The 72,089-nt window shown below is 37.2% G+C and overlaps 2 protein-coding genes and 1 pseudogene across 2 annotated transcripts; all 3 read right to left on the reverse strand.

The window, feature by feature from the left end:
* Positions 1–11,879: 11,879 nt before the first annotated feature.
* On the reverse strand, positions 11,880–13,941 carry LOC113275955 (annotated as a pseudogene).
* Positions 13,942–14,078: 137 nt separating this feature from the next.
* LOC113275954 (sphinganine C4-monooxygenase 1-like) lies at positions 14,079–17,266 on the reverse strand. The gene is made up of 2 exons (XM_026525540.1): positions 16,561–17,266; positions 14,079–14,817 (listed from the first exon to the last, which is right to left on the reverse strand). Exons 1-2 carry the CDS (start codon positions 16,780–16,782, stop codon positions 14,266–14,268), a joined length of 774 nt encoding a protein of 257 aa, XP_026381325.1. The 5' UTR covers positions 16,783–17,266; the 3' UTR covers positions 14,079–14,265.
* Positions 17,267–24,170: 6,904 nt separating this feature from the next.
* Positions 24,171–27,559, reverse strand: LOC113274009 (origin of replication complex subunit 6-like). The gene is made up of 10 exons (XM_026523564.1): positions 27,398–27,559; positions 27,281–27,327; positions 27,093–27,197; positions 26,926–27,006; positions 26,245–26,356; positions 26,077–26,139; positions 25,898–25,985; positions 25,731–25,822; positions 24,620–24,713; positions 24,171–24,509 (listed from the first exon to the last, which is right to left on the reverse strand). The coding sequence occupies exons 1-10, from the start codon at positions 27,515–27,517 to the stop codon at positions 24,388–24,390; spliced, it is 924 nt and encodes a 307-aa protein (XP_026379349.1). The 5' UTR covers positions 27,518–27,559; the 3' UTR covers positions 24,171–24,387.
* Between the last annotated feature and the right edge of the window lie 44,530 nt (positions 27,560–72,089).

A 72,089-nucleotide genomic window follows, 5' to 3' on the forward strand; every position in this document is an offset into this window, starting at 1 on the left:
GACCGAAGTTAGTTTGTATTAGGCTAGTGTCTGTAGCGGCTTAATACAATGTGTGTTCAATATGGACTAGGTCCCGGGGTTTTTCTACATTTGCGGTTTCCTCGTTAACAAAATTCTGGTGTATGTGTTATTTCTATTCCGCATTATATTTTGTTAAATAATTGAAATATCACAGGTTGTGCGTTTTAATCAATCAATTGGAAATACGACCTTTGGTTGTTGATTGAAATTGATTGATCCTTGAACACTGGTCTTTGGTACCGTTCAAGTGATTTCTCTTGTATTCAATAAAGACTCGCAAATTTCTATTTGCTTGAGAAATAATTGAATCAAGAAAGAGAGATATAACTCTTTGATATACTTTATTAAGATTGAGTCTTGTTGATTCTCTTAAAAGTATATTGGAGTTTGTCTATACAGATTTCTAAGAGAAATATTGGGTTTGGTTGCTAGACCCCCTGCTTTTTCAATTGGTATCAGAGCAGGCAAACACGTTTAAAAACATTACAAGTATGTGTTTGTGGCAATCTGAGTCTGAGGACAGAATCTCTTCTCTAGCATTTACGCATACCAAGATGTCTTCAAATGCTTTTAATTATACCAAGTGTCTTGGAAACACCTCAAAGGATTACTACTTAGTTGATTCTTCTAAATCCCTAGGTAGAAAAGTTGTTCCATCAGATGTTGACATCTCTCCTTTCGATGAGGCATGTGACACTATGGCAAAAACTTAAATGGAGCTCACCAGAATCTCAAAAAAATCCACCGAAGCTATTGATTTTCAGGATCATGCTCAGCCTATTGATGAATTTGAAAAGTCTCTTGATCGAGAACGTGAACTCTATAATATCATTGAGTCCTTCTCTAGCAATATTGAAAAACTTCTCCAAGAAACTACTCTACAACGTGAAAAGATTAGTGTTCTTGAGGATATAGTCAAGGAAGACTCAATTAGAGAAAAACGAATGATCGAGACACATTCATCATACCTAAACAGACTTCGTGTCGAAAAAAAAAAACTAAGTGCATCTCTTGTTCTAGCCCATGAAGAGTGCAGATCTTTGGATAAGGAAAACTCTGTTTTAAGGAGAAATTCTTCCGCACCAACTAATGTGAAGAAATGCTCTCCAGAAGAAGGTTGTGTCAAGAAGGGTTTGCATGACTTACAATCCTCTCATACGGCTATAAAGCTAAAACAGGTGCCAGCTTTTGTTTCCTCTCCACGAACCTGTACTTTCTGTGGGAAAAAGAATCACTATGCTATCCATTGTCTTGCCAGGAGGAAACAAATCTCGAATCTTCATAATTTGCTTCTTTCCACTGTCAATGGAGTAAATAGTCTGTCGACTTCTACAGTGAATCTCGTACCCATACAAAATCAGAAACCTTATAAAAAATGATATCTACTCTAGAAATCATCACAGTAAACATGTTCATATCAATGGCATAAACCCTTGTGCCACTAATGAACACATTCCCTGTGTTTATAAGAATAAGCCTGGTAAATCTAAGTCTAGAAAATGGATGCCTATCTATTCTGATCCTCTTGAACCAATTGCAAGAGGTCCTATATTTAGTCCTCAGAGAAAACCTTCTGACGGATATGTTATGAAAGTTGTGTCCTACTCTTCCGGAATGAAAGTCAACCGAAGAAAAGCGAAGAACACAAATATCAAACTGTCAGATGATATATACAACTCCTTTCTCAATGATCATAGTGGAATTAATTTCCACTCTACTACCCGACTCCAGGTATTCTTTTCCTTGTTTCTAACTTAAGAGGCGCAAAGAAATTAATTGAGAAATGCTCAAGTATGTTGTATATTAGTTATGTTTGAGTTTTTTTTTTTTTTGTGCTGACGGTCCACAAACATTCGCGTACTCCCTTCATGAGTTCTTAGGGTTTTTGAAACAAGAGTTTCCAACTCATGTTTACAAACACATATATACTTGTTATATATTGTGTTTCTCCTTTCCTAACAAATTTTTTTTGGAGAACTCTGCAAAATCTCAAGAGATTTTGCATCTTGATATGGAGGAAGACAATCAGGAGCGGGTGTCAATTCAGAAGCTGTTTCTAAATAAGATGCTTGAAAGAAAGGATCACAACTCCTGGTTTGATGATTCTGTCAAGGATTTAACTCGTTTTCAGAACAATTCAAAGGTCGAATTTGCAAATCTTCAATTGCAAATAAACCAACTCCTAGATGGTCAGGCCAGAATTCTTGCAAATCAAAATATTCTGATACGGAATCCAAAGAAGCTCATCATGGACTGCGTCAAAGCTAGACAGCTTGCTCGGGTTGTTGATCACAAAGTTAGTGTTCTAGCTCTCGAACATGGTGTGTATACGGTCAAAAAAATAAAGGAAATCAATGATACCTTCTTTGATGGATTCATTGAAAGATATGAGGTTCCCAATGAACTCTGATTTTTCCTTTAGTTTTCCTAGTAAATCTTCTATTTTTCTTGTTTTGTTTAGAAGAATAACTAGAGTTTGGAATAGCCAGTATTGTGATTACACATAGCTATGTCCAAAGTTTTCATCTTCATGTTTTTAGATTTATTGGTTTAAATTTTAAACTTGTTTGAAAGATGATTTTTCCAGTATTAATCTTTATGGTTTTATATATTGCAATTTGTTATGGGATATGTGTGTTTGCGCCCGTGAACTGTGATTGTCCCATACCTTGCCAAAAGTTAAGTCCTTTATATGTCTATACGCATGTGTTGATAAAAGAAGGAATGAACTTTTGACAAATAAAATAGTTAAGCCTATTATGTCAATTATTGATGGAAGATAGTTTAAAATGTTTTGTTTACAAGGATTATGTCTATTGTATGTCATTGTGAAAATGGTGATGGAAAATAGAATGAATCCTTGATTATTCCACGGTATTTGGTCGACCTCCGATCTACAACTTTTGTGCATATACTGTGTTGTTCCATAAGGTGTCTTATGTTGAACGCAATCGACTGAGTTATTCATAGCTTAGTTGTTGCTCCGCGAGGTACTTTATGTTGAGTATGATCAACTAAGTTAATCATACTCAGTTGATTATTTAGTTATTGTTCCGTAAGTTCTCTTATCGAGCATGGCCAATTAAATTGATTACTTGTTGTGGTTAATTTGGTTGTGTATTCCGATTAGATTAATTATGGGTTCTCTTGTGATTAATCTAATTGAGTATTTTTGAGTCTCCATAAGTTTACTATGTTGAGCATTTCCGATTAAGTTAATCATAGGTTCTCTTTTGGTTAATTTAATTGAGTATTTTGGATTCAAATTCATACTTGTATGTGATTTGTTATGTCCAAAGAAATCCTTCTTTTCTTTTGAAATTAAGGTCGCTCTTGTTTTTCTTTCAGGAATGACATTTGTTGGAGGAGAGTTCTTAATTAAACTTGTGCTTAATTGCCAAATCGTTGTGGGGAGTGCGGCTGTGGAATATTATAGGAGTTATCTTGCATATTTATAGACTCCTTGATGAATGCATTTAGCTTCGGCTTTATGATTGCATCTAAATAAGATGATATGTGCTTTCTTTTGGTCATGAAATGTCTCTTTCGGAAATTTCATTAGGATCCCGTTTTCGTACCTTTGCCAATTTTATTGACAAAAAGGGGGAGAATTAATATGTAGTTCACAGTACAGATACATATAGTTTTCGGATCATTATGTAAGGGGGAGTGGTTTCCATGTGAGATTGAGTATTGACTAAGGGGGAGTGATATATATCACCATAGTATTGTTGTCGAAGTTGTGATATAATTGAACTTTAATACTATATAATGATACTATGACATTGTATAACAATGCTTGAGAACTCTTGTTTTCTCGTTGTTATAGATATGGATTTTCAACAACGATGATGCTGAACTTACAACCTTTGGGATCATTGGAGTACTTGGAAGTGACGAAGTGATAGACGCATTTATGTGTTTAATATATCTCATTTGTATATACTGTTAGTGCCCATTTTTATACTTATTATGGTGTTTTATTTATTTATAGGTGTTTTTGGAAAAATAATCTTTTGAGGCGAAATTGGTTTAAAATGCGGTGTTTGGAGCTCCGTTGATAGCGCACCGGAAGTACCCCAGAAGTGCACCGGAAACATCCCAGAGATGTCCTGGAAGAACCTAGAAAAATTACTATTTCCACCCAAAATTACTATTTCAGCCCAAATTGCTAAAGGGACACCCAAACTGGATTAGGGGGACACCATCTTCAACATTTCAAATATTTGAATTTTGGAGGGAAAATGGGTGAATATTGCTGTCAAATTAGGGTTAGGATTTTGGAGGTCTTATAGTGAGACTAAACAGCTAAAAATCATTGGGTATCTTCCATTGAGCTAAACAGAGATAGTGGTATGATGGAATTCAGTTAGAATTGGCTGGATAATCACCAATTGATCAAAATATCAAGAACAATTTTGGCGGGAAACAAAAAATTCAAATAATGGTTTTGGCGGGAAAATATATTCTCTCCCTGTCAGATTTTCAAATTGATTTTCGATGGATTTGTGGAGAGACTAAATGGCTGGAATTAATTGGGTCATATCTATTGAGTATAAAAAGATTATTCTGAGCGTTGGAATGAGTTAAATTTGGCTAGAATCCGCTAACTTTCAATCGAGAGTTAAACAGGGGAGATACGCTCGAGTTCTCTGTGAGAGGAATTTTTGGGAAGTTTTGTGGACTAAATGGGGAAGATATCTGATCTTCTTAAGTGTTTATGCAACTATGGAAGTATTACAGCTCATATGCGCAGGCAGAGGGGATGGAGAAGATCATATCTCGGCTGACAGTGAAGAAAATGGAAAAAAATATTTTCCGAGTAATGGAGGATTATGTGGAGTTATTGCGAGTGATTCGTTGCGCCTGTTGGGTATAAAAGGGACCTTTGAGAGCTGATAGAGGGTTATCAAGAGTTTGGGGAAGTTTTGGAGCCGAGAGAAGCGAAGGGGAGGAATCTCTCCTGCTGCTGCGCTCGAGGAGGAGGAAGAAGATGAAGAACTGACGCTCCAGAAGCGTCGTTCTTCAACAGTACCCGCAGCAGTTCAGTTGTGTCGTTGTTTACAGCACTAAGGTTGTATCGTTCTTTACTACACTTCAGTTTCGTTTTATACATCGCAATTGTAACGCTTATAACTGTTGCGAATCTTTGTTTTAGCATTTTCTCATCTTTTAATCAACTTTTTGAGCTATAAAAATGTATTTTGAGAACATGATTAATAGGAATAGCTAAACCCCAATACTGGGATGATGGAGGAAGCCATATTTCACGCATATGATAATTATATTTAATTCTTTTTGACTACTTGCACTTTTTATTAATCGCTTTATGATTTTTCTTAATTGATTGTCATTTCATTTGATGGTTTATGCTTGGTCATAGTGCTTTTGATATGCCATGCTTTCGATTTACAGTTAATCTTCTAAAAATCTACCTTGGCAAGAATGAGAGTCCTTATTATTTGAGCTATAACTATTTGGAATAAATAGATGAATCCTGTGAATGATTAATAGTGGAATCCTGAGTCCCAGTGTCTCTTGATCCTGTGACAAATTTTGTATATATTTTTGTTTTAAAAATCTTTTCAAGTCCGAGCAACGAATTCTTATTTACCGCAAAATTAATACTACAACACGAAGATTTCGAGTAATTTTGAAGATTAGGCACGTGGAATAGGAGCTACAAAACTTAATTCATTTATTTTTTGTATTCCATATGTATTGATAGTTTTTTTACTAAAATTTACAAAAGGGAAGATTGTTAGAGCATTGCTCGGTCGAACTCGCATGCGTTTCTATCTCAAGCATGCTTGTCAATGTTAGTGATCAAAAAACTATAAGTCTTGATTTCTAGTCCACTATAGCTTATGTCTCGGACTAGGATAGAAAGTGTAGTTGAGCTCAAGAACTCTATGACGATCATCATAAAAGACGAAGAACTATTCAAGGAACTGGTGGAACTTCATCGACTAAAAGGTATGTGGAGACTTGAACTTATCTATCACTCAAAAGTCTATCTACTTTATCTCCTATCTTTGAGACAATAGTCGTTTTGCTATATAGACTTTGATTATACACATTTTCTATTTTCAAGCCGAGTTTATCTCGCCTATCTATTTCTCTAAATATGTGTTGGTAAGCTTTCGCTTTAGCCAAGTTCATCTTTGCCTAGTGACGAAAGTCATGACAAGTTTCAATCACTTCGAAAATTGCTTACTTTGACGAAAAATAGTTTGTAAATAACAACTATATAATAACGTCCTCTAAGAATGTTTCAATGGTTGAAATGAGAGTTTAGATTATATAACCAATGGTGGATATAAGCATTATGTGGCAACACATATATGTATAAGTCCAATTTCCTTGAACCGAAGTTTGCGAAATTTGTTGATCAAGAGAACCGTAGTAGTGGCGTGAGCTAAGTCCACGAACCCAGTCCGCGAACTGGCGGAAGTTCTCGACCCGAGAAATTTTGCTGGAGTTTGTGAACTCCTTCCGGGAACTCAAGTCCACGAACTAAATCTGCGAACTTGAGTTGGTTATATCTAAAAACGAATATTTGTGAACTTATACTTTTATAATGACTAAGGAATGCAATATGCAAACCGTGGCTATGAAGTTCATGAACCGATTCGAGTGAATCAAATCGTTTTTGCTTCAATTGTATCTTGTGCAATACATAAGATTTCCTTGCAATTGAACAACTCTCTAACTAGTTCATTTGAGTCATTTGAAACTAGTTATGGTGAAGAAGAATATGGTTGATATGAAAGTGCTCATATGGATAACCATTTGGTTAACTATTGTTGAACCAACAAATGTAAATGTTTGGGTACATTTACACAAACCTAAAATCGTGCATTTCATTTCTGTGTAGCAAGCTAAGTTTTCGATCCAACGGTTGAAAGATATTAGCTTGAATATAATCAGGTTTTCATCTAACGGTGAATATTGAATGCTTTGTTACTAAGCTAACATTGATTGCAAACCCTGATTTGAAAGACTATATAAGGGAGAACTCTAGCAACTGGGAAACCTAATTCCACACCTTCTGTGTGATACTAGTTGTATTATCTAGAGTCGATTCTCCTTTAACCTTTGGTTTCTTCTTAAAAACCAGGTTAACGACTTAAAGACTTCATTGGGATTGTGAAGCCAGACCGATACTACTTTCTCGTAGTTTTGTGATCTGATCTTGCTGATTCTATCGTATTGAGTATAATCGTAACGATTGGCTTGAGATTAATATCTCAAGATATAAAAGTAGTCACAAACATCTTCGTCTCATCGTTTGTGATTCCACAATATCTTCTTTCGCCGCGTCGATTAAGATTATTGTGAGGTGTTTGATAATACTAGGTTGTTCTTCGGGAATATAAGTCAGGGTTATCAATTGGTTCATGTTCACCTTGATTTATCAAAAGACGGAACAAAGCTTGTAGGTTTATCTGTCGGATACAGATTTATCTATTATGTAAACTTTTTTATGTGATACAAATTTGTTTATTAAAGTCTAGACTTTGGGTCGTAGCGACTCTTAGTTATGGGTGAGATCATCTAAGGGAATCAAGTGTTTAGTATCCTAATGGGATCAGAGACGTAAGGAGCGCAACTGTACCTTGGATCAGTGTGAGATTGATTGGGGTTCAACTACAGTCCATACCAAAGTTAGTTTGTAGTAGGCTAGTGTTTGTAGCGTCTTAATACATTGTGTGTTCAATATGGACTAGGTCCCGGGGTTTTTTTGCATTTGCGGTTTCCTCGTTAACAAAATTCTGGTGTCTGTGTTATTTCTATTCCGCATTATATTTTGTTATATAATTGAAATATCACAGGTTGTGTGTTTGAATCAATCAATTGGAAATCCGACCTTTAGTTGTTGATTGAAATTGATTGATCCTTGAATAATGTCTTTGGTACCGTTCAATTGATTTCTCTTGTATTCAATAAAGACTCGCAAATTTCTATTTGCTTGAGAAAGAATTGAATCAAGAAAGAGAAATATAACTCTTTGATATACTTTATTAAGATTGAGTCTTGTTGATTCTCTTGAAAGTATATGGAGTTTGTCCATACAGATTGCTAAGCGAAATATTGGGTGTGGTTGTTAGACCCCCGTTTTTTCATGTCTATCCTTAGTGGTTCTTCCAAGTCGAGAGATTGGATTAGGTTTTGTGAGTATACCACTTGTAAGCCCTCACGAGACTATAACTCGTCCACTAGGGATACCTAGGGGTTTAAAGGCATGTTATACATGCTAAGTATAACCGTTTTCTTGACGACATGGAGTTGTTGTATTTAGGATTAGTTTTATTTAGTTTGCTCGAGGACTATCAAAAGCTAAGTGTGTAGGAATTTGATAACTGCATAATTTATATGATTTTAGTGTCCATTCCATACTTGTTTAAGCTATTATTCTTGCATATTTTCGTATTATTCCTCTTGTTTTCTCTTATTTGTCTCTATTAGGTGAATCAACCAAAAAGGAGATATAAAGTGCTGAAAAGATCTAAGAAGATAATTATTCCAAGTATCCAAGTGCCCAAGTTCAAGAGAAGTTGAAGAAGTGCGACGAAAAGGAGCAAAATGCTCAAAATCAAGTGAAGGTCCAAAGACCGAGCTTAACTCATTTAAATTAAGTATTTCTCACTACCATCTTGAAGATAATTGAAATATAAAATTAATTCAAAAAGAATGAGGCCATTCCGAGTTCGGACGAAGAAGTTGTGGCCAAAACGAGTTTTTTATCGAATACCGAAGAAGGTAAAGTATGCATACGCATGCTTGAAGTCCGAAAATTTCTGCTGGATTTTGCAGTATGCGTATGGGTGCGCATACTTAAAGTCCTTGAATACCTTATTTTTAGGTTATGAGGGCCTAAGGGCACGTTTGGAGTCGCTATTTCGTGTTTTTGAGTCGGGTTCTTCAACCGAACTCAATACGTGAAGACCAAGCAATGTAAACCTACAAAAAGGTGTTAGGTTATGTAAAATGATATGATATCATTAGGTCATGAAATTGTAAGTCTTAGAGAGAAGAAACATCGAAAGCTAGGGTGTCGGAGCGATTCTCAATTGTAACGTTATCTCTTAACTTTTCTCATATGTATATCATGGATGTTTCTACATCCATGAGTAGCTAAACACCTATTGATTGAGGATGAATTCTAAGTTGTAAACAAGATTTGAGTTATTATATTAATCTACTTTGAAGCTCTTCATATGATTATCGTTTGTTTATATTATAATGAATATTTATGATTGATTGATAGATAGATTGTTAAGGTGGCCAACTAAATTGAATTGTTGATTCAGTCTATTGCTAGTATTGAGTTAGGAGATAAGTAATCGTCGAATAACCCTTTACGCAAGTATAGAATACGAGACCTTAAAGAGGGATTCTGCGAAGCGATTGTGTGTATAAACAACATCAGCAAGTGAACCTTGAGCTAAGAGTTTAACTACTGGGATCAACCTAATTCACAAAACCTAAAGCATTCGATTGGATTACACCTTGAGTGAGATACTACTAGGTGGTTTAGACGAATAGAATCTGGTATTGGAGAGCTTCCATACTCAGTGATAAAAGGGATTTAGGGAACAACACTGAGCTAGCTGTTATTCCACGGTTGGTGATAATCTATGATTAACGACAACTACGAAAGTATAATAACTCATTGATGATTTATTAACGAAGAAGGATTCGTCGATCATACCTCTCTCTATTGATTACAATACAACTTTATTTGCTTTGATTATTTATTTTGTTCACAATCTAAAATAAAACTCTCCTTTGTGACACTTTGACAACTAAAACTCACTCCTCTTCGTGGGAACGATCCTTACTTCCATTATATTACCAGTTAATTGTGTGGAAATAAGATTATTAACTTGTTGAGCTTACGGCACCCAACAGACGACAATTTCTTGTCTTAAAATCCGCAGATGACATTCCGGATCATCAATCTTTTTAATTAAGGCTTCTTTTTCCAGCTGGAACTCTTATGGAGAAGTAAGATTGTAAATCATAGAATAATCAGGACTGTTAGGAGGACAAGTATGATTATCATCAAGGAAGTTAAGAGAACTTTCATAGATATTTCCTCAGGACAATAGTCAAGAGTAGCCATCCATGCTTTAGTTATCTCACTAAACTTCTCATCAAAACAATTGGAAGTATCATGGACACTTCTATAGCACTTGGAACAAGTTTCAGTACCATAGTTTTTCTGAATTATTCTATCCCCTTTTTTAATTGAAAGATATTTCTTTTGAGACTTTCTTTTACTCTGTCTGAGAGTCTTCTTAATTATTGTATAAACAATGAAAGAGTGGAATTAAAGCAATTCTCATCTCTTGAATCAATCAATTTAGGACGTCGAGACTTTTTATCATATGTAGCAACAGAGTTGGCTAGCAAGTGACGTTTTTCTCTTCGACATAGTTCAAGATCGAAAATCTTTAGTTTTCCAGCAAGAGTATTTCTGGAAAGAGTATCAAGGTTATTTCCCTCAACGATGGCATGCTTTTTAGAATCGTATCTAGATGGCAGCGATCTGAGAATTTTCATCACAATGTTCTTTTCAGGAATAGTCTTACCAAATGCAAAGGATGCATTAACAATTTCAGACACTTTGTGATTGGACTCATCAATTGAATCTTCATCTGCCATATGAAGGTTTTTCCCAATCAGAATTTAGGTTTTGCAGCCTAGCTTCCTTTTCACAGGTATTCCCTTCAAATACGGTTTCTAAGATATCCCAAGCATATTTAGACCGAGTGCACATAGTCACATGGTGCTAAAGATTTGGGGTACTGGCATGGATGATAGCATTTAACCCGTCAGAATTTTGCTTTGCAATGAGAATCTCGGAAGGTTCGTATAGGAGTGACAGAAATCTAGTCTTACCTTTATAAATATTCTTTCCTACTATGAAATAAGTGTAACTTAAAGATTAAGAAACTGAAATGAATACCTTGATCAAATTCTTGCTTTCATCCTCCATCATGATCACCAGCATCAAATATCTCTCCTCTCTCAAGTTTTATTTCCTCCTTTTTTGTTCTTCCTTTTTTAGTTCAATTCAGGATAGTCCCAAAACCATATCCAGAATTTGGCCATGTCCTGGGCGGTGGGTTGTTGTGTTAAATTAATTACAAATTGGCAATAACTCGCACGTTGAACACTTAATAATGTAAGTTGACTAAATGTGTGGAATAATTTATGCTTATTAGAATAGTGTAAAATTTATAACATTACATATCAAGATAGCATTTCCGATATGTATTCTAACTCAGTAATCTGCTTTGCATTTTTTTTTTCATATTTTTACCCGGGAAAACTTGTTCTGGGCAAAACTTTTAAATCTTATTATTGAGTTTTTAAGGAGCTATATATAAACAAAGAAATAAAAATGTAACAACATATCTACAAATAATTAAGCATTTTACTGTATATCTGAATGGTGAACCCCATTCCTACCTTCTAGTTAATTGACTGCATCTTTTTTGTATGATATCCTGCTTTTTCTCTAGACAAATCGGCAGTAATTTCCAAGCTATCAGCATTGAATTTGAGCCAACCGAATATAGGTGGTATAGCTTGGTACTGATAGCTATCATATGCATCTAAGAGTTTTTACCACCAATATTCTCATATGAAGAAAATTCTGTCAATCAAAATTAGGAATTGAGCCATAAATAACGTTAAAGCCCCTTATGAGAAGCGCAACACATGACATGACAAATAAAATACAGAAACAAATTGGGAATTAAATTCTGAAGAGTGTTTTTGACGTGGCTAAGAACTGAAAGCAGACAAAAGGACATTCTTCAAGTGTTCTAAGTGATAAGAGAATATAAAAAAGCAGTTTATAAACAAACAAACAAAAAGTCTTTGAATGTTATTAAACATTCTTTAATGAATGAAACTTTTAAGCTCAATGATACAACATTATTAACAGGGTACCAAATAAAGTGTGGATGTACCCAAAACTATAATAAGACAAAACAGATTTTTATATAAGACAAAACAGCTTTTATCTTGGTTTGGTATGTCCCCACTAAACCCGGCACCCCATTAGCATCCTTGCAATAATGGAGGAGTCATTTATTAACAAAACCATCACGCGAAATAATACTTCAGTATGAATTAAAAATGAACGAGTGGAGAGATGGAGAGGGCCAAGCCATGTGCACAATGGGGTCAAGTAGTATTACTGATAAGTTTTTTCATTCTAGAAAATTAAGTAGTGAAAAAAAGGGTGAATGGTAGATGAACCATGAATGCAACGAAAACGAGGGAGAAACCTTTCACAATCTTAGTTTAAGAAGCAGAGATGAAGAAATCAAGCTTACTGGAATGAAAGCTATTGAGTTGAGCTCTATGGACAATGAGAGAAAGACGCTGTGTCGATGATGATCTGCTGGCATGTAATCCTCAGGATGCAAATCGTCTGCCTTACGTGGAACATCGAAAGCCTTTGAACGATGACAATGCGATTGAATGTCATTGTCCTGAGAAGTAGCCTGTTATCAAAGCAGTAAATAGCTACAAGTAGGATATGGAATTATAGTACTTCAAAGCAGTCAAGTTAACAGTTCCTCTCGGCTTCTTTCTCAGCTTGTACTGGTAAGGCCTCTACTTAAGAAACACTATAATTCCAGGAGCAGTATATTGTCCAAAGCTTGACTACGCTGCAAATTACACTGCCATGGAAATAAGTTTTTCTTCAAAGTAATCCAGTACTGAACCAAATTCCTTAATTCCTAAATCACTACCACTCCTTAAAGCTGGTGGTAGAAAGTACCACATAGTAGTAACCACAACAAACCCAAGTGTCAAACTGTCAATGGTCCACTAACTAAACGATGTAACTGCCATTTTCCATTCAATGCTTTCTTCATTCCAACCTCCATGGCCGTACAAATCCCATGGATAACAAAGTAAAAAGGTGGCTTCCCATGTAGGTTCCATGCTGTGCATATAATAAAATATCAGCGCATGCATTAGGCTAGACACGACAAACGTAGCCAACACTGCCGGTACGGAAGCCCAGTTTCTCCCAAATATATGCGAAGATATATGGCGTACGGGATGGTACACAGTAGGTCGTAGAATACTCGAAACCATAAGGTTCCATCTTTTGCCCCAAAAATCTTGTAAAGAAGTTGACAGATATGGCTCATTTGACTGTGGCTCAAGCTCTGCACCCAGCATCACTCGAGCTAAGGTTGCTCCAAAGGCTAGAAGAATCTCAAGGGATAAGTATAAATACAAGACTAGGAGGAAACTTGGATTTATTGACTGGTTGTGATTACAATAAATATGAACTACGAGTAACCCAAGGAAAATTATAACAGGCAAACTTAACAAAGGTTTTTAACTATTCTTAGATGTCGGTGTTTTGGTTTTGTCTACTTTGATGGTTTGATGATGAGACTTCGATGGTGAATCTTGTCTAATATTGACAGGAAGACAGCAAACAGAAGTGAAAGATATAAATGATTGATCTGATGATAAAGGACCTTGATCAAAGGAAAAGAGAATGAGCATGAAGTTAGCAAGCCAGGTGATGAAAAAAGAAAGAGTACTTCTAACAACAATGGAGGACATAGTTAAAGGTAGGACTGTGAAATAATAAAAGACTGGAAGGAGTGACAGAAATCTAATCTTGCCTTTAGGGATATTCTTTCCTACTATGAAACAAGTGTAACTTAAAGATACAAAAACTAAAATGAATACCTTGATCAAATTCTTGCTTTCATCCTCCATCACGGTCATCAGCATACTCATCATCAATATCAAATATCTCTCCCCACAGTTTTCTTTCCTCCTCTTTTTTTTTTTGTGCTCAATTCAGGATAGTCTAAAATCTAGAATTTGGCCATGTAGTGGGTAGGTTGTTCTGTTAAATTGGCAATACCCGCAAGTTGACTTATTAATGTCAAAGTTGGTTAAATTTGGGTGGAATTATTTATGATTATTAGAATGGAGAGGGTGAAATTTAATATACATACCAACATCTGTATTCTGACTCAGTAGTCTACTTTGCATTGTTTTCATATATTTTTATTGTTCTGGGCAAAAAAATTTTAATCTTATTACTGAGTTTTTAAGAAGCTATATATAAACAAAGAAATAAAAATATAACAACATATCTACAAATAATTAAGCATTTTTCGCAGATAAACTGAAAAAAACTCACAACACGCATACTGGAACAACAGTGAATACCCCCCATAGCTATGCTTCGTAATCCTTTGCCGGCCGTGCCTCTAGACCTCCACCTGCTCTCTTCTCAATTGAATATGGCATATGTGTCCCTAGAATTCTATCCCATATATCAAAGAATGGCTGCGAGAAGTTGTATTTCGTCCCATAGAGCTGATGATGGACGTCATGATACGCACTATTGTTTCTAAAGAGTATGTGAAAGATATTCCCCGGAAGCCACAAACCACAATGATCATCTACCGTTTTGATGGTGGCGAAGGAGAAGAAGAATATAGAGGTTCGAGGTGTCATACCGGAGAGAAGGAACGATAGAGCCCCACCAATGGTGTCTAGGAGAAGCCCCTCCACTGGGTGATTGTATAGAGCTCCAAAGGCATATGGCACCACAAGCCGATGGTGTTGTGAATGGATATGGCGATACAAGAATTTGTTGTGGTGCATGTATCTGTGCATAAAATATTGCCATGTATCTAGAATAAACATTGCAATCACAAACTGCCTTAGTAGCAAGAGAAAAGAAGGTCGTGAATCTGCATCAGGCCCGCCGTCATTTCCAGTTACCTACAGACAGAAGAAAAATGAAGTTATAACTCAAGAAAGGTTCAAACTTTAGATAGATAAAATGGAAGACTAGACACAGTACATGGTTTCTGAACCCTTATTTAAGCTTAAAAAAAGTAGACAGCTAGAACTTACAATATTCTATCATCCATGAAAAGGAACGGTATACTTTAAACATACAAATCACGAAATGATAAACATTCATCAGAACATTTATAATATAAATCGAATATTCCTACATATCTATTTAAAAACTGATATACTTAAAACGATTTTGTCAAGAGTTAGTATCCGAAAAGACAGACCCAACACTCCTCCGCGGCTTGATGGAAAACCAAACAAATGCCACAAAAATGAAAAAGTGACACAGAACTAGGACCTCATCAGGTACTCAATTTTGATTCCAGGATCTCTAAAACTCAAGAATTGCCAATTGCTAGACTAGACTATTCAAATAATTTCCAGCTAAGTTTTAAGCTTTACACAGTTCAGCCAAACAAGTACCTAACGATCTTGTCAAACCCACATGGATTTCATGGTTTACGATGATCGAGTGACCCAGCAAACGCAAAGCATAGCTCATATGTGAACAAATAACGTCAGTTGAGTTAATGTTCACTCTTAGTTTCCATTTCATTATCAAAGCATAAACAATGTGTTAATAATACTAAAAGGAAGCCCCAAACCAAAACTGACAGACGAGATTTAGCAAGGACAACTAGCACGGAACATAAAAGGCAAATGTGCATATCCCCGTAACTGAAAACGAGCTCAAAGACAAGAACAAACAATTTCTACCCCTTCTCTGAGTATTCCACATTTGTTGCTTCTAACAAGAGAAATAAAATTAATTCTAACAGCTGTTCTGAACAAGGACATATAGGCAAGTGCCAGATAGCTAGTAATGTAAGATTAATAAGAAACATACAAACGCGCTAGCAGTCAACATGGTCACAATGACAAACTTAAGTGACAAAACCACAGATCCGGAAAAACTAACCCACACTGGGAAACTTCTTAGGACCTTGACCTAAGACATGTTTACGAAACATGAATGAGTTGTGTCAACCGTCACAATCTGTTAGATATTTGGTTCATAGATAACTGCCGAACTAATACTTCCGCTCTTTCGGAAGTTGGTCTCTAGAGGTAATTTGGTAGAAAGTTACTTTATTCTATGTAGTCAGAGTTATGTTACTTTTCACATAATTATCAAACTTATTACCAATATTCTCAAGGTGTTACTTAGAGTTAACTAATACTACCACTCTTTCGGAAGTAGGTCTCTAGAGGCAATTTGGTAGAAAGTTACCTTATTCTGTGTAGTTACTTTTCACAAAATTATGAAACTTATTACCAATATTCTGGAGGTGTTATTTAGACTTAACTAGTCACATGATGGCGTACCATCCAATTTTGTTCACATGCAAGCAACAAATCTTTTATAGCATACAACACCACTACTAAATATCATCAAACAAACATGAACCAACAACCTCGAAAAGCATGGAAAACTAGACAAAAATGGCACCATTTCACCTAACAGGTAAACAAAGTTGATCGTCCACCTAAATCAACATTTTGGGATTTCCAGCTACCATATTGTTTCCTAATTTGTGACAGCACGAAAATTGTGTGATCTCATAAGCATACAAATTTTAGTTCATATAACCAAATTCATATTATATATAAGTAAATCATAACGAAATAAATATGGAAAAGTGGGGAAATGAAATTACGTACGGTGAACAAGATAATTGCAACAATAGCTTGAACCGTCTGTTGAAAAAGAACACCTTTAACCACAGTTCTTTTAGATACCAAATTCTTCATATCTTCATCTTTTTTGGAGTGCAATCGATAATTATCAAAAGATCCAAACATCAAATATATACCTGAATATACCCAATACACAAAAATTGGAACAAATGTCCCCAATAATTCATCTGATACAGAAAACTCCATGGATAAGAATAATAATGATAATTTACTCCCAAAATAAAAAAAAAAAAAACCCAATCAGAGAACTAGGGTTTTAATAATCCTCCCAAAAATTTCCCCTTTCCAAATCCTCCTTAATTTCTCATTCAAACAAACAAATCCACCTCAGAATCTGACATCTGACCGTTAAAGTTTCAATCTTTGATCAAAAATCTCATCATAAACAGAATCTTCTGAAATTTCGTACCATTCAGATAAAAAAATATTTAAAAAAATCCCCACAATGTGTAATATCGGGTATATGGAATGAAGAGATTTGGGTGAAAGGTTCAGGGGAGATTTAATCAGAAAAATTCTGGGAGTCAAATGCAATGAAATGATGATGAAGACGTCTAGGGGTTTTTAATTTTGAGAGGGCGGAGGAGATGAACTTCGGGGAAAGGCGTAGGAACCGAAGCTGATTTGAGAGGAGGGAGGAGGTGAAGACGAGATGAGAAGAGAAAGTGTTGGATCCTTTCTTTGTACACGAGATTTTCGGGTAAAATTTTATTATTACGAGAAAAAGAAACAACGATACGAGAATTTAAAGTTGAGTTTGTAGTAGAAAGAGTTGTTTTTTTTTTTGTTAAGTACAAGGACTGAATATTATGGAACCGTGGTCCGTGATATTTGAGTCTGATTTTAAGTGGGTTCCGATTCTGATTTTGGTTCCGGTTTTTAAATTAGGGGAACTCGAAACGGAATAGATAATTGAACGTTTAGATACCAGAAATAGAAGCGTTTTTGCTTCTCCAGAAGCATAAGTCATGCGCATATCGGAAGCAAAAATGTTTTGCCTCACGGAAAGTTGATTTTTTTGCATTTAGAAGTTACTTTGAAATTGAGTACCCAAATTAACTTATGATTTTTTTGCTTCCAGAAATCAAAAAAATAACTTCTGAGAATATATCCAAACAGCCTATAAGGCATTTGAATACCCAATTGTATAAGATTTCATTCTTACTAATTGTGTTTTGAATCTAATAACAACTTCTTACCAGTCTTATACTAATGTTTTGATTGGTCACTAAAATAAATGACAAATAAAGTAATGAAAAGTTAAATTAGATTGATTGGAATAATATATACACAAAAATAGACATCAACTTGGTAGAACCAATTAAAAATCGAAAGCTAGCAGTTAAAGCTCTACCCGTTGGGTACTCAAATTGCTAACAAGCCTGATATTAGGATTCGAACTTGGAACCAAAACCTAATCAAGCGGTTTGGGTTTGATTCCAGATAAACGGGTACCTCTCGTCCCGTGGTGTATCCTTCTACACAGATATCTTAATCATGTTTGAGAAAAAATATCGTATAAAAAACGCAAGCCGATAAGAAAATAAAAAGTCAACAATACATCAAGTTGTCACACAAATTTATGCAAATGGTGTACTTTTTATCTTGTTTTTTCTCTTTTTGATAATTGAAAAATGTATTCTGAAATAGAGACTTATATGTCCTGAATGTTCGTTACATTGAGATCAAGATCCAAATAAATCTCACATTTATAATAACCCTACCATCCACCAATATAGTCATCACTTAGCTAAGTAGTATGAGGTTTTAATTGGCACAACTAAAGAGCAGCAAGAAGCAGTTGTATTGGACTCAGTACAATCAACAACTCGGAAATGGAAGAAGAAGAAGTAAATCTGCAAAAGCAGCTCGAAATTTACTCGTTTATTTGATAACTGATGTTTACAAAGCTCTCTCCCATACACATTCAAAGCAACTACCAGAAGCGGAAACCTAAACAATGATCTTGTGACATATTGCAGTAATCCAGTCGCAAACACAAACTCTAAGCAAGTGAAGACTACTTAAGCGAAAAATAGACAAGGGATATGAACTAAATGATTCCCCTATCATCAATTACACAACTAAAGGATAAACTAGGTGAGGTTCATGACAATAGCTCCCCCTCAAAAACATCCTCGTCCTCAAGGATAGCAACCAGGGAAGTGAGCAGCAATGTCGGTGGAGTCATCTCATGTGGTATTCTCAGCTGAAGCATTGGTTCAGTGTATGAGTAGTTGATGTACTTGAACTCCATCTCTGAGTATAATCTTATTGTCCAAAATGGCAGCAGGATCCACCATTATCTGGCCTTCAAGATTAACAAGTGGAAGCTCTAATGGGGGAGTGCGGTAGAGTCCAATATGTTTCTTCAATGGAGAAACGTGAAAAATAGGGTGAACTCTGACGTCTGCTGGGAACTACAATTTGTAAGCCAAAGGCCCAATTCTCTGCGACACCTTATATGTCAGATAGTACTTGGCATACATCTTGAAATTCTTCCTCAAAACAATTAAAGTATGTATATATGGTTGGAGTTTGAGATATACCCAATCACCCACTTCAAATATCCTGTCAGACCTCTTCTTGTCAGCAAAATATTTTATTCTCTCCTGAGCTTTAAGCAGAGTATCCTTCATAATCTCCAAAATAGCAGCTTTGTGCTTTAAATAATCCTCAATTGTTTCCTCAAAAGTAGTTGCTTGTGCTGCAAAAGCTAATTGTGGTGGGGTGTATCCATAGAAAGCCTAGAAGGGGCTCATCTTGATGCTCGAATAGTAACTGGTGTTGTACCATCACTCATCCAATGACAGACGGTGATATCGATGCTTTGGTTGAAATCCTGTCATGCATCTCAAATAATGTTTTACACGGTCATTGACTCTCTCAATCTACCCATTTTTTTGTTGGTTATAAGCAGTGCGAAATTTGAATTACTCAATGCCTTGAAGAGATCTTGCCAAAAATTGCTAGTGAAGATCCTATCTTTATCTAACACTATAGAGGATGGAAGACCATGAAGTTTAATAAACAAATGCCTAATAAACTCTTTAGCAATAGTAACAGAAATGTCTGGATGAGATAAACCAATAAAGTGGTTGTATTTGGTGAGTCTGTCCACTACCACCACAATCACAGATTTCTTATCACTCTTTCGTAAGCCTTCAATGAAATCCATTAAGATATGCTGCCATACTCTTTGGTAAGCCCTCAAGTAGTTTGTTAGCACATGTCCCGAATTTTCGTTCTTTTTTGGTACAATCACCGTGTTTGATAAGTACTCCTAGTACTTGACTTCTCGTAGTACTGGTTGAAATTGTATTGAGACCTTCATTTATGAAGGTTCCATATGTGGCTAGATATTTTGGCATATTTCTCAGTGTTTAATTAATATAATCAAAATAAACCTAAAAAGTATACAAACCCATACAAATTTAAGATCATGTCAAAAGGGTTAGGACGATATCTTTATGTGCCTAAACATTATTCCCTCCATTTTAAAAAGATAGGCTTGTTTCATGTGTAATTTGTACATGAAACAAGCCTATCTTTTTAAAATGGAGGTAGCATTTTGGTTTTAAATTCGTTGATTACCATAGAAAAAAATATAACAAGATTATGGGTGATGAAATTTTACAACTTGATTTTCAAAAAATACAGGGACTACATCATAACACAAACCGACAAGGACAATTTGCTAATTTTTATATATTTTTGATACATGGTAATAACACTATACCTCTCCTAAAAAATCTGAAATCACTGAGTAATTTTCCTTCTTCTGAATAAACCTAATATAACCCTTGAATATATTTATACAATATGTCCACTAGACCCATCCTCCAGATCATATCTATAAGACGAGGGGATCCACTGTAACCAATACATTAAGTGCGGTTGGAACCTTACCGGGATTTGTTTATATTGCGGAACACATACCAGTATACTGACGGAGACATTAACCGAAAACAGAAAATGATTCTTATCCTCCAATTATTACCTCTATTATTACCTCTCATGACGTGTCGTAAATATACTGATCTACGGTTGTTCAGTCGGAATTCATCGCACGCCCTAAGAGTTCACACTCCTTGACGAAGGGTTTAGATGGATATCACGTTATGGGGATATAAATGGGAGATGATGGTGGGGCGCATGTGGCATTTCCGAAACCCGGAAAGAATAAAAATAAAATAAAAAATGAATGGTAAATCATAAGAACAGTAAAATATGATGTTCTAATTATAACAGTTAGGGAACCATAACGAGTTTTGATCTGCAACTCGGGAAGACCGATTCACACCAAAAACCTCCATTAAAAACACCTTCATCATCTGCCTTTCTCCACCAATCATCACTTGAATCTGAAAATATTCATCCTGATTAAACCTTCCAAAGAGATGAAACCAACAATTCACAAAAGTTGAAACAAAGAAATTGATTTTGTCAAGCTACTAGTTGTGCTTTGTTCGTCTTGCAATTTAGTTTGTGGGGATCAAACTATCTCCAACCAGCAAGAGAGGATGCCCTAGGTTGGGTTTGGATTTCAATTCTCAATCGGTTCTAACTGTGAGTTTTGTTTATTTTTTGGTTTTCTTGCTAGATTTAATCACTCTCGTATTGTTCAGTATTTTGTACTTAGTTTATTCTCTGCTACACCTAAGCTTAATTAACAGAAACCACGAGTTTGGCTACCTCGTAGCCATGAAGAAAAGAAGAAAAAATAATAATAATAATAACAGTTATGCTCGGTCTATGGGAGTACCATCAATTCCAATTGATTTCAGGAGCTGGGTTAAAAGCCTACACTTTGTCATGGAGAAATTAAGGGCTCACATTGTTGGAATTTGTACTCAAAATCCCCTACTCAGATGTACTCATGGGAACCGACGTCAGATTCGAGATCTACTGCTGCTATATTCAGGCAAGAGCACCGGAGGTAAAAAAAATTGTATTGATGTACCAACATCAGACTCGTTATTTATTGCCAGTATACTCAGACGAGACTCACCACCCTCAAACGAAAAAAAAAACAGATATTCATAATCTGCCTGTTGTAGATGGAGAGATGCAAAAATCAAATGTCTTGAATGTTTGTGAGTCAACTCGAAAAGAACCAGTACTGAGTTATCCATCCAAAAACGTTGCCCCACCAGGTTTACAGTGGACCTCGTCACCCAATAATTCATCTGCAAATTATTCTGCCATAGGAAACCAAAAGTGGACACTATCAGAAGCTAAAAGAGATAGCTATGAGTTGGAAAGACTACGATATAACTTGATGGACAAAAAGATCTCTGACACAGAACCACGCAATAGGGCACGAATAGTTACAATGGATACTAGATGCTCAAGCCGCGTCTTACAGAAAAGACGTGTGTCACACAGAGTAGCTATCAAATATAATAAAGTCAAGTCAGTGGTCAACCAATCAACAAGCAGTCAAAGCTCGCTTACAACCCTGGCAAAACCAATTCAACGACATCCACAGCCGGGACGGGACTTCTCAACTGCTGGAGAGAGGTTTGCTGACATGCTTTGTGGAGACATGCGAGATGTTGGCAACAATTTGACAGTCCAAACTCCGCACAAACTCACGCATAGTGTTAGCTCAACTTATCTTTTATTGTATATAAATAAGTGTGCTATGTCACCATGTTTAGGTTGTGCTTTAGGTCCAGTCTCAGGTTACAACCTCTACCATTCCCTATCTTGAGATCATTTTGTAGGCGTTGGTTACTCTCGACTAATGTGATGCTACACCCAACAACTCAGCTCCGCACCATCGCCAACAACCACAACTTTCATCAGCTGAAATCAAGGAACAAAGATATTAGTTGCAACTTTGCCAACCTGTCTAAGAATTACCGTAATCGTCAACCAGTATTTGCTTTTGTGTTTTTTTCTTCTAGGTTTTTAAACAATTTTATTAGTAGTGCTAAAGATAACTTAGGTTCTGCGAATCCTCAACAACATGATTGAGGTATACAAGTTTCACATCAACAACAACGACAAAAGGTGTTCATAGAAGGTGGGGACAAGAGTCAAACACCACACCACAACAGCAACATCTATCAATCCACCAACCCCTCGGTTATAAAATCATCGGCAACACTGATGGTTCACTTCTTTGTTCAGACTCTGAAGTATCCTTCAAAATCTAGGCTATTCTTGTGGATAGTCATTGAAGAATGTTTCAAAACCTTCACACTCCGGATCAACCTCCATCAACAACTATTTGGCTAGTTGTAACTGTTGTGTTCTATACCAATTGTGGATTCAGACACCGGGATCAAGAAATAATCAAGATTGTAATGAAACTGTGCAGGTAGCATGGATCAAAATTCGCGAGAACAACCATGCCATCAAAGGGATAAGGTCTAACCGATCGAGACAAACAGAAATTAGTACTTATAATTGGAAATTAGTTATGCTAATGTTTCATTTACCCAGTTGTAAAGACTTGGAATGCTTCATTTTAAAACTATGTAACCCTTGAATTTCAAGCCTTTAAACAAAATTCTCCTTTTCAGAAAAAAAAAAAAAGTTAGGGCACCATACTGGAGACCTGAATCTGCAGCATACAAGATTAAAAACCTATAGTGCATACCGACCGCATTTCTTTGATGCATCTCTCTCTCACTTAGAAGGTAGATTCCAAGGCTACAAGAGGCGTTGCGTATACATATAACAACAACATAGGATCGGTATTCTCGGCGGCGATAAATAAAGCATTTTTCATCGATATATCGTTCGTCGCAGTCAAGCTCAGAAACCTATTCGTCAACGGTCTCACACTCTCACCTAATATTTTTCACAAACTCAAAATGCAACAAGGTTTGGCTTCAAGTGGGACCACTGAGACTGTATGATTGATCGACTTGATGTTTGTCCATCACTTTATATCCGGTGATTGTGAGCTACGAGCACATCACAATTCACATGCCTGTAAGTCCAATGAAGAATAATCAAAGTCAAGAGAAGAAAAGTCAAGACAGAGGACTCTCTGATGGGTTAGGTTGTCTAACTCTAATCGTGTATCATTAACAACCTTATCTTTAGTTTCGTCTTTTAAATGAATTATTTTCTGAATAAGAAGAAATGAGAAATTTCTTTTTGTCAATACGTACTTTCGAGGAATCTGTCCTGTGGATTACGTACATTATTCACCGATTATTAATTGGTATCTATACCTGCAATCACTTTAGAATTTGTCTTCTGGAATCTGTCATGTGGAGTATTTTACTGTAGAATTTTACCAAGCGACAGCCGTTTGGTGTCTTTTGTGATCTTCATGACGTAATACTATGTTCCCTCCGACCCAGAAAGAGTGGCGAAAATAGAAAACTGAAAGGCTCACTCTTTCTAGGACAGAATCACAAGATGAACATCTCGACCATGTGATTCGTCTATATTTACATGAGAACTGCATACAAAAATGATTTGAATCGAGTAAAATGACTTGTTCTGCAAATAGAAGAGCCTGGCTCAAGACATTTACATTGTTACAGCCTCCAATTTCTGTTTTCTGTTAGTCTATCTCTTCTTAATGCTACCTTGAAAACCCCCATTAGTAGTTCTTGTAGCTTCAATTGTCAATAAAATTTGAGAATGTACATGTATAAGTTGAAGAGTGAACTTCAAAACAAAGTGAAATTTAAAACAAAGATGAAAAAAAAATAGCATCCATTTTTTGATGTTTCATGTAGCTGCTGCAACTGAGACTCTCAGCTCAAATTCAAGCTAAATAATGTTTAGATTTGGTTTGAAAAATACATCAAAAATGATAAGTTACATATGATCACCTCTCGCATTTGGCTTTGGTGGTCCTGGCCGATCTACTGAGATTCTCTTAGAGTTTGAAGCTTTCTTAGCGAAGTTAAGCTGAGCTTGTATCTTCTGCTTAGTGGGAACTGTCATTAGATAAAAAAGAAATTTTAACAGAATACTAGATGGAGATATATTGAGATTCAAGAATTTAGAACGAGAGATGAAAATAGAATGTCTTTATCCAAATCTGCACCTGTCTTTGTTTGGCGGTTAGATTTAATGACAGTAGATTTCCAATCTTCGTATTCGCGTTTATCCATGACTTTGCGCTTTTTGTAGCTAGGAAGCTGCAAATACACAGTATATTAATACTGGTAATGCTAAAACAAATGTTCAGAGAAAACTTAGAAGAATGAGTGATCCAACCCAAGTAAGGATGCAGTCGAAAGACTAGTCTGTTGTTTACCACAAATAATACACCATTTCTAAAACCTAAGGTTCTTGGTTTGTCGGTAATGTAGCAACTATTTGTGAAGCAAGCGGCAGTGTTAAGTCATCATTACGCTTAGCATGTATGATGGGAAGTGTTGAATAGCAATGATTCCTAAGATTTCAAAGAGAAAATGATTTGAAGAGGCAGCCATTGTTGCATTATATCATCTGTCTATTGTCTTAAGAAGGTTCAAGGAAGCTCAAAAGATACTAGAACTATCAACCATACGTAACAGGCTAGCATTAATATTCAGTCTGTCGTATGAAGCAAATTTGTTGTGGTTCCAGTGTAATAGTTGCTCCCCAAGCAATGCTATTAGGTTTTCATAAATCATGTAACAGAAGTGTCATTTAACTTGATCGTGAATTGAAATGCTAGTTCTCGCTTAGTGTTAACTCTTAGATATGGATGGGGCGCAGAATGTGGTTCAGCAAGCAGTTAAATAGAATGCATGTAATATTTGTGTTTGGAGACATGGCACCAAAATTAAGTATAAAGCTAGTTCCCAGCTATGCATCTAAAACATCCAGACATTGAAACTTCCTTAAAAAGATTTTGCGAAATGAAATCATTTTTGTTACGTGGGTACCATGTGATGCACCAATATGTCACATATACATTATTGGTGTTACTACAATCCTCAAGGCACGCAAACTATGAAGCCACTGAGGTGAATGCAAATCTGATAACAATGCATAACATATGTGATAAACTGGGCGATGCTCTAGGCATTGGAAGTAAGTTTTCCTGCAAAATTGAGACAGAAGAATCCATTTGCAGACACTAAACATGCTAAGCCATTCTGTACTGAATAAAGAAATCACGTTATTTTGCAGCTACAGGATAAAATAGTAAGAGCTGGCATAAATACCTCAAGTCCATCTTCATCATCTATGGAAGAAGCTTCAGATACATCACCATCATCCTCATGTTTCCTCTTGCCAGGTAATACATCAAGTAATTCTGTTTCAAATATGAAAATTAAAAGAGCAGTAGGAAAAGCTTGAGCACAAGATCCAAGTCCAGAGCAGGTATTACCTCTATGCCCTTTTACATCCTTTGGGTCTTTCTTTTCCCTAGAGCTTCCGAAAACATCAAAGCAAAGGTCCTCCATGGATGCTGAAACCTGCAATTGCAAATGGCAATACTGGTAAGTATCAAAAATGGAACTGCAGCAGCAATGCCTACAATACATTGTTCGAAGGGGCATGTCTTACACTTTTGAATTCATTCTCATTAGTTCCACTTATGTCAATCATCTTGACCTTGTCAACTTTAAGCTGCAAATTAGTTCAACAATTAGTAGATGTCAATGATCTGAATTCATCCTCCTAAATTCCAGGCACTCCACCACATTAAAATCTAGTTCAGTTGTTACTAGTCACCTTATGTCTTTTTGAACACAAATAAAAGGCAACTGCTGTAAAAACAGGCCGAGTAAAATCAGCATCTGCACGTCGAGAAGCTGGCAACGAGGCGAGAAATCGCTCCTTGTACCTGAAAGCTAAAATTGTTAACTATGGCTGAAATAAAAATCTTATAGCAAAGGGGTGTTATTTAATCGTAACCGACACCTCTGAGACGCAATTTAGATTGAATCCTTTGACGGCTAAGATAACAGATCATGTAGAAAATTCTAAATGCAGAGGAACCATGTTGATATGAGCTGAACCCCAATTGGAAGACATACAACGAATCAAGCATATTTTCTCATCAATAATAAAAGAGAGGCATTGGAAAGTGAATCTCTCTCCTATTCACAAACACAGGTAGATATATAGCTAGTGACTCTTGCTAGTACAATCAGGATACAATCTTCCTAAGTGCGTAAACACTTAGTTCAGAAAAACCTTAACCATTCAAACATGCAGTGAGGGTAACTAAGAGATATGGGTGGCGGTGTCTGAAACTGACTTGTGATCCAATAACCAAATATTTACAGCAATAGTTTTTCGTGCATTCAGTTCAATCTGGAGAAAGCTTAATCCAATTTCAATGTCGCATACAAAAGCAATAAATTTACTGAAAAAATAAACTCATCGGATAAAAAGAAAAGTGAGCCTTACTTGGATAACCCCTTTTGAACAAAAGGGATTAATCTCACGCAGCCAAATTGAATCCCTAGTTCTCTCACATCTAGCTTGTTCCTACATAATGTAGGGTCCATTATTGAGATCGATGAGATGAATTAAAACAACATGACCAATAGGTAGATCAGGAGAAATGGACTTACTTAACACCCATCCCATTTTGCATTGCATTGAACGATCTAGTATATGCCTTTTCAGACATCCCACTCAGCTTAATCGCAATTTGACGATCGAATAAAGCCTGAAAGCTGCACCAAAATGGTACATTTAACCAACAATCCCCAAATTACGATTTAAAAAGAGCCAAACTGTTTTGATTAAAGAAATTAACCTAGTTGCAGCCATCTCCAAACATATCACAGCTTTACAGATCTCGCCCTACAAAGAGAATCAAATTTCAGTCAAAACTTCTAATGGACAACCCAAAGGAAAATGAAGATATACTTACAACTCCAATTACGGATGAATCAAACTTAGTGTTGCTGAGACGGCGAAGTTCTTCGGCTTTACGGATTATATGTTTTGAATCTGAGAGACCTAGTTTCTTTGCAAGTTGTGAGATATCCATTTTCTCTGAATTGGATCGAGATGATGAGCTCTAGGGTTTTGATTCGAGACAAAAATCGAACAGAAGAGAAAATGGGACCAGAAATGAAGATATAAAGTAATTACGCGGGAAGGTGCGAATAATTTTGAAGTCGGACCTCATTTTCGCGCCTAAAATGATAGGGAAAAATTTGGGGTAAGCTGGCAGCTTGGCGCCTTCACATAATCCTATGTCATCAAAGGGAAAAATAAGTAGTTTGCGAATTTAATACAAAATAAACAACACCAAAACCTCGTCAAAACCAAAACCATCAAAATTGGACCTGTGCAATAAATCATTGTCAAAATTTTGGTTAATCGTGTTCGACTACTTCTTCTACTTATGATAAGCATGTATCAAAATAAATTTATACCCAAAGAGCTATCCGTGATAACATAAGAAATGTTGGAGAGCTTTTTTGAAACCGTAAACATAATCTTTTGTCCCGGACAAGCTGGGGTAGGCTACAGATGAACGCTAAGACAGACCAAGGAATCAGCCTTCCTATCCGTTCATCTTATGAAGATATGCCAAATTTTATAACGGCTTGCCCGCCTCGACGCAACCCACTCCTTTTATCCTCTATAAGGTACAGGCTGTGTAGAATATATATAGGCAGAACGAATATCCTTGGCGCTTTCCGCGCCTGGTTCATTTTAGTACAGGGAGTGGAGTTGCCACTATGAAGGGCTTATGTATTCACGACCGCCATGATGGGCACCTCCACTTTATCCATGCCCGGGTTGTAGGGCTACGAGGGAAATACCCCTTCTCTTGCTATGATGGTTTTACATGTTCGCTGGTTGTAAGATGAAAGGAGCAGCACATCTTACCACTCACAAATCCCCACTCGCAATGCACTATCCGTGAAGCCGAAGAGTGAGCAAAGTTCAAACATCAATCTTATTTAACGTGAAACATAGCTTTCCACGTGTATCTGTCCAACGACAAGCCTCCCGATAAGTTTCTCCGGTTCAGATCCCACTTCACGACTTTATTCTACGTCAATTTCAGTCAGCCTTTAGGTTTCATCCTACCTTCAACATGTTTGATGAGTCGGCACATGACCGACGCATCTGGCGGTCTTCGCTGGAGATGCCCAAACCAGCGCAACCGATATTGGGTGAACATCTCCCCAATTGGGTGCCCAAAACGGGATTGTCGTCCAAGGCTATATACTCGTTGAATACATCAGTGTTGAACGCGTGCGACCCAGAACATCTAAGGGCATCGTAGACCTGTTATCGCCTCAAACTTTTGTTTCCCAAACGACCGTACTCCCTCTAAGAAACTGGATACAGAGGGCTTATGGATATGAAATAGCTATTCCCCGAAGATTTTTTCTATCATATCAACTTCACCAAGGATCTGAAATATCTTTCAAAATGGATATTCAGAAGGCTTATGATAGCTTAAACCTAGTCTTTATCAGAAAACTTTTTACTGAGCTTGGATTTCCAGTCGCTTTTGCGGCCTACATCATGCTTTGCATCACGACAGTGACAAACTCGGTTAACATTAACGACGCGTCATACGGGTATATCACTTTGACTTATCATCCAATATTTTTATTATTTGTATGGGAATTTTATCGATAAATTCGGTAAATCAATAGGTTTATTGGTCCGGCTATTCATTGCATATTCTTTAATGACTAATATGTGTGAGTTGGTAGAACCGACCTTAACTCAGGTTATGTATCTTGGTATAACCGCTCACAATACCAAGACTTATGATTTGGTATGACAGGTTCTGGTAACTGGTGTAACCGATCCTAAGTAATCACCATGAGATGGTATGATCGATCTTTGTAATTGGTGTGACTGATTCTGGTAATTGGTGTGCCGATCATAATTGTTTGTGTGACCGATCCTTGTAATTGGTGTAACGAACCCTAGTGGCTGGTGTAACCGATCACAAGTAGGTACCATGTTTAGGTAGAACCGATCCTAGTGATTGGTATAACCGATCTGAACCCATGTATGTGACTTGGTATGGCCGATCAGAACTAATAATTGTGACTTGGTATAACCGGTCACATAGTAATCTTGGAAGTCTGTTAGAACCAATTCTAAACTTGTTCGGAAGTGTGGTAGAACTGATTCCAAGATGCAAATCCATGTAAATACGGAATAAGTATTTGCAGTGTAAAGATGTCAACATACTTTAAACACGAGCAATAACTCTTGTCCTTTATTGTTCAAAGATATTCCTTGGTACTCAAGGTGATCCTCTGCCGAAATAAATTACCAATCTTTTAATTAAGTTTTTTGGTTTTATATGCCTTAATTACCAGCAATTAATGCATAATTGTAGATAATAAAAATTAATAATGTGCATTTACTATCTGGAGATTTTCTATGAGATATTTCGGAAATATTAGACCAACATTTATTGGAATTAGGAAAACCGAATTTGGGCGTTCATTGCATATCTTGAGAATATTTTCGATTTTGGAAATTTTTTGGTGTGCAAACATCCTTGGTCTATAAATACTTAAGTTTGCATTTCTATCAAACTATCCGAAGAGCCTGGCAAACTTCATTTCTTGTTGTTTCTGGTGGAGCCGACTTTTCTGAGAGGAAAGCATCCTAATTAGGTGAAATCTCTTACGACCACTCGTTTCAGGAAGCTCTACGAGTACCGATGTTAGAAAACTACATAGTCGCGGTGTTATTAGCTTTCGATTTGATTTGATTGACTAACGGTTGTTGAAACTTTGATTGCACCTAGTTTGTTTATTCTTGAGAATCTTCTCTTCTGATATAAGATTCACTCAGACTATATCAAATTATCGACGGGATCTTCAGAATTATTTTTAGATTTAAATACATCTTGTGATAATATTGACAACAGACTTTGGTCTGTGTGTGATTGATCACAAGAAGATTCAAGCGGTGTTGTACACGTATTTGAAGGTAATAGAAGACTTAAAGAAGAAGAAGAATTCTTATTAATTTTCGTATCTTGTGGATTTAGTGCACAAACCTTGATCGGTTGGGATCCAACTACAATCAGTTTATCTTTGATAGATCTGATTGGTTGGTTGCGTGAGATCGGCATTATCTATATTTTTTTGGAGATCTATATCGATTGAGTGTGAATCTAGACTTGACTGTTTCGGTAGTTATTGGATAGATTGATCTAACCAGAAAAAGTAGTTTATTAGATTAAACATAAGAGCCTTTGTCAATGACTCATCTTATCTTTAGCAAGACTGATTAGAGTGGTTACCAAACTTCCTTTGTTATTTGGAATACGATCCAAAGGACTTGCTATTCACGTGCGTGGTTCTAGAAGTCGAAGGCGCATGGATACTGAGGGAACTAAGTCAGGGCCGGCCTTGACATCCAGGATGCCCAAAGCAAAAATAAAAATTATTGCCCCTAACTATATATTTGACCAAGTCAGCATACTTTGACTGCAAGTGAAAAATGTAATTTAACTTGTTTTTTCCTCGTATGAACACTTTGTTATGGAGTGGTGTAGTCATACTACACTAACTGAACTGTTAGTTCCTCTAAAAATAATAGCTACCGTTGATATTAAATTTTGCTAATTTAATTACTACTCATGTGTGATGACGATAATAATACACAGTATTACTCGTCTGCTTGACCGTATAGTATTTGTATATTGTATTAGGATATGTACAGATTGTAGTACATAAATATTTGGTTGTAACATACAATTGTATATAAGAAGGTATCATAAAATATAAGAAGATATCATAAAAATGAAATTTTAAGATACCCAGTAGAGGAGAAAAAAAATAGGCACGTGTGTTGGCCTAAGTACGTTAATATCCAAATCCAACTAATGTATGAGATAATATCTCGTTTATATCTGCACGAAATATAAGGTAACAAAGCTTTTTTGATGCCCCTTCTTGGATGCTACCCGAAGCTGATCTTCCGCTGCTTTGCCCCAAGGCCGGGCCTGAACTAAGTAGCTTGGGTAGTCTGTTTGGTCTCAACAACATGAAGTTGGTCATTGATTTTATATAGCGGCTTAATTGTGAGAGTATTCAAAATTGGACTATGTTCCGGGGTTTTTCTGCATTTGCGGTTTCCTCGTTAACAAAATCTTGTTGTGCCATTTACTTTACTTTTCCGCATTATAATTGTCTTATTATAATTAAAGTAAATTGCATTTTACATTAACTCTAAAAATACTTGATATTGATCCAATAGAGTTTCGGATATTTCCGAACCTATTATCAAGTCCACACTTTGTTGTCGTATTGTCTCGATCTTGTATCTATAGTCAATGACACAAGTTATCTTATTATTGTATTGTCTCGATATCGTATCCATAGACGATCACTCAAAGTGTGAACTGAATTGTTGTATTGTCTCGACTATGTGTATAAACAATCACATTCGGTAGAGGACTTATATGTTGAAATAAAAATATTGTGGTGTATTTGGGTACCCTTGTCTTTCACGAAGAGCTAGAATCGAATAAATCAAGAATTGCAGAGTTAAGACTGTCGTTCTATAACCGTCGCCTTTTCTCAGTGTTAAGACTGTCGTTTTTGTGACAGTTTTCTTTTACCATTTTCTCTGTGACGGCGAGTTTGCAACGCCTAACGTCGCAAATTTCCGGTTTTCATTATTTTCTCTCTTTTTCATTCTTTGTAAACACTCTGAGCCATAAATCAATATTTTGAGAGTGTTTTCAACATGAGGAGCTAAATCCCAACTTCTAGGACGACAGAAGAAGCCGGTTTTCCATAATAAAGTGGTACAATTTCATTTAACATTTGTATTAATTTCTTTATATGATTTTTTGCATTTTTTTGAAATTAAATTTAATGATTTTATTAATTATTCGTGATTTGATTTCATGGTACATGCTTGGTCTAGGGATTTTTGATGCTCCATTCTTAAGATTTACGATTAAAACTATGAAAATCTAACTATTTAGGAAAAAATTAAAATCAACTTGGACACAAGAGTTACACAATTATTATAAATTAAATCTCTTAATATTGTTCTCCGGTGGAATCTGATAGGCTGTCATAGGCACAACAATTTAATAAAGATATTTCCCACTAATTAACTAGTAATATAGCAGTAGTAAGAGATCGTTCCCACATAGAGCTGTGTAATTGATATGTTATTTGAATCAGCAAAATAAAATAATAACAAAGGGGGGTTTTGGTTGTAACATAAATATAGAGACAATAAAGAAGAAAAAAATGATTAAGGAATCCTTCGTCGTTACCAAGCGATAGCAGGATTAGAATACTTATCTATCGTTCATAAGAACCATTCATCACCAACCGTAGAATAACAACTAGCTCAGACTTATCCTCAAAACTCCTTTTACCACGGATACAGAAGCTCTCCAATATCAGATTCTATTCAACCGACCACCAAGTAGTAGCTCACTCAAGGTATAATCCAATCGAATGCTTTAATCTTTGTGAATTAGGTTAATCCCAGTATTAAACTCTTAGCTCAAGGTTTACTTGCTGGTGTTGTTTTCACTCACGATTGCTCCACAGAATCCTTGCAAGGTCTCGTGATTTCTACTTGTGTAGAGAGTTATTCGACGATTACTTATCTCCTAACTTCTACTAGCAATAGAACTATCAATAGATCAATCTAGCGTGAACTCCAAATCAATCTAAGAATCACTCATAAACCCTAGATATAATGAAAACAAACGATAATGATAAAAACTCTCAATAGATGTGTATTAATGATAAGTAGGAAATACCATATAGTCCTAGGAGTAATATATTAGAGAGAGTCTAGTCCAGATGACTCAGTCATGTGTCTGTTTGGTCCTATTTGGGAAAATATATTATAGTTTGTTTGTAGAAATTATGGTTTGGTCCTAGGATGATGTAATTGTCATCTTGTAGTGGCAGAAATACCCTTTTAGATTAGGACCATATATATAGTCAAAAAGTAACAGAGAAGAAATCATTATCGGATTTACTTTCTCTCTCCTATATTTTCAAACCTAGAATTTCTCTCCCTTTTTTTCTTTTTATAATTATTCATGCTACTGTTTGAAGATGTAAACAATTTTTTTTGAAGGTTTGATATGCTACTGCATATTTTAAAGATGTTGAAGATGAACTCGTCGTTGTTGAAGATGAAGACGACGAAGACGATGTTTATTTGAAGATTTCTTAGATCTGAACTCGTGTTTGTTTGTTGTTGAAGATGAAGACGACATTTGAAGATGACGAATTCAAATATGCTGATGAAGACGAAGATGAACTTGTGTGATGTTGAAGATGTACTCGTCAAATATGATTCTCTATTGGTGTTTGTTGTTGAAGATGAACCCTAGAAATATGTTGATGTTGAAGATGAACTCGTCAAACCCTAGAAATCTGCTGCTGCTGTTTGAAGATGAAGATTTATGTGTTTTGTTGCTGCTACTTAAGATGAAATCGATGAAAATGATGAGGAAGATGAAGATTTATATGAAGTTCATTTCTGGAATGAACTCTGTTTTTTAGGTTTTTATATGGAGTTCATTTCTGGAATGAACTATGTTTTTTTAGGTTTTTATATGAAGTTCATTTCTGGAATGAACTCTGTTTTTTTAGGTGTTTATATGGAGTTCATTTCTGGAATGAACTATGTTTTTTTTAGGTTTTTATATGGAGTTCATTTCTGGAATGAACTCTGTTTTTTTAGGTTTTTTTATGGAGTTCATTTCTGGAATGAACTCTGATTTATATGTTTTCTGAAAAAATAAGTAGAAATTAACAGGAGTTCATTTTGACGAATGAATTGCTACAAGAAAATAAGTAAAAATTAACAAAGAAGGGTAGTTTTGTCTGTTTTATATTTTTAAATAATAATGAACCAAACAGTAAAGGCGTTTTCCCAAAGGAATAAACAGACATGGGCCCACCTAAAAAAGGACCAAATGATATTTTGCCCTAATAATAAATCTTCACGCTTAGAACATTGAATTCATCCTTAATCAACAAAGGATTTAGCTACTCATATTACAAAAAAGATGAAGAATGGTGGTTTCCCCCTAAAGAGGTAAACCCTAGATTTTCGATGTAGAATAAAATCTAGCTTATGATATGAGATGTTATGATGATGAAAGGCGTAATACCTATTTATATAGGTTTACATTTCTTGGCCTTCAAGTATCCTAGTCGGTTAAGAAACCCGACCCTAAACTATGAAAGAAAGACCTAAAACCGGTTCTTAGCCCTCATGGTTTACATACCTGTTTGAAAACTGAAATTTTGTAATAAAATCCAGGGAAATTCGTCTGTATACCAGTTTGAAAACTGAAATTTCAGTTACTCCCATTTGCATACCAGTTTGCAAACTGGCTTGTCTCCGATATTCGATAAAACTTGTTTTGGCCGTAACTTCTTCGTCCGAGTTCAGAATGACCTCATTCTTTTTGCATTCTTTTCCTCTTTCAATTATCTTCAAGATGGTGATAATAAATCCTGAATTTGAATGATCTAATCTTGGTCTTTGGCCCGTCTCTTGATTTTGAGCGTTTTGCTCTTTTTCGTCGCACTTCTTCCACTTCTCTTGGACTTGGGCACTTGGATACTTGGAGTACTTATCTTATTATATATTTTTAGCACTTTGTATCTCCTTTTTTGATGATTCACCTAATAGATACAAATAAGAGAAAACAAGAGTAATAATACGAAAATATGCAAGAATAATAGCTAAAGCAAGTATGGAATTAATACTAAAATCATATGAATTATACACTTATAAAATTCCCCAACACTTAGATTTTTCTAGTCCTCGAGCAAACTAAAATAAACTAATCCTAAATAAAACAACTCCCTTTCATTGATAATACGGTTGCACTTAGCTAATGCAACATGCCTTTAAACCCCCAGGTGTCCCTAGTAGACGAGTTGTAGTCTCGTGAGGGTTTACAAGAGGTATATCCACAAAACCTACTCCAATTTCATGCCTTGGAAGAACCACTAAGGATAGACACAAAGCAGAAAGCTAAATAATTATCCTGCATATGTTCTTTAGCTACATTTCATCCCACAAACATTCCAATCATCACACACAAACAATTACTTTCATGTGACATTCAACCTGACTGCATAACTCTACTAAGATAGTCATAGTACTTGTTGCAATGTTTCTCAACATTTTTGCCGCAACACTCGCCTGCTGAAATCACATGTATAGATAAGATGATGGAAATAGAATAGTGAAGTGTGCAAATGTTGACTAAAGTGAAAGATGTTACCCACAATACTTGTATGAATGTCGTCAAAGGATTTTTATATATATAACGCAATAGTTGAGACGAGCACCCATTTAACTCGACAACATGATTAGATACTCTAAGTGCATGTTTCCTTTCAGAAAATATGTGATAGTTCCCATGGATCCTGCATTCCACGCTTTTTTAGGCGACAGATACAGGGAAAACGTTTCACACATACTGATATCCAAGTGTCGAGAACCTCATTAATAGTATTTTTGACTTGCTATATAATGATGATAGGTTTCACTCATTTCATCGACTACATTATTAATTCCCATGGATCCTGTATTCCACGCTTGTTTAGGCGACGGAGACAGGGAGAATCTTCTCTTTGTATTGTTAATTATGTCGGTATATGAAAAGGAGCCTTATATAAATTTTTGATTTTTGACTCACTATTTATGAGTATAAGACAATTGTCTATGGGGCTTTTGTATACTCAACCAATGACTACCTTGATACAACATCCATTGCAGTACTAGGATCCCACAAAATCACTTAGATAAACATATACTGCAAAAATAAAGAGAAAGTGATTCAGTAATGATATATTGCGAGAACTAATCTTTCAAACGACTACCATGCTATTGCTAGCACCTGAGTTTCGCAATCAATTATGAACGTAAATAATTAAGGATTGTAGAATGATAAAGTGGGAATCAAGCTATATTCGTAAGAACTGTTTCAACCTAAAAAGGTTTAGAGTGTCATCCTAAATAGCTCATAATTAACTCCAAAAGATGAAGTCTCAAGTATGCAAGAAATCAAATATTTTTTTTTAAGTACTGGTATAATATCCAAACATGCTTAACTGTTCCCCCACACTTAAACTCAACATTGTCCTCAATGTTCAAAACCTAAAAATTCGGGTTCTGACGTAACAGCTTGGAAAAACTCAAAAACTGTACAAATGGGTAGGGAACTAGGAAAAACATCCTAAATGAAAGTTGTTCGCCTACTTCTTTTATATGAGGTTTTAAAATGGAACAGTGCATCGATAACGTTCTAAAAGGTTATGGGCCTCCAGACCGACAGACATGCAATCTGAAAAAAGTTATGGAAAAATACCGAAACTCAAATGTCCAGGACTATCTCTCCAACTTAACAGACTCTGAATTCGGATTTTATTTTTGAAGAAGAAAGGTGAGTTTGTCCTCTTTAAAAGTTTGGGTCAAACACTCAAATCGTACTCCATATGAAGTATCGAGAGTTGTTTTCGTGACAAATGCGCAGTCAGAATTTTTCTGACAAGAATTCGTCAAAACTTTCACTATAGATTTAAGACTCTATAGAATTCAAGATGGGAATGAAAGATATGACATGCAAAACTAAAAAAAACAAGATAAAATGGATATAGATAAAAAACCGATGGGTTGCCTCCCATGTAGCGCTTTGTTTAACGTCGTCAGCCCGGTGTTATTGTTATCGTCCGTATACCAGTAATCTGAAAATTTGATAGTCCTTCCAGACAACAATCTGAAATTCCAATAACAACTTCATGAAAACATTAGCACAAAATACAAATATTTAAGCTATCACTTTATTGAAGTTTCCCACACACTTAGTCCTTTCTGCACTTGGAAGTGGATATAGAACATAAAATTCAGGAACTTCAAAAGGTTCCTCAGCTTCGTGAACCTGCACTATACTCGAATCAAACACATCAAGTAGTGGATACTTAGAAGAAAAATAATCCGTTAAAACTTTGGAAGAACACAACTCCAATCCTAAGTGAGGTATTTTCCTAAAAGTTGGGTTAAAAACTCTTTGAGAAGCTACTTCAATTGGATATAAAGGATCAATAAATATAAAATTATGCAAAGGATTAAACATACCTTGAAACGTATCTTCATCTTTCTTAATTAGCAATGAATTATTTACCTCAAGTATATTGTGGTCCTCTATCGAACTATTATTATCTAGCTCAATTGGGTCTTCCACGAAATCAATAAATTCGGTTTCATTATTAATCTTAATTTCTTCAACAACCTCGTCATCAGAATCAGAATCTTCCCTCAAAAAGTCTAGTTCATTGGTGCAAATCCTATGGTCTTCCGTATGAGTCTCGGACGAAAGAATAATTTGATTTACTTCTCGCAAATCAACCGGCCTAAAAACATTGTAATCTGGATGTTCATTGTAACGTTGATATGCATTCGAGTATGTTATACCGTTTATAAAAATGGTTCGGTCATACCAAGGCTCCTCCTTTTTAATAGGCGAATGATCGTTATTATGATCCTGAATTGGAATAACTTTACCATTATTCCAAAGGACTTTCCAAAGGTTTCCCATCTTCAAAATATTTCTTATCTTCATTAGGAATTTCAGAATTAATTTGATTTTGAGGCCAAACTAGTTATTTGTTCCTTGTCTCCCTGAGTTGAGAAAGTTGTAACTTTAAGTTGTCCACATTCCTTTGAATTTCTTGGAGTTGCTCATCTTGATTAGGGTAATGTTGAACTATTTGTCCTTGAAAATCCTCCATCATGGTACACATTCGTTTTGCAACACTCGAAGAAATATGATTAATAGCATAACGATCCTCCCATCCTTGTGATTGATCACTTACATGCTCGTAAGGTTGTTGACATGTATGGGAATAATCAAAAGGTTTCGTAGGGTGATTATCATAGCCAAAGAATTGGTTTTGATTATACCCGTGGTATGGTTGGTAGTTGTCATAAGAATGAGACTGAAAACCATATTGATTACCCCTACTGAATGTATGATCTTGTTCCCCGTACATGTTATTTCTATAAGGAAACATGACGGTTCACCAGAACAAAATAAAATATAAAAACAAAAAAAACATGCTTAAAAAAATAACAAATCAATTAGCAACTGCTCCCCGACAACGACGCCAAAATTTGTATGGGTTGTCGTAGGCACAACAAATTAATAAAGATATTTTCCACTAATTAACTAGTAATATAGCGGTAGTAAGATATCGTTCCCACGGAGAGATGTGTAATCGATATATTATTTGAATCAGCAAAATAAAGTAAATAACAAAGGGGGGTTTTGGTTGTAAGATAAATATAAAGACAATAAAGAAGAAAAGAGATGATTAAGGAAACATGCGCAATTGGGGGATATGGAAACTAATTGGGGGATATGAATTACTTTCCCCAACCAAAGGTGTCTGCTAAGGGGTGTTTTTTGGGGCGAAAAATACTAAAACACCCTTTGATTAATTAAAAAACATTATGAAAAGACTGTTATACCCTCCTCACAAAATAAAAAACTTAAAATCAAAACCAAAATACCAAATCAGTATCCCCCATTTGAGTACCGGCATACTCGTGTGTTAGGGTTAGGTTTTGAAGAAAAAAAATTCATCATCTTCTTCATCGTTCTTCATCGGCGATTAATCGTTAATTCGAAAATTTCTTCGTCGATTAACCTACCCGAATCATAACCATGCCTCCACTAAAGAAACCAAATGCCCAATCGAAGTCAAAATCGATTGCTCAACAAAAACAACACAAGAGGCTTGCTTTGATTGCTCAAGAGCAAGAACACGAAGAACAAGAGTTATCGGACGATCAACTACTCAGAAATATGGCTTATCTGAGAAGGTGAGTCATTTAAAACTGTTTAATTAGTGTTTCAATCGATTTGTAGCTATGGGTTTAGATCAAAATCGCGAAACCCTAAGTGAAACAGTTGAGGTCAGTAGTTCTGGCACTCAATTTCGTATGAATACCATACCAGAAATCAGTACCGGCTACCACTCTAGGATGAAGACCACACTGGTATTCAGTACCGGCATCTAATTTAGGTTTAAGACCGCACCGGAACTTAGTTTCAGCATTTTATTTAGGATGAACACCACTTCTGAACCTAGTACCGACAGTGATTTGAACTTTTACGAGTACGCCGGTAGTAAGCTTCTAATAAACAAAAAACCCTAGGATTTTGTTATTTGTACCAGTGTACATTTTAGTTTAGTAACTATGCCGGTACTTGAGTTTTGGTATCCAGAAACTTTAGAACTACTACTGGCATCTTCGACAGTTTTTTCTCAATGCCGATTCACAGTTCCGGCATTTGTTTTTATTTTTCGTAGTTGCCGGTACTGGTGTTTTCTTATCCAGGAATTTTCTATAGTGTACCGGAATCCTAGAAATTAATCTGTCAATGCCGGCAGTTACTCCCGTCATGTAATCGTTTGAATTTATCATGCCGGTATTAGCTCCCGGCATGTTCGATACTTTTTTCTGTATGCTGGTAGCGATGATTCTATGCCGTAATGTTCGATACCTATGCCGGTATTAGAAATGAAAGTTAGTTGTTTTATATTTATATCGTGCTTCTTTTGAAATAGATCTAAAGCAAAGGAAGCTAAAGCAAAGGAGGCTAACAAAGGAAAATCTAAAGATGTTGCCACTAATAAAAGAAGGAAGGACGGTCTTGGTACTCCTTAGTCTCTGCCTCCTAGAGGGAAAGACCAAGGTCACAAAATCCGATTGGGGGCTGATACAAGAGGTGAAGTTTGGGAGAGTAGTCGTGACCATAATAATCTCGTAATCCATGAATCTACCGAATCAGTTGAGGAGGAAGATGAGCAAGATGAAGAGGAAAGTAAGGATGAAGATAATGAGATTGATCCAAGTCAATTAGCAAACCAAAGTCAAGGAGTAATGGAACAAGGCGGACCAAGTGAACAACTGAAACAAGGAAAAGGCAAAGGAAAAGGCAGAGTAAAAGTTAAAGGTTCGCACCTTCTTCATATTGATGACGTGATACCTGACCTTGATCGTGGTAGAATTTGGGGCGCAATTTCTTTTGATCTGTGGTATCTATTTGGCTACAAGGACTCCTGGGCTCATACTATCTATCAAACCTATGTAAGAATTTCGATCTCGTGCATATGTATTGTTTTGTATTTGTGTAAAATCTCTTAATCGTATTATCTCTTAATTGTAGGATCATAAGAAGGTTGTGCGTGTTTTCCGAAACCAAGCCGCGTCTCATTGGGATTTGTCTAAGGAATGTGAAGAGGTCCAAACATTAGTAAAGGATTCTGGTCTATATCCTTTTGTTGAAAATTATGTGAAGCCAGATATTCTGACCGTGAATTGCTTCGTCTAAAGGTATCATGGTGAATCTGATACCATGCACTTCCCGTTTGGCGAGATGACCTTGATCCCTGACGATGCTCAGAACATTCCAGGCTTGAGTGTTACCGGCAAATCAATTGCAGATGGAGAAAATCATCGTGCGGAGCTAGACTGGTCGGAGTTGCAGGCTCTTACTAACAAGCTGTTTGGTTGGGACTACAAAACTTCTGTGGAAAGATTCTATGTATCTAAGGTTAGTAGGACAAAGACCATCAAGCGGATGCTGCTTAAGAAGAAGTTTGAAAACACTCTGCAGAGAAAAGACAAGGATGGATGGGACCCTGCACAGATTCGTTATACAGCCGCTGCATACCTGTTATTCATTTTGGGCACTAGGGTATTCCCTGACACTAGTGGCAACAGGGTTAATGCAAGCTACCTTCAATACTTGGATCTGTTGGAAGACGTCTATACCTATTCTTGTGGCACCGTGGTAATGGCACATTTGATAACGGAGATGAGAAGGGCCTCTAAGGCGGTTACAAACCAATTTGTCGGGAATTTCACTCTACTCCAGGTAATTTTGTTTTTAAACTTATGTTCTTATTTATAATGTTCACGTGTACCCTTATCATGAATTTAGAAACAAAATTTACTGATTTTTATATGTATCATTTCACATTTGTATAGGTGTGGGATTATGAACATTTCCCAACATTGTTCAAGGACAACCCCTTCTTGAAGATTTTTCCCGTTGATGACCCCGAGGAGCCTAGAGATACCAGTTCAACAGCCATCTGAAGCCCGGTAACAATCATCGACTGACATATATGAGATTGGCTCTGGACGCAATGACTACCAAAGATGTTGTGTTCGACCCTTACAAGGAGGCCAGAGAAAACCGCCAATATTTGAGGTATTACAACGTTGCATTTTACAATGGGCCTTTGTTCCACCCAAAGGGATACGTTATGGATGATCCTCGAAGTGTGATGCGGCAACTTGGATACAAGCAATTACCCTCCTTCATGACAGCCTCTACTGAAAGGTATCAGCTTGACCTTTCTGTGTCCATGTCAAGTTCCACAAGGTTGAGGGTAGAGTATGGTCAATTCCAGAACCAACATATTGGAGGGATAGAGAACCGGGTCGTTTGGTAGATATTAATTGGGATATTGCGATCAACGGTGATGAAGCCGATCCCGCCTACATTTGTAATTACTTGGAACGGTCACATCCTTTTGTCGTGCTCCCGGAAGACGTCGAGGTTCGACCCCATAAAAACCCTCCCGTTCCAACTCCTACAGAGGCACCGCCTACAATGTCCCAACTTAATAAGACCGTTGGATTGTTAGTAAGTATTGTAAATTACTTAGTCGTTTAATGTACACATAATTTTATATTAGCATATATATACTAATCATGTGTTGTATTATGAAACTAGCGGCGTCGGCTTGGCAAGGTGAATAAGATGCTAGGTTGCAAGTACGAGGAAGGAGAGGTGTTATCCCTTGAAGAAATGAAGGAAGTCGTGGAAAAGCTTGATAAAATTGAAGACCCAGGTGAAAGAGCTTTGTTTGGGGAAACAAGGAAGGCACCCGTTGCCAAGAAGCAAAAGACCGCCTGATGGACTCTATTATTGTGTTTCGTTATTTGGATGGTGGTTGTTATGTTTTGAACAATTTCTAACTTGTTTTTGGTTGAACCCTTTATTTGTTTGGTTTACTTTTGTTTTATGAACTTTGATGAACAACATTTAAGCACGATTCAGTTGTTTGGTTTATGTTGAACATGTTTAGATTTCTAGTAAAATATTGTCTATGTAAGTTTTCTTCACACAAGAAGCGCCGGCATTCAAATGTTTAAGTTCCACAGCACCGGCATTGGTTCCGACATTAAAACCTATTCTATTTCTATGCCGACATTTTTACCGGCACCGAAATTTTTTGTCTAAATCCATGCCGGGCACAGTGGATTAAAATGACCAAGTTTCTGTGTAGATTTTGGATAGTGTCGGCATTAAAGAAATTATTAAATCTACGCCGGAATTCTGATTTTTTTACACTTCCATAGTTTTGCATAATTCCGGCATTTGATGTTGATAACTATACTATGCCGGTACTGGTTATAAACAGGTTAGAATGCTCTATTTATTTCATTCATAGATAATCTATTACATTAGATTTCAAACTTTAAATTAAAACATACTAAAACATGGTAATGGAGCACTTTTGGTTGAAGATAATCTCCTATTTAGTAATCCATCCCTTTTCAACAATTGCGGAACCTTTGAGCATTTCGCGAATCTCTTCGAAGACATCGTCCGGAAAGGGGGTGTCAAGGACCATCTTCATTGGTTTTTCTTCTCTTTCAACATATTCCTTTCCCTTCATATAACACCCATCACACCCATCGATAGGCTTGCATTGGCCCTAGTGGTTTTCTTTTGATTCTGCTAGTTCAACAACCTTGTCAAACCATTGAAACTCATCGCACTTTGGGTGATGCAAACACCTTAGAAACATTCTTCCATTTTCAGCATCATCAGTTTTTGCAATCCAAAACCGGCGTGTCCCATCACAACTTCTACACTTTGAATAGATAAAAGGACAGTCCATGGCTAGATGAGAAGGTGACTTGTAGATTTGACACCTGTAATGATGACTCTGTAAGAGAATTATATTAGTTATGCGTCATAGTAGTGAAGATTTTAACTGTCCATATATTGTTAGTAATGTTCAATCTACTTACTTTGCAAATAGAGCTTGATGATGAATCTCCCATCGCTTGTGAAGCTTTAACCGTGCTTCATTGATCTATTTTTTGGTGCTTTCTTTCTTGAGAGAAGGATTTTTCTTATTTGGTGGGTGTTTTATGTAGATTTTTTCAAAGGAATGGGGGGTATTATATAGAAATGAATCTCCAGCGGTCTTATTTTTCAAAAAACTAGCCGTTTTTTTTTTTTTGAAATTCACAAATACCGGCATAGTCGTAATTATAGATTCAATGCCGGAACGACGTATCGGCGCTTAACCATGTTGTTCAACCATGCCGGTAACTGTTGCATATTTCTCTGTGAAGAAATTCACTTGTACCAGCATGAATACCTAATGGTAAACTATACCAAGACTGGGTGCCGGCATCCTATGTCACATTTAAGTCAATGCCGGAGTTAGGGTGATTTCAAAAAAACTAGTCGTTGAGGTTTTTCTCTGTATAAGGAGAGCTAATACTTGGATCCAAAAGCCCAAAACTCGTGTGTTCTTATATATATCCTTGAGCCTATTAACTTAGAAACCCTAAACCCTAGAATAATCATGTATAAATAGCTTAGTATCTAATCCCACATACAACAAATGGCATCGTTCGACTCCGAGGAAGATTTATCAATCACCCAAGCATGGTACGCCGAAACTCGTCCTTCAACTATATATAACAGCATGCAGGATTCCATGTAGTTGAAGATTTTTAACAAGTTTATTCACGATTACAGTAACCCGAAAGGAAGAACTGCTCAACAAATCGAGCAACGACATGACATCATCCTAAATGCGGTGGTTGAGTATCTAAAATGAAACACCGGATCGAGCACGCTACCGGCAATAGTTTGTCCTCTCAACAACTTGTAAGCATCTTTATGATTAATTCGACACAATTTTTATGTAACAAACTAAGTTTTTGTGTTGTTTTTGCAGCATGAAGCCGTGAAAACGCGTTACTTACAGGAAATGGGAGAAGTATTCAAGTTTGATGCTAACATGAACCACATTGTAAGAAAAGTCACGGATTACCAACAGTTGGGTGAATCAGAGACGAATTCTTCTTAAGAAGAATGATAGGTTTAGCGGTATTTGGTTAGGTTTTTAGGGTAGTTTTTGGTAAGGTTTTGTGAGTACATCTCTATGTAAACCCTCACGAGACTATAACTCGTCCACTTGGGTCACCAAGTGGTTTAAAGGCTTGATGCACGTTCTAAGTCCATTCGTGCTTCCTGCGACAAGGATTATATTTGAAATAAATTATAGTTTCGGCTTACATCGTTAACATAATTCAATACTGTTAAATCTCCGGCATAAAAACTATATATTATTGTACGCCGAAATTTGGTGTCAAAATTCTGTGTGCAATAAACCATGTTCCGGCATTAAATTTATATACATTATTGTGCCGATATAGGCAACCGGCATGCTCGAAATCTTCCGTTCACTGCCGGAATTGAACATTCAATGCATAACGGCTATTTTTTTTAAACCATAAACCAGTAAAGACCATTTCTGGCGTGGGATCTAAGTTACTGACAATGCCGGAATGATAAAGTGGAAAAGAACCGTTGTGTCCTCGTCTATTTAAAGTGGATACACCTATTGCAGTTGATACCTCAAAAAAAAAAAGGTGAGATCCAACACATTTCTCTGATGGAAAATCAATCACCAACTACCGATTTCGTAGAATTTTTATATGAAAAAAATTATCCACTCCGATAAGGAATCAATCATCATCCACCACCAACTCAATTTCCATGATACTAGAAAAACTTAGAAGGAAGGAGCAAACCACCAAGTCACTTGCCGCAATGGAAGAAGAGATACTTAGAAGGAAAAAAGTAGAAGAAGAGGCAGCAATAGAAGCAAAATATCGCAAATAAACTAAAGAGATATACGAACGTGTAAAACATGCGAAGATAGAAGTGGTTGTTGAGGAAGAAACCCAATGGATTAAAAATTACTACATAGTATTGGATCTCCCGGAAGATCACCGCCCTTCAAACCTTTTTTGGGGTCTTGTTGAGGATGGTCCTTATACTCCGAAGTTTGTGGACGGTAAGTGCAAGAAACGCAAAATGGATTACGGGGATGTGTTTGTAGCGAATCGCACAATTGCCCTCATAAAATTATGTCGCAAATACAACGAGTTTCTCGCACGATTCAGAGGGAATAAGTATCAAGCTCAGGACGCATATACCAATTGGAGAAAAGAGCCTTTTAGGCATTTCGAAGCTGCTTTGTTTCTTGAATCTCGTCCCAAGAAATGATGTTAGTTGCAATTAGCTTAAGATCTTTCATTTCATGCGTAACGTTGTTTATGCGGTTAATGTTTCTAATTTTATTTCCTTAAGATTAATATGAGGGCCTCTTTGGGTTAATGTTATTTATTTCCTTAAGATTATGTGGTTAATGTTGTATTTTTACTTAATTTTATTTCCAGTGCCGGTATTGAAAAAGAACCAAATACTATACCGTTATAAATGTCGGTATTTTAGACACAATTTAAACTTATTGTCAAGATGCCAGCATAGAATTGTACCATACGTCCATGCCGGAACTATGACTGTTACAAAATCAATTTATGTGGCAGTTACAAACCCCTTAATTCCACTTATAAAAGTTCGACAACTAATTCTAACTCCTTATTCTTCTCCATTGTAATTGTCGCACCAATTATCCCCCATTGTAACCGTTACAAACTTTCTCATTCCATTTATGTGACGGTTTCAATTTCTTTGTTTTCACTTCGCAATTCCAAAAGAACTTCCAAAACCACTAAACTCCATTATTTGGTTTCATCCTCTGAACCAAATTCATTCAATTATTCAAACCCAAAAAAGAATGGGTCCTTGAAAACCTCCTGAAAAACCAAAACCTAATCCTGGTGGTAAATTGAAATCAGAAGCATCTCCTGAACAAGATGATGAGGCGGAAATAACAGAGATTATGAGGTAAATGATGTCTGAAGCATTCTTAGGGTTTAGTTCATTATATAAAAAACACAAATTGAAACTTGCATGTTTATTGTTTGTACTAGGTAAAAGGAAATTTGCAATTTAGTGAATTTGAAATTGAATTTAGTGAATTGAAATTCCAATTTAGTTTTAGCGTACAATTAAATTTGAATAGAATGCCGGTTTATATGTCCAGTATCCCCCTTTTATTGCATGCAAGGTATTAGAATATTGGCATAGAAGCCCTCTATGCCGGTATCGTCAAACCGGCATAGAGTTACTTTAGACCTCAATGCCGTAACTTGTGCCGGCAGAATCGTTATTTTCATCGGCCATGCCGGTTTTGATTTCCTTATTTTGTTAAATATCTGTAGACAATTCCCATATTACCGACATACGATTTTATTAAAATACAATGCCGGAACCATCCAACTGGTATAAAATTTCTTTAGACCACAATGCCGGAACATGTGCCGGCAGGATCGTTACTTTCATCGGTTATGCCGGTTTTGATTTCCTTATTTTGTTAAATCTCATTTTGTACGTAGGTACAGAGCTGCAAAAATGAAGAAAGGAAAGGGAAAAGTTGTTGATGAAGGAAAACCTAAGTCTTCTCGGCCTCAACGTAGTCGAGATGATCCGGAACGTGGTAAGGTCATGATTCGGGAGATTCTCCCGGATGGAGACACAAGCAGCGATAATGATGCTGAGTGGGAGAAATTTGTACCTCCCGATCCAGCAGGTGGCTCATCCTCACATGGCTTAAGACAGCCTGAAGTTGAATCAGGTGAGAAAAAAAAAAGGACCCACCAAAGCACCTCCCAAAAACATATGACATGATTCCAGAACGCAATGATGGAAAACATTTGGGTCAGCCGAGAGATCCGAAACTCTTATTTGACTACAAGGACTCTTGGGCTCGTTGGATCTATTCAACTTATGTAAGACGTTTGCATCTTGTTATTATATTGTTTATATATGATCAGGTGAATTGAAGTTTCTTTGGTGTGTTTTTATAGGATCACAAGAAAGCCTTCCGTGTTTGCCGCCATCATCAAATAGATACATGGTCTTTGGAATTGGAGTGTGAGGCTGTTCAAATGGCATTGAGAGCATCTGGGTTGTATCCCGCGGTAGAAAACTATGTTGCCACTGATCAAGTGACGGCGAATTGCTTCTTGGAGAGGTTTTTTGCTTTCACTGATACCATGCATTTTCCTTATGGCGAGATGACCATTATCCCTGAAGATGTCCAAAGAATATTAGGTCTACAGATCCTTGGAAAAGCCGTTAAGAAAGAAGATGACAGTAAGACCCTAGAATGGTCCAAGATCTATGAGCTGACTAAAAAGTTGTTTGGTTGGGACGAGGCAACGACAAAATCAAATACGTACATGTCAAAGAATACCATGACAAAGACTATTAAAGTCGTCAAGCTCAGAGAGTTGTTTGGGAATACGATGGGCAAGGAATTGAATGTCGAACAAATTCAACAAACTATCGCCGCTTATCTGTTGTTCCTCTTGGGCATCGCAATATTCCCTAACTCTAACGGTAACAGGGTGCATATGAACCACTTACAATACTTGGATCCCTTGGAGGAGGTTCATGAGTATTCATGAGGCACTGCTTTCTTGGCACATTTACTGGCGGAGATGCGTAGATCTTCTAAGGCAGCAGCCTGTCAATTTAATGGGAATTTCACTGTATTACAGGTAATGTGAACTTGTTATTTTGTTTTCCAATTAGTTATTTTCTTATACATTTCATTAGAACGATATTTCATTGGCGTAGGTGTGGGCTTATGAATACTTCCCAACATTGTTCAAGGAGTACAAATATTTGGAGTCGTCAACGTATGGTTTGGCACCACAGGTTCCTGTAGCTAAAAAATACTTTTTCGACAATAAACCAAAGCCCAATAACAGAACTCGGTTACTCGTCATGAGAGAGTCTTTGGAATCTATCGCTATCGAAGATGTAGTGTTTGACCCATATAAGAACGAAAGAGGAGTTCACTTTGCAAGGCATGACAATGTAGCATTTTACAACGGACCATTGTTTCATCCAAAAGGATTTGTTATGCATAACCCTCGCTGTGAGATGCGCCAACTTGGGTACAAACATAAAAAACTTACGGATAAATCGGATGCCAAATTATCTCATGATTTTCCTTAATGCTTATCAGATGAACAACATACGCTGGTAGTTTACAAACCAACTCCTCTACTTGTACATTGGAATGAAAGGGAAGAACAACAACTAGTGTTGGAGAGGGTTGGTTGGGAATTGGCGGAAAACGGTTACGAGTCGGAACCAAGCTTCCTCAGAGGTCATTCGAGGTACTCCCATCCTTATATTGTACGCCCGGACACCGAAACAGTGCCTCCACAGGCAGAACGTCCCTCCACAACTTCTGAAAACCTTACTGTACCCGTACTTCAAAAGACCCTCACATTGTTGGTACGTAATTCTGGTTCACTTCCTATTATTTGAATGTATATCTATAAACTTATAAAAGTTAACATACTAATAGAAAAATATGACAACATCGTTTGCGGCTAGGAAAATTGGGAAACTGGTTTAAATGCAAGAACAAGAAAGGAGAGGTACTGACCCCGAAAGAAATGAAGACAGTCGAGGAAAAGATAAGCAAAATTGAAGATCCAGATTCAAAGGACTTGTGGAAGGAAACGAAGAAGAGGGTTCACAAGAAGCGAAGGACCGAGTGATCTAAGATGTTTGTTAATGTTTCTTTTATAGTATTAGTTATGTCTTTGAACAATCTACTGCCGATTTATGTTTGTTTGTGTGTCTTGCTAAACTTTGAACATCTTTGTTTCATTTGTTTTCGGTTTGGAACATCTTAACTTTACCTATGGATGCGCAATGAATATTTGAAGGGGTTTGTTGTCCGTTCCTCTTTTAATGATACGCGTGTAGTTGTGATCCCAAACTATCTTCTTAAATTCTTGCATAACGGTGCTCCCTTCCCATTCCACCCTTCTAATGGTTGCTTGTGCGCTATAAATTATACTTAGAGAAGAAACGTTCTGATCATCCTTTTTCTTGAAGCCTCTGAGAATCACTTTTGGTTTGATACATTCTTTGGTCATTATCTTTACATCCTCGAATTCATGAGGTTTTAGCTTCGCAACTAGGGAGTGACCAACAAAATATTTTGGATCCCGGTAGTTATGACGGCCAAACCACACTGTACAATCCCATTCCTTTTCTTTATCTCTTAAATAGAATACAAGCTTGAAGGGGAAATTATCCTTCCTCGTATGAGTCTTGTATACCCTATTAGTCTTATTTGTATATACATAATCCTTTCTTTTGTGGCTATTCTCCTCCTTGTATTGCCCACTTCTCTCGCAAACCATCTCAAAACGATTATCTAAACGTTGGGTATTCCTCACCAACACACACATGTTCTTAAGAGCCGTCTCTTTTGCCCAAGCAATTGCTTCCTGTGGAGATTTTATTCCCTACAGAAGGACAACAATAGAAGATTATAAGGTTCATTACAAGCAATCCCCACATAAAGTTCTAAAAACTAGGTGAAAAGTATTGTTTGGTAACATACCAGAGGCATTTTATATTATTCGGACGTATCCGGACCAAGCGGTTTGGAATTTGTTGGATCAGTGTATGTCACAATCTAAGGAATGAATAAAAAGAAAATTGAATTAGTTTCAAAAAAAATGAAAGTGCTATGCCAGGTGCTAATTCCGGCATGCTCGACGACAGTTCCGCCAAAACAACCAAAGCCGGAAGTAAGTGCCGGCATTCTCGAGTAATATTCCGGCATTCCGGAAATGTATTTGAAAAAGAAGACCTAATTTTAAACAGTACCGACATTGTATTTTCTTGAACATCGATGCCGGAGTTTTCAGTACTGGCATGCTCTTTACACAAGGTCCGACGCCGGAAACTAAAGCCGGCATGGACGATACTTTTAAAACAACGCCGTACCACAATGACTAACTTCTGGATGTTTTTCTAGTGGTACCGGCAGGCTTGATATGTAAGGTTTCAAGCCGGTAATATATGTCGGCGTTGTCCGTAATTTATATACCACGCCGGTATTTAAGTTCAACATTCTTCAACTCCTGGATGTTTTTTTGTGGTACCGGCATGGAAAGTTAGGAGGGAACCATGCCGGTTTGGATTCCCATGGAATACTCGGTGGTAGGTAAAAAGTTAACTTCGTGTCGGCGTGGTTTTTTTGGTTGAAGACCACGCCGGAAATTGTTTCAAAATGGGGATATCCTTTGCCGGCATGGAAATAGTATGAATACCATGCCGGTTCTGGTTGTGCCGGCGTGGTATTCATACTACGGGTATGCCGGCACCAAGCTTTTTCAGAGAAAAAATGGCGATTTCAAAAAAATCAAATCAAATTTTTGACCTCTTTGAAGCATTACCTGTGTGTTGGGGTTGCTTGTATGTTGAACATGTTTACTTTCTTGGGTTGGTTCTTCATAAAACACTTCATGCTCACGAAAATCATGATCCAAGAGTGTTGGTTCATTATATAACTCCAATTGTGAGTTGTTATCATTAACCGAAGATTGAAGATATCATTGTTGTTGTAGTTGAGCTAAAGATTCAGCAGCTGCAATTCTCTCCTCACAATCATCTTCCATTTTCACAAAAAAAATTCACTCAAAAATATTTTTCCCTCCTTCTACTCTCACCTCCCTCACACAGATTCAAATAAAAATACACACTAATCTATCCCCCAAATACTTAAGATTTTACTAATTATTATTAACCACTAAACCTGATTAGTGAGGGCTAGATTAGGAATTAAAAAAATAATTACATAAGGGGTGACCCAGATTTGATATTCGGATCCCTATTTTGTCATGTTGATATATCCCCCAATTAGTTTCCATATCCCCAATTGCGCGTTCTTAAGGAATCCTTCGCCGTTACCAAGCGATAACAGGATTAAAATACTTATCTATCATTCATAAGAACCATTCATCACCAACCGTGGAATAACATCTAGATCAGTGTTCTAAAAACTCCTTTTACCACGGATACATAAGCTCTCCAGTATCAGATTCTATTCAACCGACCACTAAGTAGTAGCTCATTCAAGGTGTAATCCAATCGAACGCTTAAAGATTTATGAATTGTGTGAATGTCATAAATACCCTCCATTTTTGTTGACGTTGCACAAATACCTTCGAGGGGTAAAAAATAATTTTTTTGAAGTCAACTTGAGAAAGTAGTTTCCCCTTTTTGGAAGAAACTTGTATAAAGTTGTGTCCACTTATGGAAGCAACTTGTGCTAGTTGCATCCACTTCTGAATGCAACTTGTGCTAGTTGCGTCCATTTTTCAGAAGGTAGGGGTATTTTCAAAAATTGAATAAGGGTATATTTTAAGGGGCGAATTTTAAGGAGTATTTAAATAATGTTCCCAATTGAATTAAGTTAATCCCAATAGTTAAATTCTTATCTCAAGGTTTACTTGCTGGTGTTATTTTCACTCACGATTGCTCCACATAATCCCTATGCAAGGTCTCGCGATTCCTACTTGTGTAGAGAGTTATTCGAAGATTACGTATCTCCTAACTTCTACTAGCAATAGAACGATCGGTAGATCAATCTAGCATGCACTCCAAATCAATCTAAGAATCACTCACAAACCTTAGATATAATGAAAACAAACGATAATGATAAAAACTCTCAACAAATTTGTATTAATAATAAAGCTTAATGCTTAGAACATTGAATTCATCCTTAATCAACAAAGGATTTAGTTACTCATATTACAAAGAAGTTGAAGAATGGTGGTTTCCCCCTAAAGAGGTAAACCCTAGGTTTTTGATGTAAAATAAACTCTATCTTATGATATGAGGTGTTATGATGACGAAAGGCCTAATACCTATTTATATAGTTTACATTTCTTGGTCTTCAAGTATCCTAGTCAGTTAAGAAACCCGACCCTAAACTATGAAAGAAAAACCTAAAACCGCTTCTTAGCCTTCATGGTTTGCATGACGGTTTGCAAACTGAAATTTTGTAATAAAATCCAGGAAAATTCGTTTTCATACCAGTTTGCAAACTGAAATTTCAGTTACTCCCGTTTGCATACCAGTTTGCAAACTGGCTTGTCTTCGGTATTCGATAAAACTTGTTTTGGCCGTAACTTCTTCGTCTGAACTCGGAATGACCTCATTCTTTTTGAATTATTTTCCTCTTTCAATTCTCTTCAAGATGGTGATAAGAAATCCTCAATTTGAATGATTTAATCTTTGTCTTTGACCCGTCTCTTGATTTTGAGCGTTTTGCTCCTTTTCGTCGCACTTCTTCCACTTCTCTTGGACTTGGGTACTTGGAATACTTCTCTTATTAGATATTTTTAGCACTTTGTAGCTCCTTTTTGGATGATTCACCTAATAGAGACAAATAAGAGAAAACAAGAGTAGTAATACGAAAATATGCAAGAATAATAGCTAAAGCAAGTATGGAATTGTCACTAAAATCATATGAATTATGCACTTATCAGAATCCTTAGTCCCAGTTCTCTGTAGAATCTCGGAATCAGTTTTTAATTAAATTTGCTATTTTAGTTTTAGAAATTAAGCCTAAAATCAATCTTAACAAGTCCCAGTGGACGAATCTATTACTACTTCTACAATTATATCAATTTTTGGTGCCGTCGACTCAGACTCGTTTTTACGTTTATAGTTATAGATTTATCTTTATCTTTAGGTTTATTTTTATTTATTTTTGCTTGTAGTAGTATTTCTTTTTTTCATTTGTTTTATTTTAGGTTTTTGGGTATTTCTCTTTTGCGATAGGTTTAAAGACGAAAATGAAAAGAAATTGAGCCAAAATATTTTGGTGATCAAAGACCTGGAGCAAAAGTTAAAGCAAAATAGAACGAAAAAGAAGACGAACATTTTAGTTATTTTTATTTAGTTATTAAGGTTTTATTTATTTCCTTTTTTATAAATTGTATTATGATTTTTTTTATTATATTTGTAATATTTGTTTTATTGGATAAAAAGTATTACATTAACTAGTTGGAAGCTTAACAAGCTAAGATCCAACAACATACTACTACATAAATTGAACAGGTTGTTGTGCTAGCCTACCAACGAGCCTCATGGGTAACCTAGCCAAGGGAGCCGAAGCGGATGGGGGTGCTGAGATTGTGTCACAAGGGAGGAAACTAACTCTACCTTCCATGTTAATTTCTGCAATATTACGCCACTAGGGGCTCGAACCTGGGACCTCCTGGAGAGCATGAAACCTCTGTGGAACGGGGATGACCAGCTGAGCTAGGTACCTGTTTGGATTTTTCTTTATATTTTTGGATTTTTTTCGGACTTTGGGACATTTGGAGATTATTTTATTTTTTAAATCCTAAAGAAGGATTAATTTAAATATAAAATGTAATAGGGAAGGACAAACAATTACGATATTTTCTCGGCCCATCGGGTTCGTACACTGACATAAGAGTCGGTGCCCCAAATCGACTTTTGCGGTTCGTCCCCATCTGAAACGGGAGGTAAGATTCTAACCACCCACAAATCCTTGTTAGTGGGTTTTATGGACACCTTCGTAATTCATATATGTTGAGGACTTGAAAACAATTTTAATTTCTAGTAAACAACAGGGACTTCCCATATAAGATTAGGACTCAGATTTCATCACTGTTTCCTTCTTGCCCTCCTGCTTCTCTTCGACTTACTTTAACTCGGATCATTCAAAAATGTTTTCTAAAACCCTAACTAGTTTCCTTTTAGGGGAATAAAGTTGTGTAGAGACAATCTAAGTGGAGTCATCATGCTTTTTGTCTGCTATATTTAATAAGTTTTGTTTGGTTTGAGTCAGCCTTTCTAGTGTTTGCTTGGATTCCCTTCACATTAGGATTTTTAGTTTTATTTTTTATAGTGTATGCCCGAGGTCATTAGAGAGCGGGCTTGGAAAAGAGAAACTCAAGGTCGTTTAATTAGTGAAAAGCCTAGTAGTTCTTCTTATGAAAACGATGAGCTCGAAGACTCTTCTTTTAAGAGCCATGTTTTTGGAAATTTCGGTTTTGAGGAACTTATCTCTTAGTGAGGGAATTACCCTTACCATTTTGACTGTGTCTGCCATGGAAACTTTGAAACATTACATGCATGTACCCAACTAGTAAAATCGTAAAATCATGATAATGCATGTTTCTGACACGGCTTCAGGAATCCATGTGACGATTCATGTTTTACGAAGTATGATGCATATGTTGCTCGAAAGGCCTCTCCGGAGCGTTCGACACTGGGCATTTCATCATAGCCTCTATGTAGAATAACATAATTGGGCAGTTCTCCGTAAGATTGAGAGCTTAACGCCTTCAGGATTTCGGTGACACTCACTGTTCCCTGACTACATAGAGGAATTCGCCTCTACATAGAATAACGATTGGGCGGTTCTCTGTAAGATTGAGAGCAATAACGCCTTCAGGAGGCCGGTGACACACACTGTTCCCTGACTATGTAGAGTGTCCGTGTATAGACTCAGGTGGTCCTCCATACATGAAATGTTGAGAGGGCAAAACGTCTTCGGGACATTGGCAACACTCGCTGATTCACTGACTATACGCAAGAGATTAAATTCTACGTCATACTCACCACTGAATTCCTAGAAGATAATCTATCTTATCTTATTGCTCCTATTCCATGGTCAAAATCACGACTGGTTCTGTGGAATGGTAATAGATAAATGTATTACTCCTATTTTTTGATCAAATCCACGGCTGATCTCATGAAATGGTAATAGATATTACTCCGATTTCATGGTCGAATCCACGGCTGATCTCATGAAATGGTAATATCATCACCTATCTTATTACTCCGATTTCATGGTCAAATCTACGATTCCATGAGATGGTAATAAAATTATCATGTTATTATTCCGAATCCATGGTCAAATCCACAGCTGATTCTATGGACTGATAATAAATGACTACTCACTTTTATTGCTCAATTTCATGAATCATTCTCCACTGAATTTCATAAATTAGTAATAAATACTCAACAATCGGGCATCTGGACTACTACTGAGTAAGCCCCACAAAATGGTGCAAGTGTACTCGACAATGATGCACGAACGAGCATCCAAAAATATGGACAGATGAGGAATCCTATGCAAAACAGGAGAAAACTACAAATAATAATAAAATAATAAGAGGCGCCCAGGGGGGGGGGGGGGGGGGCACCGGCCGGCTGGCCATGCCCTAGCCGTGACAGGTCCCATGCCCTAGCCGTGGCCGGTCCCACACCTTACAATCCTTAGTCTTTTATAATTATTATTTTCCTAAATTCAGGAAACTCCTTGCTTTGAGCAAAAATCATGATTTCGTCATAACTTCTCAAATTTTGCTCGAATCACACCAAAAACCAACATGGTCACACGACCGAATAGCCTCCCACGACAATTTTAAATGTTAAAATACACTTATTTTAGTATTTACAAAATATTGATCAATTGAGCATACATGCTCATTCCAACAATCAAGAATTTCAGTCAAGATGAAACTCTTCTGAAAATTCACAATGTTGCTCGAACACACATCAGAAAATACTGAAACTCCCAGTATGGAGACACGGGTACCACGAAAACACGTGCATGCCTTCATGACCGACCAGGGTCATCCTTAGGGCTTGCACAAAGCCGGTCCCACACGTTTTCATAATTCTGACCTAATTTGCTCAATTGCTCGTATTGGGCCCAAACTATCTCCAACCAACATGGGGATTGCTCAAACGACCAAAAACTGGCCACGTGACCACCAAGAGCCAGTCCCATGCTCTATTGGTCGGTCCCCATATTTCATACCTAGGTTTTATCACCTAATGCCGAACCCAGCAATATTTCAGCTAATGATGAAACCAACATTCAATCATCATTCTTTCACCAATCCTCAAACTGAGAACCCTGGTGCATGCTCACTCAAGCACTGGGCACCACATGGACTCCCATCATCCAATGTGGTCGGTCCTTCTATTACTCATGACCTATTTTCAGCGATTCATCAACTATGATTTGAAATTAGGGTTTCGAATAAATGCTTCACGAATCATCACTCTGGGCACGATTCAAACACTAATGAATTTATGATGGATTCAGCAACCAACATATAAATTAATCATATAATATTTGGTAGCTTACCAATATTTTAATATTTTATTGGGTCACGTCAACAATAAATATTTCGTCGAATCGAGCAATACTTGCTCAATTGCACGACAAATTATCAACATTCAGTAATTTGCCGATTTGAGCGATACTTTCTCAATTGTACGTAAAATCATCAACATTCATTATTTTTTCGAACTGAGCAATACTTTCTCAATTGCTCGTCAAAATTGTCAACATTCCGTATTTTGTCGAACTGTGCAATACTTGCTCAGTTGCTCGTCAAATTCTCAAATATTCAGTAATTCATCGAATCGAGCAATACTTTCTCTCGCTCAAATACTGGTCAGTAATTCATCACTGAATCTATAATACTGACACTATTTTCAGAGAACTACATGTTCGATCCATGAATCGCGGAGCATTCACCACTCATGCTCGATTCAAAAAAACCTAGACTCATTGTCTAATCAGTCAATAACTGACTCGCTAATACACGTTTGTCATGCAGACTCCACGATTCGTGAGACATCAATCACGACAAATTGGGGGATATCAATTAGGGTTTTGGTCTGGAGGCCTACAGCACGTGGATTCATCCACAACGAGAAATGTGAGTAAGTCGTGTTAACGGTTGAAGGAGTTAGCAAAGTAGTGGGTGAATGATCAACCAAGTCTCCGCACAATCTGGAACTGGTTTCGCCACGATCTCCCACTTTCCCACTCTTTCACTCAAGAAACCGTCACACTTACAGGGATCAAGGTGTTCACAACTCTGACAATATAAATAAGTCTCTGAATCCATGATTGAAAAAACAACAAACAACGAACGATCACCAGCTATCAGCAATTGTATACATAGAGTTTCTCGAGCAACCACTCTCAAGAATTCATCAATCTCCCTCTTTGCGACCGAATTGACTCTAGAACGGCCATTTACTTGGTTTAGGCCGGAGTCATACAGATTGATCTCTCGAATTTAAGCACTCCCTTTGCATGCACTCCCTTTTCGCCCGGCTTAGGAGTCTCGACAGCACGCTCGTCTCCCAAAAAACCGATGACTCGTTTTTCCCCATCTACAGATTGGCGACCACAGTGGGAGATTAATCTCTCGGCTGCAATCCCACATTTTCAAAAAATGGTCGATCTTAGGTCAGGTGCAGTTACAAATCCTAACACAAACAACGCTAGCACTAGCAACAATGGTGGTACTCCAGATACCATTCCTGCTTCCAACGATGGTGGTACCACTCGTCCTCGAACCAATGTTGAAAATCATCCTCTCTTCGGCCGGCATCCCGAAGAGGTCAAAGAAAATCCACCTACCATAGACGATCTCAGGAAGGTCCAGGAAGTTCTCGCTAAAAATCAGACTGACATGGCTACAACACAGAAAGAGTTGTGCAATTATCTCAAAAATCTCACTGACAAGATGTCAGAGAAGATTCAGGAGAAAGGAAAAGCCAAGGAAACATCTTCAACTGCTGATCCTGAAGTTGTTCCAGTCCACATAGTTGACGATGATGAAGTCCACAAAGCTGCGGAAAACCCAGCAACAAAGGAGCCTGCCAGTTTCATCACTCGTGAAGATCTAGAGAGATTCATAGAGGATCGAGGAAAAGGCAAGGCACCATCTGTCCATCGTCATCAACCTCCCTATTCCTCTGTTGTACAAAGGATTTCTCTCCTGAGGGGCTATACTTCTCCAACGTTCACACTTTACAATGGAACGGGGAACGCCCGAGAGCATGTTTCTCGATTCTTAGAGGCATTAGGAGAACATGAATACAATGATGTCGTCCGACTGAAGGAGTTCTCAAAATCTCTGACCGGCCGAGCATATACTTGGTACAACAACATCGCACCAAGGAGCATCGCTAATTGGGGAGAAACGGTTAATGCCTTCTACAGGAAATACTTTTTCGTTTCAGAACAAATTCCTCTTTCTGACTTAGGGAGAATGGCTCAGAAAAACACAAAACATCCAAACGAATATGTGAAGAGGTTCAGAATTCAAGCCTTGGATTGTCATGATCCTTATGTTACTGAACAACAATTGGTGGACTTGTGCATCAACGGGATGATTCCTGTCTACAGAGCCTTGCTGGAAAATGTCCGGTTCCAAACTTTCTCAGAACTCCATGAAGCGGCTAAGCGATCAGCAACTACTGCTCCATCCTTACTGGAAAGAACAAAAACTGTCAAAACTGAGGAGCCGCGAGACACTCGAAGCAACATCAGATGCCTAGTCAATAAACAATACAATGTTCAACCTTCCGTGAATATTGCTGGAGGAGGAAAAAGGAAAGCTGGGGCGCAACAACATAAAAATGCTCCTACAACGTCCCATCCTACAAAAGCACCAAGGAAGAACAACCAGGATAGAAATGCACAACTACCGGCTCAACGTCAATAGAACGACCAAGAAGAGCCAGATTTCCCTTTTCCCATCGAAGAGGTGATCGAGTTATTGGAAGTATGGATTCAAAACGGTGCGATCAAACTACCCCCCGTTAGAAGAGAGCCAACAGAAAAAGAAGTGGAAAACCCGCGCTACTTCCGTTTCCACAGATATGTCAGTCATCCAACAAGTGATTGCAGAACTTTGAAGCACATATTCAAAGAAAAGGCTGATTCAGGAGAACTGGGGACTGAAAAAGTGCACAGAAATCCTCTCCCAATCAGAACATTTACACTCTCCGAGCAGCCGGTCAAGGAAGCAGTTCAATCCTTAATTGAGCATGTATGTGAGTTGCTGTACTTGTCGAAGTCCCAAAGAAATGATATGTTTGCTGCATTGAACCACACTGTGTCAGGAAAACGATTATCAATTCAGGAGGCATTCCCCGAACCTCCAGCAACAGACAAGTAGATGTATGACTTGGGACTTCTCACCACAGTTCATCTCAAAGGAAATGAATTTAAGCGAGGGTTGGTTGATGTTGGCACTGCTGTTAATATCATTCCTCTGAAGACTCTCATATCCACGGGCATCACTCGACAAGAAGCCACTCATGCTCCTGTCTCAGTCAGAGATCATGAAGGAGTCTCTAAAGACGCTTATGGTTACATCACCCTCAAGATGAAAACTGGCTTGACTTGGGTAGAAACCAAATTTCACATAATTAGGGAGGACCCAGGATATGATATGATCCTTGGACGAACATGGATTCATGGTGAAAAGGTAACTCCAAATGCACATTTCTCTGTTGAAGAAAGCTCCGACTTAGAAGAAATAGAGGACACTCCACCATTCGAGCATCTAGAGAATGTCCAAGCCTTGATGGAACTCACATAAAAACCTGAGGAGAGCGCACACGATTTCTTCAAGAGGTTGCGCACTCAGGAAAGTATTATACCTTCTCATGTGCATGTATTATCAACTTCCAAACATGCTACCATGATCCGGGAGCTCAATTATGCTCATAACTTGGCTGTCGCCAAACTCTATGAATGGCTGGCTTCGCCTCAACAATATTACACCAAGTGGTTAGATGCAGAGCCTCTATGGATCCAGCATCTCACAAACACGATCATTTCTAGAATAATTACCGAGTTTTACAACCAATATTCTGGGTACTGTCCCTTGCATGAGTGTCCACACGTGCCGCAGAGAGCTTCTCAGACCTGAGATCCTAAGGTACGAGGGATCCCTAACCAGCAGAAGATATTCAAGGCACGAGCAATCCAACCCAACAAATTTCATGAAGGAGATTTAGTTCTCAAAGCAGTTAAACTCAAAGAGCGTTCAAGGAGGAAGCCTAACTGGGAAGGGCCTTTCATGATCACCAAATCCGTGGTCGGTGGGTACTACAAGTTGATCGACATGGATGATAAATCCATTGTACCAGTGATTCGTGACAAATGGATCAAAGCTTTTGAAGCCTAAGAAATGGACATTTGAGGTATTGGAGTTCAAGACATGAACGTCCAAAACATCTGGATTTGGCATTTAGGATTTTCTTTCATTGTATTTTCAATCCCTCTAAAACGTTTGAAATGCTTGCATTCAGTATTTGAAATCAACAATTTATCAAAGTTCTTTTACTTAAAGAAAAAATCCCTATCATGTCCAAAAGAAAATCCTCAATCATTCACCTACCTAAAATCGATCAAAAACCAAAATCAAAATAAAACCTCACATCTCTCAGAAGTTCAAAGTTCAAGAGATCATGGAAAAGGAACTAAAGGAAGACATCAAAGTAAGATTTCTTCTCCTCTGCAACTTTCAAGACTTGCAAAGCTTCCTTGGCCGACTCCAGCTCTTTCGTCAATCTATCAACCTCCTTATCCTGCTTCATCACATCATCACTTGTTAGAGATACATTTTCCTTGATTGTTAATTTGATAGATTCCATTCTTTCACGAAGCCATCCCACGTTGAAGCCCAGATTCTCAGCATGATCCAGATTGTGCTCCCAATCAAAGAGTACACTTGGAGTACGGTATTTCTGGCCCTGGTTCACATATCATCTATAACTCGCAAAAGAGCTCCTACTGGATTAGTGGAGAAATAACTCTTTTCTGGATATGTGGAGACGACAATGTGACCATACCTCTCCCATATTTCTGTATACATGGCCGCATATGTGATAGACACATTTTTGTGTCCAATTTGTTCTCAATACTATATATTGTTGGCACTCGATTTTGTACTAATTTTGTTATTTTATGTATTTGTAGGTATTTTTTTGGAAATAAATATTTTAAGAAAATTCGGCTCGAAAAGTTGATTTTGGCACCCGGAGGACACGTGTTATTCGGACTCCCAAGTTTGGATAAGGGGTAACCTAATTACTAAGGGGCACCCCCAGGTCACCCCCAAAGCATCTGCTATTCGCACCCCAGTACAGGATAAGGGGCACCTTCTTCAACAATTTGAAAACTGAAAATTGGCGGGAAAATGTTCACAGTTCAGGAGAATTTTCGATCGAAGAAATGAAGTAGTGGTAGGTCGATTCAATGGCTGAATTTTGGCAGAAAGATGTGATTTAGCCTAAGGAAGATAGTTTGGGTGTCTAATTTGATCGAAATTAGATGGAAATATCGATTTAATTCTCGAGCTCAAAACAGAGCTACACGGAGTGAACACGACCTGTACACGGTGTTGTGTGTGTTTTGGTTGTGCATGGAAGTGTTTTAGATGAGTTGGATGACTTATGAGGCATGTATAAGGCTTACTAGAGCGTGCAGGATCAAAGTTTACGTGTGACAAAGTTATAATTGGAAATTATCGTTAACTAAGGGAAGCGAGCAATGACGGATTAAATGGAGAATATACGCAAGTAATGGTCGGATATTTTGGTCCTAAAACACTATAAATACAAGGCAAAAGAGTTTGGAAGGGTTGGAGAGTTTTGGGGGAGAGTTTGGAGTCGTGAGAATCAAAGAAAAAAAACATACAGAGAGAAAGTTTATGCTGGTGCGAGAGAGGAAGAACGGGAAGAACAGACTTGCAGCAGCAGTCGTTCTTCGCAAGCGTCTGCGACACTCAGGTGTGGGTCGCATTCAACCAGGGAACAACTTTTCATTTCTGTCGCTCTTGTAACGACAGTGTGTAACGTTTATATGCGTTCCAAACCCGATTATATTTACATTTTCTCTTGATTGTAAACAACTTTTGAGCATCAATGAATCATTTTGAGAGGTTTTCATCATGAGTAGCTAAATCCAATCCCAGGGGTGACGGAGGAAGCCGTTCTTTCAAAAGTTATGTGGTAAAATTTATTTAAATTTATTTATGCAACTCTTTTATGATTAATTGCACCGAATAAATATGGAGTAAATGATTTTTATTAATCAATTGTGTTTTCTCTTGATGGAGTATGCTTAGTAAATTGCTTTTGATACTTCATGCTCGCGATTAACAATGGATGTTTTCAAAATCTAATTTAGGCAATGATTAGAATCACAATTTCCTTTGATTGGAGTTATATTGTCTAGAATTGCATGATAAGAATTGTTATTGAATCACATAAATTTTGGTGGATGGTGGAATCCTGATCCCCAGTAAAAATTCTCTCCCATATTTTGTTAATATTGTGCATATAATTTTATTTATTTAAATCTAGAAAAAAGTTACCTTCACAAGTTCGAGTTTGAACGATACCCCTTACCACTACAACTACAACCCACATTAAATCTTTAATCAATATGCACTGGGAATGCTGAATCCACCGACAAATTCATGGTGTGAGAATGACTCACCAAATGGAGGAACAAGAACGACCCTTGCTGCAGGATACTTGTATAACACTATACAATTTTCAACATCTCTTACCGTTGATGGAGCGGTTTCTCTCATCTCTAGAGCGATCTCTTCTACGACTGGAGCATCCTCTTCTATTTCCATTGAAGCAGCGGAGTCAATTTGGTCGATCACGGTTTCTTCCGCGACTGGCACGGTTTCTTTTACCTCAGCGGTGGCAATTGGAATCATCTCCTCCTCGACAACTTCAGTAGCAACATCCTCATGACTTTGAGGTGCAGATATGGTAGCATCGTCATTTGGATACACCGTATTTCTTGAATCGTCGTCATTGGCTCTATCATTCCCAACTTCAATAATTGGCACCTATTATGAAGATTACATGGGATTGGAGCAATCCAAGAAAGGGAACTAAAAGCAATCGTAAACCTAAAGTGTAAGTAATCTAACATCATCAAGGTTCATTATTATGCATTCATGACATGATCAAATAAAGTGGAAGTTATGAAAACACGTTTTACGGCAGAGCTCATCTGAAGAGTTTTTCACTTCCCTGTATAAAACGATGAACTGGGAGCAATTGGTGACGAATCTAAGGTTGAGTAATATACAATTCTCTTTGTATGAATGTTTTTTACAATATATAAAAATTTCATAGCATTTGGATAAATAATCAAAAAGATGTGGCTGAAACATCCAACCGCATGCCAGCTGAGAAATTTCTGAAGGTCTCCTGAAAGTTCACTATTTCGTCGATGTCGGACTTTAAAAGTTCTCAAACGCCAAAAAGCTTCTTCGAAAAAGCTTGGAAATTTTCTGGCGATGAGGATTCATGGGTAGATCGTGAAAATCCGATATCGGATGAAGATTTTGTGGCATTTTTGCTAAAAGACGGAGTTCTGAATTTTCTGGTGACGTATTTCGGTAAAAAATTTCAGTAGTTCATATGAGTCTTCATTAATTCATTCATGAATCAGAGATCCTATACTTCTATGAATAAAATATAATATTGGTACTTACTTGAGTGGTCTCTAAGCCGTTCGAAGACCCAATATTGCCGGAGTCATCATTAGAAGCGTTATTACTTTTATGCGGTTTCGGGTTTTGGGAATTCTACGTCTCACCAAGGTTCAAGGATTAATGAGCATCATCAATAACTTGTTCATCCACGATAATTTCTTCCTGGATTCATCAACAACAATTATTATTATTTCATTCAAGGAGATGCCATGATCACCTGCACGAAAGAGATACTTACATCGACTTCTTCATCAGTGCTGGATTCCTGAATTGTTTTCCCGAGAACAAGTTGAAGACCGTCAATCGATGGAGCAAAAGTCTGAAAAGAAATAACAAACCTTGGTCTCGTGATCCTAATTGCACGGGCAGGGAAAAGTCATGACACAAGGAGCGGTAAAAACTCACCAAAAAAACGGCTGGGGACTGCACGTCATTTGCTAACATCCCGTAGTCCTTACTTCTGGGTTCTCCGATCCTGTAAACTTTCTTCCATTTCCGTGGAGTCCACATTGATCCGGGATCTCACTATACGATCATCCTGTAGTAAAGCTAATGGAATAACCAGGAGTACAACTCAGTATGAAGGATCTCTCACTATCACTCAGAGGTCCCAGAAATACCATTTCTTGAAGTTGCATCCATAGAGATGTTATCTATGGAAACACCATATTTGGAAGTATCATCATGGGAGTCAGTCATTCTTGCAAAGTGGCTATTTCAGCACATCGTTCATACAAAGCGCAAGATTCGACAAAACAATGAATCATTGAATAAAGGTGCTCACAACAGCGTCTACAAAAATGGTAACCATCCAACTCTTACCTATTTACAATTTCACTAGATGTAGTGATTACAAACTCGAGAATTTGTTCGCTCCTTCAAACCTGCAAATACGAACAAAATTCGTTATTCAAAACCATAACGTGATTTTCATAAAACAATGAACAATTCACGAAACTTTCACATTATTTTCACCGTGTGAGCGACTCCCACCGAGTGAGCACCCATTGATTTTGTGCATACACTATCAGATCACAAAATCCATAAAAATAGTATTTTATCAAAAATTGTTTACTTCTAGCAATTGCTGAAAATCAAAAACTTAATTTCACATAAATTTTTTACTGTGTGAACTCTCGCTGGTTTTTCAAAAATTGGACAAACGTTCATTCTACAATTGTCAAAACTCACATACAAACATTATTTCACCGTGAATAACTGTCTACTTTCAACAGTTGGTTCAAAATCAAAGCATTGATTTTACAAAATATACATTTTAACGTGAAACTCATATATCATTGAAAATATATGTATATATTCTTGCTCTTTCTTTGAAACGAGAAGTGTATTTTCAAAAATTTATGAAAGCTCCCATATAGAAAATAAATTTTTCATGAAAGCTCATATCGAAAAAAAAACTTTTCTCTCGTACGAGCATCCACCTTTGAAATGAAAGTTTATTCCTTTTTGTGAAATCTCACATATTTAAAAAAAATAAAATTTTGGCTTTCGTGAACACGCATAGACAAAAATTTTATCACTATATTTTGTTTATTTCTTAATTAACAAATGAATGAATGTCTGTTCCTAAAACAAGGATTTCCTTTTTTGGGCCCGGACCCATAAATCCTAAACTGACCAAAACTAGACCTTCGGTCGCTCAAATCAGCAGTGTCCTCATCTCTTCGTGCTCACGGGATGATGCTCTATCACATTACCAGTGTCTCCACCCGAACATTTGCTCGTATATGACGTCATTGGAGTAAATTGGAGATTCTGAGAATGCCTTTGTAGACTGAGTTCAACCACTGATCTCTCGTCGACTGAAAATCACCATCTAGTGCTTACTGCGGAACATGATTGTCTCTCACTAAGCAGGGGACTTAATGTTGATGGTGGATTTTCAACAAAGGTCAAAACCGTAAAATCATGATACTGCATGTTTCTGACACGGCTTCAGGAATCCATGTGACGATTCGTGTTTTATGAAGTATGATGCATGTGTTGCTCGAAAGGCCTCTCCGGAGCGTTCGAAACCGGGCATTTCATCATAGCCTCTATGTAGAATAACGTAATTGGGCGGTTCTCCGTAAGATTGAGAGCTTAACGCCTTCAGGATGTCGGTGACACTTACTGTTCCCTGACTACATAGAGGAATTCGCCTCTACGTAGAAGAACGATTAGGCGGTTCTCCGTAAGATTGAGAGCAATAACGCCTTCAAGAGGCCGGTGACACTCACTGTTCTCTGACTATGTAGAGTGTCCGTGTATAGACTCAGGCGATCCTCCATACATGAAATGTTGAGAGGACAAAACGTCTTCGGGACATTGGCAACACTCGATGATTCACTGACTATACGCAAGAGATTAAATTCTACGTCATATTCGCCATTGAATTCCTAGAAGATAATCTATCTTATCTTATTGCTCCTATTCCATGGTCAAACTCACGACTGGTTCTATGGAATGGTAATAGATAAATGTATTGCTCATATTTCATGATCAAATCCACGGCTGATCTCATGAAATGGTAATAGATATTACTCCGGTTTCATGGTCGAATCCACGGCTGATCTCATGAAATGGTAATAGATATTACTCCGGTTTCATGGTCGAATCCACGGCTGATCTCATGAAATGGTAATATCACCGCTTATCTTATTACTCCGATTTCGTGGTCAAATCTACAATTCCATGAGATGGTAATAAAATTATCATTTTATTATTCTGAATCCATGGTCAAATCCACAGCTGATTCTATGGACTGATAATAAATGACTACTCACTTTTATTGCTCAAATTCATGAATCATTCTCCACTGAATTTCATAAATTAGTAAATACTCAACAATCGGGCATCTGGACTACTACTAAGTAAGCCCCATAAAATGGTGCAAGTGTACTCGACAATGATGCACGAACGAACATCCAAAAATATGGACAGATGAGGAATCCTACGCAAAACAGGAGAAAACTACAAATAATAATAAAATAATAAGAGGCGCCCAGGGGGGCGGGCCCACCGGCCGACCGACCATGCCCTAGACGTGGCAGGTCCCATACCTCTTCCATTATTTTGCCCTATTTTGTTATTTTCATGAACTCATGAAAAACTCCTTCAATTTAGCAACTTTCCTTGTTTGTGCAAAACTCATGAATTCCCCATAACTTCATGGATTCATGAAAATATTGTTATAAAATAGGGAAAGGTGTGCGGGACCGGACAACCTACCCGGCCGTCCATGCCCGAGCCATGGCCGGTCCCACACCTCACAATCCCCTAGCCTTATACAATTATTATTCCCTAATCTTATGAAACTCCTCCGTTTCAACAAAAACTCATGGATTCTCCATAACTTCACGGATTCATGAAAAATAATATTATAAAATAGGGAAAGGTGTGCGGGACCGGGAAACATAGCCTGCCGGCCATGCCCTAGCCGTGGCCGGTCCCACACCTTGCAATCCCTAGTCTTTTATAATTATTATTTTCCTAAATTCATGAAACTCCTTGGTTTGAGAAAAAATCATGATTTCGTCATAACTTCTCAAATTTTGCTCGAATCACGAAAAACCAAAAGCCAACATGGTCACACGACCGGCTAGCCTCCGACGGCAATTTTAAATGTTAAAATACACTTATTATAATATTTACAAAATATTGATCAATTGAGCATACATGTTCATTCCAACAAAAATCAAGAATTTCAGTCAAGATGAAACTCTTCTGAAAATTCACAACGTTGCTCGAACACACATCAGAAAATGCTGAAACTCTCGGTATGGAGACACGGGCACCACGGAAACACGTGCATGCCTTCATGACCGACCAGGGTCATCCTCAAGGCTTGCACAAAGCCGGTCCCACACATTTTCATAATTTTGACATAATTTGCTCAATTGCTCGTATTGGGCCCAAACTATCTCCAACCAACCTGGGGATTGCTCAAACGGCCAACAACTGGTCACGTGACTTCCAAGAGCCGGTCCCATGCTCTCTTGATCGGTCCCCATCTTTCATACCTAGGTTTTATCACCTAATGTTGAACCCATCAATATTTCAGTAAATGATGAAACCAACATTTAATCATCATTCTTTCACCAATCCTCAAACTGAGAACCCTGGTGTACGCTCACTCGAGCACTGGGCACCACATGGACACCCATCATCCCATGTGGTCGATCCCTCTATCACTCATGACCTATTTTCAGCGATTCATCAACTATGATTTGAAATTAGGGTTTCGAATAAATGCTTCACGAATCATCACTCTGAGCACGATTCAAACACTAATGAATTTATGATGGATTCAGCAACCAACATCTGAATTAATCATAGAATATTTGGTAGCTTACCAATATTTCAATATTTTATTGGGTCACGTCACCAATACATATTTCGTCGAATCAAGCAATACTTGCTAAGTTGCTCAAATATTGATCCAGCTATCAATATTTAGTAATTTATCAGTAATTTGTCGAATTGAGCAATACTTGCTCAATTGCACGAAAAGTTATCAACATTCAGTAATTTGCCGATTTGAGCGATACTTTCTCAATTGTACGTCAAATCATCAATATTCATTATTTTGTCGAACAGAGCAATCCTTGCTCAATTGCTCGTTAAAATTGTCAACATCCAGTATTTTGTCGAACTGTGCAATACTTGCTCAGTTGCTCGTCAAATTCTCAAATATTCAATAATTCGTCGAATCGAGCAATACTTACTCTCGCTCAAATACTGGTCAGTAATTCATCACTGAATCTACAATACTGACACCATTTCAGAGAACTACATGTTCGATCCATGAATCGCTGAGCATTCACCACTCATGCTCGATTCAACAAAACCTAGACTCTCTGTCTAATCAGTCAACAACTGACTCATTAATACACGTCTGTCATGAAGACTCCACGATTCGTGAGACATCAATCACGTCAAATTGGGGTTATCAATTAGGGTTTTAGTCTGGCGGCCTACAACACGTGGATTCATCCACAATGAGAAATGTGAGTAAGTCGTGTCAACGGTTGAAGGAGTTGTAAAAGTAGTGGGTGAATGATCAACCAAGTCTCCGCACAATCTGGAACTGGTTTCGCCACGATCTCCCACTTTCCCACTCTTTCACTCAAGAAACCGTCACACTTACAGGGATCAAGGTGTTCACAACTCTGACAATATAAATAAGTCTCTGAATCCATGATTGAAAAAACAACAGACAACCAACGATCACCAGCTATCAGAAATTGTCTATACAGAATTTCTCGAGCAACTACTCTCAAGAATTCATCAATCTCCTTCTTTGCGACCGAATTGACTCTCGAACGGCCATTTACTTGGTTTAGGCCGGAGTCATACAGATTTATCTCTCGAATATAAGAAATCCCTTTGTGTGCATCTGTGTGAGGATTAACATTTCGTCCGGCTGAGGATTCTCGACAGCACGCTCGTCTCTTCGCTTCTCAAAAAACCGGCGACTCTTTTTTCCCTATCTACAGAGAGACTTTGAGGAAATTTGTAGAACAATTAAGATTAAAGACCTCAGTGATCAAGTCTTGAAACTTAGGATGTTTCATTTTTCCTTGAGAGATAAATACAAGTTATGGTTGCACAATTTACCATCAAAGTGTATAGGAACATGAGATGAACTTACTACTACTTTCTTTTAAAAGTTTTACCCTAAGCATCAAATCGCGTTTATTAGGTAGATAATTGCCAGTATGCAACATGACGGAGAATATCTTTATAGGTTTCTAGAAATATTTAATGATCTATCTCCGCAATGTCCCCACCATGGGTTTGAGAAAATGAAATTAGTCGAGATTATTTATGATGGTTTAGATTACTCAACCAAGGCCATGGTCGAGTCATTGTGTGCTGGTGGGTTCTTGAATAAAACTGTTGATTAAGCGTCTTCCTTTTTAGAAGAAGTAGTTGAAAAATCACAACAATGAGAGTCTCGTGGAAAACCCCAAAAAGACTCTTGGTAAATAGAAGTAGCACCAGCATGGTAGATACAAGCTCTGATCAAATACTAAGTTTGCTAGTGTTTCTAGAAGGTTAAAATATTAGAACTGGGTCAATTTAGTTGTGAAATATAGAAAGTCTTTTGGGGAAGGACAAACTAGTGAAGAGCAAGCTCATGCTCTCTATAACAACTCTAGGTTTGAAAACCGTCGGAACTTTGACCCATATTCAGAAACTTACAACCCTAGTTGGAAAAACCATCCTAATTTCTTCTAGTCTAAGGGCCGGAGTCAAAATCAGTCTAGTAATTCTCAGGTTCTTCCAGGTTATCCTTCAATAACATCATAAGTTTAGAGTACTTCACATAAGAAGATCATGAATTTAAAAGAGTCCCTCACCATGTTAGCTCATAATACTTGTTTGTACCTAAACTCTGGTCCTAGGTAAAATAATATATTGTCAGATTACTTTATTTAGGTTCAGGGATCAAAATCGTACAAGACGAGCCTAAACCTATACAATGGTCGTTCACGTCCTGCTTCGGTTATAAGGAGAGAAGATGGGTTGATCTTAGGGGAAGGAAAGTGGTGATTGAATTGGTGTATGTAAGGTTATCGAACTATGAAATATCATATCTTGAGAGTTGTATGCTTGTTTTGTTTCGTTGAATAGACAAGGGAGTATATTTATAGTTGTAAGGGTCACACACTGTTTCCTCGTAAGTAGTGGAGGTAGTGAAGGAATTGAGAGATGGAGATCGCGGATGTAATGGTAGAGTCGTGTCCACTTTACTAGGGAAGCTTCTAGACTACAACTTCATTATCTCTTCAACTTCTCTAAACTGTCACCACTACCCGTTACTTTCTCATCATGGACTTTTGCCACACCGCGTGTTGTTGTAAACCACTAGACCAATACCCCATGAAGAATTCCCCCATATAACATGTTTTGATTTCTCGTATGAATTAGTGGAGTCATAGACTACCTAATATTTTGGTCAAGTCACAACTTCATTATGGCCATGGTGTTGTGTCCTAGGATAGCTTGACCATTAACGAGTTGATAGGTGGCCAAGGTGCTATGACCTGATATAGCTTGGTTGTTATAGCATAGCTCTGTTGAACCCACCAACCGTTGGTATGTCAAGTTTTGTTGTCATATTTTAGTATCAAAACTCATTTAGACCCGATAATGTCTATTATCCATATGTTAAGAAGTGTATCAAAGATTTCTGATAAAACCTAGGTCTCATGAAAAAACTGTGGTAAAAGAAACTCTTGAAATTCATGAACCTTCTGACAGGATGATAATCTCATTTACCTCAACAAGTAAATTTCAAGATAATTAAGAGTATTCGCATGTCTCTTGTTGAGTATGAATCTGAAAATTCTGATAATTCTAATGTCAGAAAATATTTATTAGTTAAGACATCTAACACAAGGGTGTGTGATCCTAGTATCCAGGATCTCTTTACTAATACACGACATCTTGATTCAAACAGACTAACCATCTGTAAAATCAAAATAGTTTTGTTTCAAAATCTAATCCATCGACTGATTCTCAGTTAATTAAAATTGTTTGTAACTGTATTAAAAGGATCATTTATCTGAAAAGTCAAAGATCAGGTTAATGGCAAACAAACTAATGATTTCAGACCATTTAGCTTTGTTTTTGATCGTCTGTCTAATTCTAGATCAAGGAAACAATCTCATCAAAAGATTTCATCATATTCCAAGGAAAAATAAGGTCAACCTAACTTAATCCGCGAATCAAAGGGTTTCAAATGACACTTACAACTTTATTCCTTTCCGAATAGAATTATCTGTTAAATCAGATTTATCAAGTTGTGATCAAAAAAATTGTGGAACCTATTTTTGGAATCACTCCATAAAAAGGAATGTCTGAAAACATCAAGCATATCTTGTGAAAGCTATTGATTTCTTTGGTAGATCTTGTTCCATTTGCAATATATTGAGCTATTGAAAGCTCGGTTCAACAACTAGGCTTGTTGGTTGGAACTTCCTCATAATTTTGCTCAATATCGGATAAATGAGGAAGTTCTCAAAGAGCACAAGGGGACATATGAGATTTATTTGAATTCCTTATTTGATCTATCTACATCATGAATAATCTGAGTGTTTTGGGGTAAAAACTGATTCTGCTGTTTTTGGTAAATTTGGGTG

Source organism: Papaver somniferum, chromosome 4 (genome assembly GCF_003573695.1).
Source record: "Papaver somniferum cultivar HN1 chromosome 4, ASM357369v1, whole genome shotgun sequence".
Lineage (NCBI taxonomy): Eukaryota > Viridiplantae > Streptophyta > Magnoliopsida > Ranunculales > Papaveraceae > Papaver > Papaver somniferum.

Bases quoted from the DNA above. Each gene is read 5' to 3' on its own strand.
- LOC113275954 (XM_026525540.1), bottom strand. From the start codon at position 16,782: ATGGAGTTTTCTGTATCAGATGAATTATTGGGGACATTTGTTCCAATT. The intron at 14,818-16,560 runs GTACGTAATTTC...TTCTGTCTGTAG, and splicing joins TTGCAATTATCTTGTTCACC to GTAACTGGAAATGACGGCGG.
- LOC113274009 (XM_026523564.1), bottom strand. From the start codon at position 27,517: ATGGATATCTCACAACTTGCAAAGAAACTAGGTCTCTCAGATTCAAAA. The intron at 27,007-27,092 runs GTAAGTCCATTT...TACATTATGTAG, and splicing joins CAAAATGGGATGGGTGTTAA to GAACAAGCTAGATGTGAGAG. The intron at 24,714-25,730 runs GTATTTATGCCA...GTGTATTTGCAG, and splicing joins ATGATGAAGATGGACTTGAG to CTTCCTAGCTACAAAAAGCG.